This window comes from Nicotiana tabacum, chromosome 8 (assembly GCF_000715075.1).
Source record: "Nicotiana tabacum cultivar K326 chromosome 8, ASM71507v2, whole genome shotgun sequence".
Taxonomy (NCBI): Eukaryota; Viridiplantae; Streptophyta; class Magnoliopsida; order Solanales; family Solanaceae; genus Nicotiana; species Nicotiana tabacum.
Genome location: NC_134087.1, coordinates 184,378,114 through 184,450,202, shown reverse-complemented (window position 1 = coordinate 184,450,202; position 72,089 = coordinate 184,378,114).

The following is a 72,089-nucleotide window of genomic DNA, read 5'->3' as shown; positions in this document are numbered from 1 at the left end:
TTAACCCTGTGTGTTCACTAGCTACATGGCTAATTTATCAACTGGTATGAAATCAGTTTTCGTCCTACTTTTTGTCTTAATTTTTTGTCACTTCACTTTGGGAACTCGTGTTCTTCATGATTTCAAAGCCATCCCAAAGAAAATTGATAGCCACTTCGTTCTAAGTAAAATAGGATTCAGTCCGAAAGAGATTGAACGTTACAGAAAACGTTCACTTAAAGATGGTTCTGATAGAGCTGCACCTGATGGACCTGATCCGCAACATCACTTCTAGGGTACATTGTCAGTATATATAAGTTAAATTCACTGACGCTTATATATACATGATATTGTGCATCTAGCAAGTCCTCGTATTTTTATTTTCATTTGTTTGTTCTAAATTTTCTGTTACATTGTTTGTTTGCTTGCTTTTCTTCTTCTTCCTTTTTTCTTTATTGGATGTTGTGTGATCTCGTCCTTTTAATGTAATTGCATGAGATGAGAGTAATTGCGAATGTGAGAATTATTCTTAATTCTCAGAAATGAAACTTTATTTTAAAACATTGTATGTCTTAACTTCTGCCATTGTGATGTTTCAGATCCACACTTTCTATCTAATTAATCCAATTAATTTGCACTCAGAAGCTAGTAATCCTACATGCATGGATATATGGCTAAGGACATGTTAGTAAGAAAAACTATAACTTGTTCATAGAAGAAAGTTAGGCATCATTTGTTTTTTTAAAGATTAAGACGACTGAATGCACATCTGGATGTTAAGATGTATATTAAGATTAAAACGTCTGAATCTGAATACCCATCTAAATATTTAAGATGTGTATTAATATCTGGATACTAAATGATTAAGACTGTTTTGTTTTTTCAACATCTGAATGTATAGAATTTATTCTTATTTAAAAATTAATAAATAAAAAATTTAAACAAAATATTAATTAATTGAATATTCTATTATTATATATTTTTTTATAAAAATATGATAGTTCGTGGTGGTGATGGCTGGTGGTGGCGCTTATGGAGGCCGACTGGAGGTGGTGGTTGCTGGTGATTTTGATTAATGGTGGTGGTTATAGGTAGTAGCTAGTCATGATTGGTAGTGGTAGTTATGGTTGAGGAAGGTGGTGGTGGGTGGTGGTAGTCTATAATGGTGGCTATGGTTGATGATGGTAGTGGGGAGGTTGATGGTGGTAGTTGACGTGAGTGGGTGGTTGTGATTGAAGATGATGGTGGTGGCACTAGTTGATAATGATGGGGGTGGTGGGTGGTAGTAGTCGATAATGGTGGGGTTGGAGCTAATGGTATTCGATAATGCAATGGCAGCTATGATTGAGGATGATAGTGGTCAGTGGTGATGTTTGAGTTTGGTGGTAATCGGTAGTGGTGGTTGAGCATGGTGCATGGTGGTAGCTAATAATGGTGGGTGGTGGCGACGGTTAGTAGTGAATATAGATAATAGCATCGTAATGAAATTAAGTCTCTATTATAAATCTTAATCAATAAGACCTATTCAGAGTTTCAGACCCATTAAGTGGCTAGAAAATAAAAAACTTAATGATTAAGATCTGAATAAGTAAGATTCAGATTTAAAAAACAAACGCACTTAATATCTGAGATCTGAATGATTAAGATTCAGACCTCCATTAAGTGCAAGAATGAGGCCTTATTGTTCCCTCTGACCAAATTCGTATAAACACATTTCAAATTTTGAGAGTAAAATTTTTAATATTGATCGCAAAGAAATAAAATCTTTAAGTTATTTGAAATAAATTTTACGTATTTGGAAACTACATAAAAAGTACTACTATATGCCACAATAATTAACAATTCAAAATATTTAAAAACAATGAAATTTACGGTAAAAGAAAAACTTGTTTGACTCTCGAAAACTGAACTGCATCACATAATTTGGGACAGAGGGAGTATACGATTTTGAGTTGCAACAAGCTATTCAATTACATTTAACGAATTGTAAATTCCATTGTAACGTAAAATCAATATCTTTCAGTTTAGTTCATTCCCTTGTCTTCCAAATCTTAGTCCGTGAAGCACACTCCAGCACGCCCCAACTATATGGTTTTTCGCTATATACATTGAGTCAAAATAAAGATGTTTAATAAGGCTAGCTGTTGAATTGCTGTCAACCAAAATATTCCTTCAGTTTCATATATAGGGATCGTCTATGCAAAGGAAAAATTAAGGAGGAACGAGTTCTGTGGACAAAAACTCATGTTATGGTGATAATATGAAAATGGTAGAACATGACGTTTAATTAGATGCCCTTGTTATGGATAGATTATATCAAAGTATGTTTTCTAAATAAAATAGTGAGCCATAAAGTTAAACAAATTATAAGTAATCCTACATAAAAGCTAATGCTGAATGCATACCTTTTGAGCATATAGAAAGATTATCCATTTTAAAGAATTGCTATCCACTTTGACGTTTTGTCCGATGGTAACTGCCAAAAGAAAATGACAAACTCTGAATACGTGCGTACGTGTGTTACTATCGTGCTGAGAAATAAACTTTAGTCTGGTCTGTTGTCTATGTTGTCTGCTGCAGATCAGGAAAGCATACTGTTCAGCGAACTCAAAGTGAAGGACTAAATTTTGAAAAACAAACCGAATATGTTTGTTGAATATGGTGATTGAAGCTATCAGCTTTGTATCCTGATTTAAAAATCATATTGAGTTTTCTGTTCTTGGAAGGAACGACACAACATTGCCATAATTGTTTTTCTTTTCCTACTTGAAGTGAAAATGATGGAGTCCTATAGTTATATTAGAGGTCTTTTCTTCTCCTTAATTTGGCTTCATCCAGAAATTTAGAATTTTAGAACATCAGAGAATTCAGGAATAAAATATTTTGAGGAGAAAATAAAAAGATATAAAGTGACCGCTAGAGAACAGTAATTATGCAATTATGTGAACCTCTATATATAGGTATTACATATATTGTTTATGATTTACTGAATTTCTCCTCTTTTGTGATGACCCAAAGGGTTATCTTATGTTTTAGAACTCAAATTCGTATTCCGAGGCCTTAAAAACCTCATTTTATTTTTTCTCGATTTGTGTGCGCAGTCCGGGCGCGTTTCCGGAAAGCTTTTATGTGGAAATTTGAGAAAATAATAATTTTTGGCCTAAAAGTTAATTTTAGTTGACTTCGGCCGACGTTTTGGGTAAACGGATCCGGACATGTGTTTTGACGGTCCCGGTAGGTCCGTAGTAAAATATGGGACCTGGGCGTATGCCTGGAATAGGATTCCGAGGTCCCACGCCCGAGAAATGAATTTTTGATGAAAATTGTAAGACTGAAAAGTTAATAATTTAAAGAATTTGATCTTGTTGGTATCGGGCCCGTATTTTGGTTCGGAGTCCGGTACAGGTCCGTTATGATATTTATACCTTATCTGTGAAATTTTGTGAGAAATGAGATTGATTTGACGTGATTTGGACCTTTGGTTGAAAAGTTGAAGTTTTAAAACTTTCTTGAAAATTTCATGCAATTTGGTGTTAAATTTATAGTTCTAATAGTTATTTTGGCGATTTGATCGCACGAGCAAGTCTGCGTGATATTTTTAGACTTGTAGGCATGTTTGGTTTGGAGCCCCGAGGGCCCGGGTGAGTTCGGATAGGCTACGGGATGTTTTAGGTTACATGATGTTTTAACTTAGAAAAATCTAGTATTTTTGCTGCAGCAATTGTTCTGATATGCTCTTCTTCGCATTCGTGTAGGTAGTATCGCAAACGCGAAAGGTGAAAATGGGGCAGGGGGAAATTATTCTTCGCGAACACGAAGGACTAGTCGCTAATGCGGAGCAGCGGGAGCTTTACCCTTCGCGAACGCGGCCTGTCTATCGCGAATGCGAAGCATAGGACCTGGGGGAGGGGAAAGTTGCTCATCGCAAACGCGACACTAGACTCGCGAACGCGGAGGCTGGGGGAGTATGCCTTCGCGAACGCGATGGGTAAATCGCGAACGTGAAGGCCTTTGGCTGGTGCGTATCGCGACAGGCTTCTCGCGAAAGCGATGACCTGTCCAGTCTTTTTAAAAACAGAACAAGCACGGGATCTTTCAAAAATTTCACAACTCTTTCATAAAAACTCGACCTAGGAACGATTTTGAAGAGGAATTTCAATACCAAATCATAGGTTTGTGTTCTTAAACTCATTTCCTTCAATTTCCATCAATACACATTAGATTTCTAGCCCTATATCTTGTTCGTTCATGGTAGAATTAGGGATTTTGATAATTTTAAAATTTAGACCTCGATTTGGGGTCGGATTCCGGAACTAATTACATATTTCGGCTCGTGGGTGAATGGGTTTTGGTCCGAACCTCGAGTTTTGATCAAGCGGGCCCGAGGCCGATTTTTTACTTTTTGGGAAAAATATTGGAAAACTTATAATTATTCATTGGAATTGATTTCTTTAACGATAATTAATATTATTAAGTTAATCATGACTAGATACGAGTGGATTGGAGGTAGAATCTAGAGGAAAAGAGGTGTTTGAGCTTTGAGTTTGGCCACGGTAGTGAGGTAAATGTTGTGGCTAACCTTAGCTTGAGGGATTAGGTATTGTTGTCTATTTGTTATGTGTTTGGTTGTTGAGTACGACGTATAGGTGAGGTGACGAGTACCTATACGTTGTTGTTGGATCATAGCATGCGAGTGAGTCTTATTCATATGATTGTTTTATTCTTTATTCGTATTGTTCATGCTTAAACTGGTTATTCTTCATGTTGAACAATTCTTATCATGTTTTACTGGAATTGGATATTTGTTGAGTATTGACTTGAAGTTGATATTGATGTTGGGAAACTAAATATTGATATAGGGCTTGTTATTAATAATTCTATTGTTCGGTTGTTATTAATTTGTTGTTTGATGAGAAAGAGTGTAGAGCACGAAGGGTGATGTCGTGCCATTACATGTTTATTTTCATGTGAGGAAGAGTGTAAAGCACAATGGGTGATGCCGTGCCATTGCATATTTATTATCATGCGAGGAAGAGTATAAAGCACGAAGAGTGATGTCATGCCATTTTATATTCATTATCATTATTCATGTCATTTGCCATGGTGAGGACGAGAGTAAAAGCACGAAGGGTGATGCCGTGTACTTGTTTTGCTGTGTTTCTTTATTGTTCTATTCTCATGATCTCATACTCCCCTCAGCATGTTTTCCCCCTCCCGTTTATATGTGTTTAATTTCTATTATCTGTTATTATGCTCGTATATTACTTATCTGCATAGGTTTATATATGTGTCTTGTCCTAGCATCGTCAGTACTTCGCCGAAGTTAGGCTCTGCACTTACCAGTACATGGGTCGGTTGTACTGATACTACACTCTATACTTTCTATACAGATTTCGGTACTAGACCGTGTTGATCAGAGTTGGGTTGATGCCTTCAGTCCAACAAGAGACCCAAGGTAGATCTGCCGGCGTTCGCACACCTTAGAGTCCCCTTCCAGTTATCCTAGTTTTCATGTTTTCTTTTAATTCGAGAAAGTTGTATTTTCTTTCAGCCAGTATTTGTAGTGACTCTTAAACGTTCCTGGATTGTGACACCAAATTTTGGGTAGTCCTGTATTAGTTCTTGGGCTATTATGAATTTTCACACTTTTTTACTCTATTTTGGTTTAATTATTGTTATTTACTGATTTGGATAGTGGTTAGCGTATAAATTCTTTATCTGTTAGCATGCCTAACATTTTGAAAAGTTAGGCGCCATCACGATCCCGACGGTGGGCATCCGGGTCGTGACTAGTTGGTATCAGAGCACTAGGTTGCCTAGGTCTCACAATTCACGAACAAGCTAGGTAGAGTCTTAGGGATCGGTACGGAGACATCTGTACTTATCCCCCAGAGGCTACATAATTTATGAATAATTTCACTTCTATTCTTCTCCGTCGTACGATTTGATCTCTCAGTGCTAATTGAACTTTCTACTCTTGTCCTTTCACAGATGGCGAGAACATGTACCGCTTCATCAGCTGATCAGTAGCCCAAGTTGGCAGCTCCTACGAGGGGCAGAGAACAAGGCTGAGGCCATGCTAGAGGCCGAGGCAGGGGTAGGGCTCAGCCTAGATCTCAAGCAGCAGCACTAGTAGCAGAGCCTCAGGTGGAGTTTGATGATGAGGTCCCGGACCAGATCAGGTTCCAGAGGGGTTCATAGCCACCCTAGTGCTTTAAGGATGCTTTGGTTCATCTAGTGGGCCTTATGGAGAGTGTTACTTAGGCTGGCACATTCCCTGTAGTACTAACCGTCTCTCGGGCTGGGGGAGGAGCACTGACTCTCGCTACTTACACTCCAGAGCAGATGGCTCATCTGTTTCAGACTCCAGCTACTCAGCCAGTTGGGGTAGCTCCGCCGGGTGTTGCAGCATAGAACGGTGATGGATCAACTATGTCTTCTGATGCTTTATGGAGGTTGGAAAGGTTTACCAAGCTTTTCACCACTACCCGGGGGAGGGGAAAGTTGCTCATCGCGAACGCGACACTAGGCTCACGAACGCGGAGGCTAGGGGAAGTAAGCCTTCGTGAATGCAATGGGTAACTCACGAACGCGAAGGCCTTTGGCCGTTACATATTGCGATCGCGACAGGCTTCTTGAGAACGCGATGAAGACCTGTCCAGTCTTTTTAAAAATAGAAGCAGCACGGGATCTTTCAAAAATTTCACAACTATTTCATAAAAACTCGACCTAGGGGCAATTTTGAAGAGGGATTTCAATACCAAATCATAGGTTTGGGTTCTTAAACTCAGTTCCTTCAATTTCCATCAACACCCATTAGATTTCTAGCCTTAAATCTTGTTCATTCATGGTAGAATTAGGAATTTTTGGGAGAATTGGGGATTTTGCAAATTTGGAAATTTAGACCTCGATTTGGGGTCAGATTCCTGAACTAATTACATATTTGGGCTCGTGGGTGAATGGGTTTTTGTACAAACCTCGAGTTTTGACCAAGCGGGCTCGGGGTTGATTTTTGACTTTTTGGAAAAAATATTGCGAAACTTATAATTATGCATTAGAATTGATTTCTTTAGCGATAATTAATGGTATTAAGTTAATCATGACTAGATACGAGTGGATTGGAGGTGGTATCTAGAGGAAAAGCGGTGTTTGAGCTTTGAGTTTGACCGCGGTAGCGAGGTAAGTGTTGTGGCTAACATTAACTTGAGAGATTAGGTATTGTTTTCTATTTGTTATGTGCTTGGTTGTTGAGTACGACGTATAGGCGAGGTGACGAGTACCTATACGTTGTTGTCGCGTCATTGCATGCGAGTGAGTCTTATTCTTATTATTGTTGTATTCTTTATCCGTATTGTTCATGCTTAAACTGGTTATTCTTCATGTTGAACAATTTTTATCATGTTTTACTGGAATTGGATATATGTTGAGCATTGAGTCGAAGTTAAAGTTGATGTTGGGAAACTAAATATTGATATGGGGCTTGTTATTAATAATTCTATTGCTCGGTTGTTATTGTTTTGTTATTTGGTGAGGAAGAGTGTAAAGCACGAAGGGTGATATCGTGTCATTGCATGTTTATTTTCTTATGAGGAATAGTGTAAAGCACGAAGGGTGATGCCGTGCCATTGCATATTTATTATCATATGAGAAAGAGTGTAAAGCACGAAGGGTGAAGCCGTGCCATTTTATATTCATTATCATTATTAATATCATTTGTTATGGTGAGAAAGGGAGTAAAAACACGAAGGGTGATGTCGTGCACTTGTATTGATGCGTTTCTTTACTGTTCTATTCTCATGATCTCGTACTCCCCTCAGCATGTTTTACTCCTCCTGTTAATATGTGTTTAATTTCTATTATCTGTTATTATGCCCGTATATTACTTAACTGCACATGTTTATATATGTGTCTTGTCCTAGCCTTGTCACTACTCCACCGAGGTTAGGCTCGACACTTACCAATACATGGAGTTGGTTGTCTTGATACTGCACTCTGCAGTTTCTGTGCAGATTTCGGTACTGGACCACGTTGATCAAAGTTTGGTTGGTGCCTTCAGTCCAACAGGAGACCCAAGATCTGCCTCACGTTCGCAGACCCTGGAGTCCCCTTCCAGTTATCTTAGTTTGCCTATTTTCATTTAATTCGAGAAAGTTGTATTTTTTCAGCCAGTATTTGTAGTGACTCTTAAACGTTCGTGAATTATGACACTAGATTTTGGGTAGTCGTGTGTTAGTACTTGGGTTATTATGAATTTCCGCACTTCTTTACTCTATTTTGGTTTAATTATTGTCATTTACTGAGTTGGATAGTGGTTAGCGTATTAGTTCTTTATTTGTTGGCTTGCCTAGTATTCTCAAAGTTAGGCGTCATCACGATCCCGACGGTGGAGAATCCAGGTCGTGACTAGTTGGTATCAGAGCACTAGGTTGTCAAGGTCCCACAATTCACGAACAAGCTAGGTAGAGTTTGAGGGATCGGTACGGAGACGTATGTGCTTATCCCCAAAGGCTACAGAGTTTAAGAACAATTTCACTTCTATTCTTCTCCGTCGTGCGATTTGATCTCTCAATGCTTATTGAACTTTCTACTCTTGTCCTTTCGCAGATGGCGAGAATACACACCGCTTCATCAGTTGATCAACAACCCGAACCCCCAGTGGCAGCTCCTACAAAGGGCAGAGGACGAGGCCGAAACCGTGCTATTGGCCGAGTTAGGGGTAGGGCTCAGCCTAGAGCTCAAGCAACAACACCAGTAGCGGAGCCTCATGTGGAGTTTGATGATGAGGTCCCGGCCCAGACTATTCATGCTAGACTCGCTCAGGTTCCAGAGGGGTTCATAGGCATCCTAGTGCTTCAAGATGCTTTGGTCCGTCTAGTAGGCCTTATGGAGAGTGTTACTCAGGCTGGAACATTCCCTGTAGCACCAGCCATCTCTCGGGCTGGGGAAGCAGCACAGACTCCCGCTACTCACACTCCAGAGCAGATGGCTCCTCAGTTTCAGACTCCAGCAGCTCAGTCAGTTGGGGTAGCTCCGTCAAGTGTTGCAGCACAAACCGGTGATGGATCAACTATGTCTTCTGATGCTCTGTGGAGGTTTGATAGGTTTACCAAGCTTTTCACCACTACCCGGGGGAGGGGAAAGTTGCTCATCGCAAACGCGACACTAGGCTTGCGAACGCAGTGGCTGGGGGAAGTAAGCCTTCACGAACATGATGGGTAACTCGCGAACGCGAAGGCCTTTGGCCGCTGTGTATCATGACAGCGACAGGCTTCTTGCGAACGCGATGAAGACCTGTCCAATCTTTTTAAAAACAGAACCAGCACGGGATCTTTCAAAAATTTCACAACTATTTCATAAAAACTTGACTTAGGAGCGATTTTGAAGAGGGATTTTAATACCAAATCATAAGTTTGTGTTCTTAAACACATTTTCTTCAATTTCCATCAACGCCCATTAGATTTCTAGCCCTAAATCTTGTTCATTCATGGTAGAATTAGGAATTTTTGGGAGAATTAGGGATTTTGCAAATTTGGAAATTTAGACCTTGATTTGGGGTCGGATTCCAGAACTAATTACATATTTGGGCTCGTGGGTGAATGGGTTTTGGTACAAACCTCGCGTTTTGACCAAGCAGGTTCGGGGTTGGTTTTTGACTTTTTGGAAAGAATATTGGGAAACTTATAATTATGCATTAAAATTGATTTCTTTAGCGATAATTAATGGTATTAAGTTAGTCATAACTAGATAGAGTGGATTGTAGGTGGAATCTAGTGGAAAAGCGGTGTTTAACCTTTGAGTTTGGCCGCGGTAGCGAGGTAAGTGTTGTGGCTAACCTTAGCTTGATGGATTAGGTATTGTTGTCTATTTGTTATGTGTTTGCTTGTTGAGTACGACGTATAGGTGAGGTGACGAAAATCTATACGTTGTTGTCGAGTCATAGCATGCAAGTGAGTCTTATTCTTATGATTGTTGTATTTTTTATCCGTACTATTCATGCTTAAGGTTATTCTTCATGTTGAACAATTCTTATCATGTTTTACTGGAATTGAATATTTGTTGAGTATTGACTCGAAGTTGAGGTTGATGTTGGGAAACTAAATATTGATATGGGGCATGCTATTAATAATTCTATTGCTCGGTTGTTATTGTTTTGTTGTTTGGTGAGGAAGAGTGTAAAGCACGAAGGATGATATCGTGCCGTTGCATGTTTATTTTCATGTGAGGAAGAGTGTAAAGCACGAAGGGTGATGCCGTGCCATTGCATATTTGTTATCATGTGAGGAAGAGTGTAAAGCACGAAGGGTGAAGCCGTGCCATTTTATATTCATTATCATTATTAATATCATTTGTTATGGTAAGAAAGGGAGTAAAAACACGAAGGGTGATGTCGTGCACTTGTTTTGCTGAGTTTCAAAAGCACGAAGGGTGATTCCATGCACTTGTTTTGATGTGTTTCTTTATTGTTCTATTCTCATGATCTCGTAATCCCCTCAGCATGTTTTTCCCCCTCCCGTTAATATATGTTTAATTTCTATTATCTGCCATTATGCCCGTAGATTACTACTCTGCACTTTCTGTGCAAATTTCGGTACTGGACCGTGTTGATCAGAGTTGGGTTGCTGCCTTCAGTCCAACAGGAGACCCAAGGTTGATTTGTCGGCGCTCGCAGACCCTAGAGTCTCTCTCCAGTTATCCTAGTTTTCATGTTTTCTTTTAATTCGAGAACAATTGTATTTTCTTCGGCCAATATTTGTAGTGACTCTTAGACGTTTGTGGATTGTGACACTAGATTTTGGGTAGTCGTGTATTAGTACTTGGGTTATTATGAATTTTCGTACTTCTTTACTCTAATTGGTTTAATTATTGTTATTTAATGATTTGGATAGTGGTTTGCGTATTAATTCTTTATCTGTTGGCTTGCCTAGCATCCTGAAAAGTTAGGCACCATCACGATCCGACGGTGGGGAATCTGGATCGTGACATCTTTGTTTGTTGACATAGGTCAGACCTAAACATATAAAGGGGTCACATGTTTCTCCAATATAAATTTGATGTCAGGATTGAGGGTAGTCCTTAAAACACCTACTCAAATTTATGGAAATGTCTTTTGGGCTGACAATGCCCGCACATATTTTAGGACATGATGTATATATCCAAGTCATATCTTCATAGTTAATTTTGTGAATGTTTTTTAATGGTATTCTTATGTACTTTTACATGTGCAGGAATTATGGAGCCAGCTTAGAATATTATAGCCTTGCATTAATCATTGATGAGGAAAACTGAACTTTGTGCTAAGTTCTTTAAGAATGAGTTTTTGCTTGACTTGACATAGTGATTTTCTTAGGTCATGTGGTATCTAAGAACGAAATCATGGTTGATCCTAAGAAGGTCAACGCATTACAAAAATAACCTAGACTCGTATATGCATGATTGCTATCGATATATATATATATATATCGGTTCTGACAAATATTACTGATGGTTTTTAAGGATTCCTTGATGATAGCAGTACCCTTGACCAATGCAATTATTTAAGACTCAATTGTTCCATGAATGTGAAGAGAATTTCATGAGCTCAAGATTTGTTCAGTGAGAACTAACTTTTATACAGGTGCCGCTCGACGTGTTCTCTGGCCTAAAGCTAAAGTTTATAAGGGGCCTTAACTTTTTTTTTAAAATATTTATTTATTTATTTGAAGTCTATTTTTCTAGCGTTTTTTAGATACAAAGTTATTAATTATTTTTTATAATCGATAACTCCTAATAAATCTTTCTTAATTGACAATATGCCTAATCCATTTAGCCTTTCTTGAGACATTATTGATCTTACGTAAGATTTTATCAATTTAAATTTTGAATTTCTTTCGCTGAAGCGACGGTGACAAGAGTTATTAAAATTATTCCATAAATAATATAGCCATTGAAAAAAGAATTAAATCTTTTTATTTGACCGATTGTATCAATTAAACTATTACTCCCTTCGTTCCAATTTATGTGAACTTATTTGACTGGGCACAGAGTTTAATAAAAAAATGAAGACTTTTGGAATTTGTGGTCCTAAAAAAGTCAAAAAAGGGCCAGAGTATTTGTGTGGTTATAAAAGCTTCTCATTAAAGGTAGAATTATAAGTTTAAGCTAAATTGTTATCAGATTTAGAAGGGGTCATTCTTTTTGGAACGGACTAAAAAGGAAATAGATTCACATAAACTGGAACAGAGAGAGTATCTTCTAATTGTACTATTTTTCTTAATATTTTTAGTTCTGAAAATAAATCTAAACCATCAATATTGAATTGTTACTTCCTATATATCATACGTTTCTTACGAAATTAGGGTTCGATATTTATTTCAAGTGCAGTTTTAGTGGCAGAAATCATAGCAGTTGCAAATGCTTTTTCTTTATACTTGTTAAAGAAAGAAATCAAATTTTTTCACATCACAGTGTTAGATCTAATTTTAATGATGCAAATAATATATCTGGGAAAACAATTACAAAAGAACAAGGAATCAAGGAGCTACTAAAAGATTATTGAAGTCAATCTAGATACATAAGGAAAGAAAGCAATCAACAAAGATTAAAAATAAGTCAGCAAATCTGGATGTTTAAGGAAAGAAATCAATCAGCAAAGATTACGAATCAGTCAGCAAAGATTACGGGCAACTGCGATGGAAAGAATCAAGCAAGCCTAAACTTAAGGCATTAATCAAGGCCAGCACATTCAAATCCAGAAGATTGAAGAAGTCAAAAGCATCGAAGATTCGGTGAGAAGAGTAGCTGAGCAGCTAATTTCGGAAGGACCAACAATCAAGGGGTAAACCCTCATCATTAATAACTTTAGAAGGAAAGCTGTCAATTTACTCTCATCAAGGAAGAGAAACGGCAAGCAATCTTATTCTTGGAAAGAATCAGTCTCTTTCCAAGGATCAAATCTCTTGGGTTGTCAGGTATCATAAGCAAACAGTCTTCACCAAAGTATTTATACTAAGCATCAAGCCTTAGACAAATATACTTAAATCGAACCAAAAATCCTCTCTTTGTTCTACTGCAAACAAATATTGTAGTTCTCTAAGATCTGTTGTGTGACAAGTCAGAGAAAAAGGAGAGTACAACACTGGTAAGGCATGGTATCAAAAGAGACGAGTGTTATAGGAACTGGGCTATCACGTTATTTCCATTGTACTCTGTGACGACCCAGCCAGTCATCTCATGAGTTACTACTCTGTTTTCCTATTTTTGCTTCTTATTGCTTTGCTTATTGGTTCTATATGTGACCGGGTTGGTTGGCTCGGGATCAGAAAGGATTTGGTAAGGTATGAGACACTTAGTCTCTTTTGAGGAAGCTTAAGTTGGAAAAGTCAACTGGATGTTGAATTATGTGTTAGAGGGCTCGGATGTGAGTTTGGATTGTTCAGTTAGTTTCGGGAGGTGATTTGAACTTATGAGCATGATCATAATGAGATTTGGAGGTTCAGAGTAGATTTAGGCATGAATTGGCGAAATTGAATTTTTGGCGATTTCCGGTTTATAGGTGAGATTTTGTTATAGGGGTCAGAATGGAATTCCGAGAGTTGGAATAGTTTAGTGGTGTAATTTAGGATGTGGTTACAAAATTTCAGGTCATTCGGGCGTGGTTTGATAGACTTTTTGATCGAAAGCGGAATTTGGAAGTTTTTAGAGTTCTTACGCTTGAATCTGATGCAAATTTGGTGTTTTGATGTTGTTTTGAGCGTTCCGAAGACTGGAACAAGTTTGAATGAGGTTATGGGATATGTTGCATATTTGGTTGAGGTCCCGGGGGCCTCGGTTGAGTTTCGGGTGGTCAATCGGACCATTTCATAATGTTTTGGAATTGTAGAAATTGCTGATCAGTGTTGCAGAGAAAATGGTCTTCGCTTTCGCAAGTAGGCCCTCGCGTTCGCGAAGGGTTAGCTGGTGAAGGCTGAAATTTTGGCCTTCGCATTCGCGAGGAAGGCTCTTCCTTCGCGAAGGGCTAGGTGATTGGTCATCATGTTTGCGTGAAGGGGGCCGCATTTGCGTAGAGGAAATTGGTCAGTTGGGGTTTGAGTTGTTTTGTTCATCGCGTTCGCGAGTGAGGGAGCGTGTTCGCGAAGAGTTGTCTAAGGAACCATCGCATTCACGATGGGCAGGTCGTGATCGCGAAGAGGAATTTTTGGTCAATGTTATTTTGTGCTTCGCGAACTGGAAGCATTGACCACGTTCGCGAACAAGGATTTCAAACCTGGGCAGAATGTTAAATAGTCGTCTTGTCCGCAATTTTGGGGTTTATTTTCACCATTGCTGAGCATTTTTGGAGCTTTTTGAAGAGGATTGAAGAGGGATTCAAGGGAAATCACTTGGAGGTAAGGTACATGGACTTAATACTCGATTCTAATGTAAAATCTACCTAATTAATCATGGAAATTAAGCCTAAAATAGAAGAACTAGGGCTTGAAATTGGAGACCTAGAAATTGGAATTTGAGGGGTCATTTGTGGTTGGATTTTGATGCTTTTGGTATGAATGAACTTGGGGAGATAAGGAATCCATTGATATGAATTTTATTGGAATTCGAGATGTGGGTCCGGGGGGTCGGGTTTTGGTAATTTCGAGATTTATGTTGTAAATTGATTATTTTTGCTTGGGCTTTGTTCCCGTAGCATATTTTGACATCGTGATTCTGATTTTGGATAGATTCGATGTGAGTGGAGGCCGATTCGAGGGGTAAAGGCGTCGCAGGCTAGAGTTTGGACCGGATTGAGGTGAGTAATGATTGTAAATGATGCCATGAGGGTATGAAACCCCCGATTGCACATCATTGTGCTATATTGAGGTGACGCACATGCTTGATGACGAGCGTGGGTCGTGCACTTGATCGAGGCCAACCCTGCACTACTATTGAGTAGTGAGAGAGGTTGAAGCAGCTCTTACCCGATTAAGGTCGAGATCGATTTCCATAGGGAGCTAGAAGTTGGAGTCGGGTATTTATCTAAAGTGGAGATGTGTATTTGCTCTTAATTGCACTTCTAAACATTTTGGGTTTTGTTTTTACTTCTAATTGTATAGAACTACAATGATTAATTAAACTAAAATAAGCTAAGATTAAACTATTGCGAGTTGTTCAAATGATTAAAAGGCACTAGGGTAGTGACTTTCGCCTAGGTGGTCGACTGATGGATACTTGAGTCTAAGGCATGATTGTCACATTTAGGGAGTATAATATAAGCATTGCACGATTCTACTCACTCTACACCTCTCGGTAGTTCGAGTGATTTTGCCCGAATTGACTTTCTCAAGACCAATTGGGTATACAAATTTGCACAAGAAATCAAGGTTCAAGTCGGGCATTACTATCTCTGGGTTTAACCCTTTAATTGGAGCTATCAATCTCTTGAGTACGCCCCAATTCCTTGTTGGACTAATTTCAAAGACTTGGGCTCTCTTTCTCAAGAAGTGTCAAAGTCAACTAAACACAAACTAGTGTTTGCAACCACTAATTCAACAATTAAACATGAAATTAGTCCAAATATCAAACACCCATAATCAATTAAGCCCTAAAGCACAAGACCCATCAATTACCCACACTAGGGTTGAACCACAACCCTAGCTTATGGGTATAACTACTGATAATTGGAGAAGAAAACAAAGAAATAGATGAAGAAAAACTCATATTAATTAATTGCTAAATTAAACTTGAAGATTCAATGTTGAAATAAAGCTGAAATTACTCAAAACAGCTAAAAATATTGAAGTCACGAGCGCAGCCAGTGTACAAAACTATATGATAACCTAAAAATGGAAAAATAAGCTATTTATACTAAGCTGAAAAATCTTGACAAAAATACCCCTGCAGGGCTAATGAGGACCGCACAAAATCACGTGCGGCCGCACTAAGGCTCTTGACTTGAATATCCGGCTCTCTGAACTTGGGCAATGCGGATCACACAAAATCGAGTGCGGCCGTGGTGGCTTCTAGTGCAGTCCGCATAAAATGGAGCGTGGACCGCATTGGGCTTCAATCCTCAACTAGCAACTCTCTGAACTCTGGCCTCTGCGAACCGCACTAAATCGAGTGCGGCCGCAGTGACTCCAATGCGGACCACAGAAAATCAAGTGCGGCTGCATTGCCCCTTTTTGCGTAAGTTACATACTCTCTGAACTTCGTTTGGGCGGACCGCACAGAATTGTGTGCGGCCGCACTGGCCCTATTTGACTGAGCTTTGCCTTGTTTTGGTACTTGTGCAAGTTTCACTCCTTTTTGAGCTGGTTTTTGACATCTTGTCACTTTGTTGATCAAACCTGCAATTAAGCATAACTTGTGAGCTTTTTGGGACTATTTTGTACACATTTCTAATCAAAACTTAAGCATGAAGGAGTGTAGAATGCATCATAATTCCCAGTTATTAACTCCCCCAAACTTAAGCTTTTGCTTGTCTTCAAGCAAACAAAATAAGACCCCACCCCTTAAGAGAGAATCCAAGAAAATTAAGTTGTCCTAAAGTGACCTCATCTAGCCTCAATTGGGACCAAACATTGCCCCCAATACAAATGGATCATTAACAACATTTACCCTTTCAAACACCATGGATTAAGTGCGACACAAGAGCACTAAGAGTTGACTCATCACATCAAAGAACTCTTTCTATTACTTTGGTCATTGTGGAACCCAAACTCATGCATCCTCAGCTCTCCCTAAGAAAACCTCACCTTTACAATAGTGGCACTCAGAATGAGGTTAATGGAAATTCACTCATTTCTCTCAAGCAAAAGTCATAAGTCCGGCTCTAAGTACCATATGCTTGCCCCTTATGTGAGTCAACACTAATGTAAGTTTCATTCAACTCAAGATCATATAGGGCTTTTGTTGAGACATAGTGAAGGCTTTTGGTTTAGGGTAGGTAATGTTTGGCCTAAATAGGTTGCATCTTCCCTTAAGCAGTTCTTTTGTTTCATTTTGGCACAAATTCACTTGACTTTTTGAGTCATTTCACCTCTTTATAAGGGGTTAGAGAGATACACTGTCACTCTTTCTTACATGTTTCGAATCTTTTCTCCTTTCTCAATTTTCCACACCCTTCATTCTTTGCTTTTCTTGAATCCCTTTTATTCATTCTACATTGAACATTATTTTTGTCTTTTTGTTTTTTTTTCTTTTTCATTGCCTTTCCTTTCTTCATTTTGTACCTTTTTATCAATTTGTTTCCATCCTCGTCTCTCCCCCCAAACTTATATTTTTGCCATATGCTAAGAAAAGATCGGGTGCCAGGAGAGGATATCTTTTAGAACGGGTAAAGGCTTGTATCATGGTTCTCGAAGGAAATAGGTCTATGTCTCAAAAGGGTTGACTAGGGATTTTATCATTGTTAGGCTATGGAAGTGTTCAAGATATCATTTGGATCAAGGAGAGCCTATAATCATGTCTCAAGTCAAAATTCACTTAGGATTTCGCCTCAACAAATATTCAGGGCAAATTCTAGACTAATGGCTCGGGACTTGGACTTGAAATGCAATTTCTTGCCACACAAGCTGTGGGATCGTTAAAGATACAGAGTCGGAGGCCCACAATAACCTTAGATAAGATTTGAGCACACAATGGTCCCAGAAAAGCACTTGATGATTATCAGTCAACACATGAGTCTCAAGGTCACGACTTTCACCATCCTTAACACAACAATTTGTTTTTGACCATGAGATCAAAGGCAAATGTGCTAGGCCCAAGTGAAGCTTTGATTGAGGCACCCTTACCACTAACTACTAAAAGCAAAAAGAAAAACGACTCAAACCCTTAAGAAGGTTGTCACACCATCCATCATTGGGAAGAGACACCCGGTTCACGCAAACTCCACCTTTGGAAAGAACCGTGGCATTAAGAAAACCAAAGGCTTATTGCAAACATTCAAAACAAGAAGCTACACACATAAATAAGAAGCTACGGAAAAGAAAAATGCGTAAAGTAAAATGAATATTTACAAGAGGGGGTTTAATCGAATATACAATAGAGGGGATGGATATATACAATGTAACATAAGCTTTATATACATACCCAAAGTAAAAGTACGAAAAATGTAAATAAGTGCTAAAATTATATACATACCAAAGATGAAAAATAAAGAAAACATAAAATTTGCCAAATGTATACAATCATCCAAATCAATAAAAGTAGGGCCTATCCCCTCAAATGAAAGTTGACATTGTCCTCAATGCCAACTAAACAAAATAAGCACCAAAAACAAAAGGGAAAAGGATATAGAGACTCCCTATGGCCCGTCTGTCTGCATGGGATCTTGAGTGGTCCCTAGGTCCACAATATGCTCGGGAACCTCAGACTAGTTCCCTATGTCCTACTGCTGGGACCTGGGCCTGGACCTGGACATGCTCCTGGGATGTATCCTATGGCTGACTGGAGGAGGTCTCCGGTGGGCCTACCAACTGGATGACTGCATCATCTGCTCGGGGAATCATACTCTTCCTCTTGGGAGGCCTCTAGGACTGCTCTGGCTGGGGGTGAGCTACTGGCTCAGGGTCCTATAACAATAAATCCAAAGGCATATGATCTGCCTTCAACCTGTCAACCTCAACCCTTAAATCCTTTATGGACTCCTTGGAAGCCCGCATCTTTCTCATCTTCTTGGCCTCCCTAGCAAGCTCCTTGAGAGCTCTTCCATGAGACTCCTCAGCCAGCCACAGGATGCAGCCCAGGAGCCTATCCAGGTCCAGGCCCAAGTCCCAACAGCAGAGCAGCAGGCCATATGGAACTAGTCTGAGGTTCCCGAGCATATTGAGGACCCAGGGACCACTCAGGATTCCATGTAGATAGATGGACCATAGGGAGTCTCTATATCCTTTTCCCTTTTATTTTTGGTCCTTTTTTTATTTAGTTGACATTGAGGACAATGCCAGCTTTCATTTGAGGGGGTAGGCCCTACTTTTATTGATTTGGATAATTGTATATATTTGACAAATTTTATGTTTCTTTATTTTTCATCTTTGGTATGTATATAGTTTTAGCATTTCTTTACATTTTTCGTACCTTTTACTTTGGGTCTGTATATAAATCTTATGTTATATTGTATATATTCATCTCCTCTATTGTATATTTGATTAAATCCCCTCTTGTAAATATTCATTTTACTTTCTGCATTTTTCTTTTCTGTAGATTCTTATTTATGTTTGTAGCTTCTTGTTTTGAACGTTTGTAATAAGCCTTTGGTTTTCTTAATGCCCCTGTTCTTTCCAAAGGTGGAGTTTACGTGAACCAGGTGGCTCTTTCCAATGATGGATGGCGTGACAACCTTCTTAAGGGTTTGAGTCTGTTTTTCTTTTTTGCTTTTAGTAGTTAATGGTAAGGGTGCCTCAAGCAAAGCTTCACTTGGGCCTAGCACATTGGCCTTTGATCGCATAGTCAAAAACAAATTTTTGTGTTTAGGATGGTGAAAGTCATGACCTTGAGACTCTTGTATTGACCGACAATCATCAAGTTGTTTTTCGGGACCATTGTGTGCTCAAATCTTATCTAAGGTCGTTGTGGTCCCCCGACTCTGTGTCTTTAGTGATCCTATAGCTTGTGTGGTAAGAAATTGCATTGCAAGTCCAAGTCCCAAGCCATTGCTCTAGAACTTGCCCTGAATGTTTGTTGAGGTCAAATCCTAAGTAAATTTTGACTTGCGACATTATTATAGGCTCTCTTTGATCCAAATGATAGCTTGAACACTTCCATATCCTAACAATGATAAAATTCCTAGTCAACCCTTTTGAGCCTTAGACCTGTTTCCTTCAAGAACCATGATACAAGCCTTTACCCATTCTAAAAGATACCCTCTCTTGGCACCTGATCTTTCCTTAGCACATGGTAAAATATAAGTTTGGGGGAGAGACGAGGATGGCAACAAAGTGGTAAAAAGGTACGATATGAAGAAAAGGAAACGCAATGAAAAAGAAAAGAAAAGCAAAAAGCAAAAAGAATGTTCAATGTAGAAATGAATAAAACGGATTCAAGAAAAGCAAAGAATGAAGGGTGTGGAAAATTGAGAAAGGAGAAAAGATTTGAATTGTATAAGAAAGAGTGATAGTGTGTCTCTCTAACCCATTAGAAAGAGATGAAATGACTCAAAAAGTCAAGTGAATTTGTGCCAAAATGAAATAAAAGAAGTGCTTAAGGGAAGATGGAACCTATTTAGGCCAAACATTACCTACCCTAAACCAAAAACCTTCACTATGTCTCCACAAAAGCCCTATATGATCTTGAGTTGAATGAAGCTTACATTAGTGGTGACTCACATAAGGGGCAAGCATATGGTACTTAGAGCCGAACTTGTGACTTTTGCTTGAGAGAGATAAGTGAATTTCCATTAACCTCATTCTGAGTGCCACTATTCTAAAGATGAGGTTTGCTTAGGGAGAGCTGAGGATGCGTGAGTTTGGGTTCTACAATGACCAAAGTAATAGAAAGATTTCTTTGATGTGTTGAGTCAACTCTTGAATCTCTTGTGTTGCACTTAATCCATGGTGTTTAAAAGGGTAAATGTTGTTAATGATCCATTTGTATTGAGGGCAATTGTTAGTCCCAATTGAGGCTTGATGAGGTCACTTTAGGACAGCTTAATTTTCTTGGTTTCTCTCTTAAGGGTTGGGTCTTATTTTCTTTGCTTGAGGACATGCAAAAGCTTAAGTTTGGGGGAGTTGATAACTGGGAATTATGATGCATTCTACACTCCTTAATTCTTAAGTTTTGATTAGAAATGTGTACAAAATTATCCCAAAAGGCTCACAAGTTGTGCTTGATTGTAAGTTTGATCAACATGGTGACAAGATGTCAAAAACCAGCTCAAAAAGGAGTGAAACTTGCACAAGTACCAAAATAAGGCAAAGCTCAGTCAAACAGTGCTAGTGCAACCGCACACCATTCTGTGTGGTTCGCAAAAGCGAAGTTCAGAGAGTATGCAACTCAAGCAAAAAGAAGCAATGCGGCCGCACTTGATTTTCTGCGGTCCGCATTGGAGTTACTGCGGCCGCACTTGATTTAGTGCGGTCCGCAGAGGCCAGAGTTCAGAGAGTTGCTAGTTAAGGATTGAAGCCCAATGCGGTCCGCACTCCATTTCATGCGGACCGCACTAGAAGCCACCGCGGCCGCACTCGATTTTGTGCGGTCTGCATTGCCCAAGTTCATAGAGCTGGATATTCAAGTCAAGAGCCTTAGTGCGGCCACACGTGATTTTGTGTGGTCCGCACTAGCCCCGCAAGGGTATTTTTGTCCAGATATTCAGCTTAGTATAAATAGCTTCTTTTCCCATTTTTAGGTTATCAGATAGCTTTGTACACAGACTGCGCTCGTGACTTCGATATTTTTAGCTGTTTTGAGTAATTTCAGCTTTATTTCAACATTGAATCTTCAAGTTTAATTTAGCAATTAATTAATATGAGTTTTTCTTCATCTATTTCTTTGTTTTCTTCTCTAATTATGAGTAGCTAGACCCATAAGCTAAGGTTGTGGCTCAACCCTAGTGTGGTAATTGATGGGTCTTGTGCTTTAGGGCTTGATTGATTATGGGTGTTTGATATTTGTACTAATTTCATGTTTAATTGCTGAATTAGTGGTTGCAAACACTAGTTTGTGTATAGTTGACTTTGGCTCTTCTTGAGAAAGAGAGCCAACTCTCTGAAATTGGTCCAACAAGGAATTGGGGCATACTCAAGAGATTGATAGCCCCAATTAAAGGGTTAAACCCAAAGATAGTAATACCCGACTTGAACCTTGATTGCTTGTGCAAATTTGCATACCCAATTGGTCTTGAGAAAGTCAATTCAGGCAAAATCACTCGAACTACCGAGAGGTGTAGAGTGAGTAGAATCGTACAGTGGTTATATCATACTCCCCAAATGTGACAATCATGCCTTAGACTCAAGTATCCATCAATTGACCACCTAGGCGAAAGTCACTACCCTAGTGCCTTTTAATTATTTGAACAACTCGCAATAGTTTAATCTTAGATTATTTTAGTTTAATTGATCATTGTAGTTCTATACAATTAGAAGTAAAACAAAACCCAACACAACTCCACTTTAGATAGACACCCGACTCCAACTTCTAACTCCCTGTGTAAATCGATCCCGACCTTAATCGGGTAAAAGCTACTTCGACCTCTCTCCCTACTCAATAGTAGTGCATGGTTGTCCTCGATCACCTCTTTGGCACCGTTGCTGGGGAGCTGCTGGCTCAAGGTCCCTCAAAACCAGTCAGCCAATAAAATAAAGTTGATATTCTGTTCTCCAGAGTTGGTTCAAAGGCACCCTGTGATTGATTTAGTGTGACTAGTGAGTGTTTACAGTGTTCTGCGGCTCTGATACCAACTTGTCACCACCCCGGTTTGCCCTCCATGAACCATCGTGACGGCTCGTAGTATCTACGATTAGGTAAGCCTAAATTGTGGAAGAAAAACCAAAATTTGCGGAAGTAAAACAATTTAAAACAGAACTGAAGTAATAATAGTGTTTTAAATGTGTCGCTCGACATACACCATATTTAACTCTCAATACCAAGACCCGAAAACCCACGAATCACAAGCTAAGAGAAATATTACATAGCTCTAACTCCGGAATATCTAATAAGAATAGAAAAATACAGAAGGGCTAAATACTAAAAGCAGGAATAGAAAGGGACTTCTCCGTCTGTGGATGCGACAGATGTACCTCGAAGTCTTTAAAGCAGTCACCTCCCTCAAGGATGGTAGGACTAAGTAGCGGTACCTGGATCTTCACATGAAAAACATGCACAGAAGAGGCATGAGTACACCACATCGGTACTCAATAAGTGCCAAGCCTAACCTCGGTTGGGTAGTGACGAGGAAGGCTAGGGCCCTACTGAGATTAAATAAATATAAAGATGATAGGATAAGATAAGCAGTACAATTGAGAATCTACAGTAAGAATCTATATAGGATAATAAGAGTACAATAATGGAAATAGAGATGAAGGCAAACCACAAGGAAGTACCACTCATAACAAGGATGATAACCGGGGATCTCTTGGTATCCCGAGGATCTCTTGGTATCCTCAATATATACTAGGGATCTCTTGGTATCCCAAGGATCTCTTGGTATCCTCAATATATGTTAGGGATCTATTGGTATCCCGATGATCTCTTGGTATCCTCAACATATGCCAGGGATCTCTTGGTGTCCTGCACCTCAGTCAGATCATAAATACATACAGGGGATCTCCCGGGATGCCATCCCGTAGTCCCAAAGCAAAAACACATAGCAGCAACACAGGAATACCTAATTAAGCTAAATGTCGTACCAAGTAAACAGTTAATTCTAGCCTAATATACTTCACGTAATGCAATTAAGGCAGTTTAAACAAATAGGCAATTAAGTCAACTAAACATGCTTTTCCAAACTAGCAATAGGCTAAATTCGTAAGTAGAATAAAACAGTAAAAAAAGAACTCAATTGAAATACTTAAGGAAAAACAGGATTTTCAACAATTAGCTTAAGTACGCACTCGTAACCTCACGTATAAGGCATTTCAATTATCAAATATATCATATCCTAAAGGGAAGGTCCCCCACACAAGGTTAGACAAGCCACTTACCTTGAACCGGCTCAATAATCAATCCGAAACCATGCTCTTTCCATGAATACTCGACTCCAAATGGCCGAAATCTATTCAATTCAATTTCATGATGTAAATAACACTTCAAGTAATTGATTCTATAATTAAATTCTAAGCTAATACGCGAAATTAGGTAAAAAGACCAAAACGCCCCTCGAGCCCAGGTTTGATAATCGGGTAAAATTTATATTTCCAGAATCCTCACACTCTCACAAGTTCAATCATACCAAAAGCATCAAAATTGGACCTCAAATGGTCCCTCAAATCATCACTCAAAGGCCTCCAATTAGTCAAGCCCTAAACCCCCAATTACCACTGATTTTCCTTAATGTTTCATGCTTAAATTGATAAAAATCACTCCAATAACGAGTTTAGGGACCAAAGACCTTACCCCAATGAACTCCTCTGAGAATCCCTCTTGAAAAAGTGCTCCCCAAGTTTCTTCCCGTTTTGAAAAAGATGAAAAATAGATAAATTTCGCGAAGGCAAGAATTTATATGTTCTGTCCAGCGATTTCCGCATTTGCGGCCCTTGGACCGCATCTGCAGTCCCGCTTCTGCAGAACTAATGTCGCATCTGTGACTTTTTACTTAATGGCCAATTTTTGCATCTGCGACTCCCAATCCGCAGATGCGGTACCGCTTCTGCGGAATTACCACCGATTTTGCGGTTCCTGAAGGAGTTCCCAATTTCCGCTTCTGCGACCACTGAGCCACTTTTGTGGCGCTGCACCTACAGAACCAGTGCGGTCCCCTGTGACAGAACAGCCAATGGCTATGCTAAATATGGAGGGTGCCAATACTGCTAGTACTGGGTTGATGTGGCTGTATTGGGGCCTGTGGGTGCTCTTGGCACCGTTTCCAGGGAGCTAACGGTTTTGGCTATCTATCTAAATAGTTTTGTGTATTGTTCTTCTTTCCTTGTATGTTACTAATTTGTATGTGTCACAACTTCAGGTACCAAATGGCAGCAAACAATGCCAATGGCCCTCTTGGAAATGTGATTGTAGGGGAGGAAGTAGATGATGTTGGAGATGATGAGGTGTCTCTTGTACCTCAAGGACAACGTAGAGGCCGCTAGGACAATGCTAATGCAAATGACAATATTTCAGACCCTTCTCTGCCACCTCCAAGAGTGGCTCCTAGATTGCTTCCGAACCAAGGATGTGCAAGTGCTATTGTCCCACCCCGAATCCGGGCGGGCAATTTTCAAATAACCAATGTGATGCTGACATTGCTGGAGCAGTGTGGGTATTTCACGGGCGCTGCAAATCAAAATGCTTACAAACATCTCAAGGTGTTCGTGGATACCTGTTGGGGGAGCAAGCAAACAAATGTGTCTAAGGATGTACTTTGGTTGAGACTCTTCCCATTTTCACTTAGAGGGAAAGCACTTGATTGGCTTGAGAGACTTCCCAACCATTCCATCACTACTTGGAATGAGTTGGCGGATAAGTTCATTGCAAAAATTTTCTCACCAGGGCATATGGCTGCATTGAGAGATGAGATCTTGGCATTCAAGCAAGAGCCCACGAAACCTTTGCATGAGATTTGGGAGCGTTATAGAACAATGGTGAAGGAATGCCCCAACAATGATATGACAGAGGCGATGATCTAACAGACTTTCTACCGGGGTATTAACACCACAAACAAATTCATAGTGAACCAACTTGCTGGGAGTAACTTCATGAAGCTGTCTTATGATGAGGTTTGTGACATTCTTGACGAGATCGCTGACACTTCTTCCGCTTGGCAAAGTAGAGCCAATGTGGCCCAGGGTGACCCCACGGTTACTATTTTGCACAATGAGTTACATGATTAAGGGCAGACTATTGCTGAGTTGACAACTACAATGAACCAAATAGTGAAGGCACAGTTGCAACAAGTTCAAAATCCTCGCCAAGTGAATGCTATGGAGGGTGTCAACATGCTTGTCGACAAAAGAAGACAAAGAGGGCAAAAAAACCAAAGGAATTCGGAGCAATTTGACAATAATTGTGGTGGATTCCAAAATGATGGTTATGATGAACAAAATGAAGAGGTGCAATATGTGAATAATTATCAAGGCAAAAGGAGCAATTCTTCCAATCAACAACAATGGAGACCCCAAGGCAATTGGGGCAATCAACAACAACAAGGCAATGGTAATTGTGGGAACAACAACCAAAACTCCAACTGGGGAAATCAGAACAACAATCAAAACAATCAGGGAAATTGGAATGGTAACAACAATAATTGGGGTGGCAACAATAATCAAGGTGGATGAAATAATGACAACCAAGGAAACCGGAAGCAAGGCTTTCAAAGACCTCCAATGTACCAACAACCGAACAATCCGCCTCCATTTCCATCCCAAGGTCCTAGTTTTCTAGCAATGATATGGGGAGAATTGAAATGATGTTCGAACAAATGATGAAGAAGAATGCAGACTCTGATGCTTAGTTGGCTTCCCACAATACCTCTATCAGAAATTTGGAGGTGCAGTTAGGCCAAATCTCACAGTCTTTGAATACTCGTCCTAAGGGAGCTCTACCTAGTGATACGGTAGTAAACTCGAAGGGTGGGAACAATCATATTATGGTGGTAACAACAAGAAGTGGGAGAGGCGGTGATGTGAATGCCTCCAAACAAAAGCAAATTTTGAGTGTTGATGTTGAGTTGCAAGAAGATGTAGTTCCTTTGGTGGTTGAAAATGTGATTGATGAGAACGTAAATGAAGAAGTAAGGATTGATATTCAAGATGCCGAGATGGAAACTCAAAACGATGTGAACCCGTCTAGGGAACATATAATAGAAATGCCGGAGCCAGTTGTGACCAAAGTCAAGGCTCCTTTGCCAAGGCCACCTCCACATTATCCTCAAAGGCTCGCGAAGCAGAAAAATGAGAATCAGTTTAAAATGTTCATTGACATGATGAGGAGCTTATCCATTAATATGCCTTTAGTGGAGGCTCTTGAGCAAATGTCGGGCTATGATAAATTCATGAAGGACTTGGTGACAAAGAAGCATTCTATGGATTGTGAAACTATAAAAATGACTCACCAAGTTAGTGTAATAGTGCATTCAATGGCCCTGAAGCTTGAAGATCCTGGTGCTTTCACCATTCCTTGTACCATTGGGAGTGCGGATTTTGCCAAGGCTCTATGTGACTTGGGGGGTAGTATCAATTTGATGCCCTACTCGGTTTTTAAAACTTTGGGTATTAGGCAACCTATGCCGACTTCCATGAGATTACAAATGGCGGATAGAACGATGAAGAGACAATTGGGTATTATTGATGATGTGCTTGTCCGGGTGGACAAATTTATCTTGCCAGCTGACTTTGTGATCTTGGACAGTGAGGTGGATTATGAAGTTCCTATCATATTGAGAAGACCTTTCCTTGCTACGGGAAAGGCCTTAGTTGATGCGGAAGCAGGGGAACTCACCTTCCGAGTGGGTGATGAAAAGGTGGTCTTTCATGTGTGAAAATCAATGAAGCAGCCCAACAGTACCGAGGTGTGCTCTTTTGTAGACCTTGTCACAGCAGTGATAGTGGATGATACTAGTGCAATGATCAATGTGGGGGACCCATTGGAGGCCGTACTATTGAATCTCGATGTCAATGATGATGAGGGCCGAGTGGAGTGCGTGAATGTTTTGCATGGAATGGGCTCTTACTCTTATGAGCCTAGGAAATTATCTTTAGACCTTGAAAGTAGGAAGACTCCACCAACAAAACTTTCAATTGAGGAGCCTCCGGTGTTGGAGTTGAAACCACTGCCTCCATACCTCAGGTATGAGTTCTTAGGATCAAATTCTACTTTGCCAGTTATTGTTTCCTCTTGTCTTACTAACATGCAGGTTGATGCCATATTGGCGGTGCTTCAAAAGCGGAAAAAGACAATTGGATAGACTTTACCTGATATTTGGGGGATTAGCCCCGCATTCTCTATGCACAAGATTATTCTGAAAGATGATGCAAAGCCCTCCTTGGAGCATCAAAGGAGGTTGAACGAGGCAATGCAAGAAGTTGTGAAAAAGGAGGTGATCAAGTGGTTGGATGCCAGGGTTGTGTACCCCATCTCTAATAGATCTTGGACTTCAACGGTGCAATGTGTACCAAATAAGGGTGGTATGATTATGGTTGAAAATTCACAAAATGAGTTGATTCCTACCACAACCGTTACCGGTTGGAGGGTATGCATGGACTATCGCAAGTTGAATAAAGTGACCTGCAAGGATCACTTTCCTTTGCCTTTTCTTGACCAGATGTTAGACTGACTTGATGGGCGTGCCTTCTACTATTTCTTGGATGGGTATTCTGGGTACAACCAAATCTTGATTACTTCGGAAGACCAGGAGAAGACCACATTCACTTGTCCATATGGCACTTTTGCCTTTTCTAGGATGCCTTTTGGGTTGTGTAATGCACCGGCTACATTTCAATGGTGTATCATGTCCATTTTCACCGATATGGTGGAAGACATTTTGGAAGTGTTCATGGACGACTTTAGTGTTGTGGGTGATTCATTTGATGAATGCTTGAAGAATCTTGATAGAGTTTTGGCCCGTTGGGAAGAAACCAATCTTGTTCTCAATTGAGAGAAATGCCACTTTATGGTGGAATAGGGCATAGTTCATGGGCATAAAATTTCAAAGCATGGTACTGAGGTAGACAAAGCAAAAATTGATGTGATTTCAAGGCTCCCTCCCCCTACATCTGTCAAGGGAGTTCGAAGTTTTCTTGGGCATGCGTGGTTCTACCAGAGATTTATCAAAGACTTTTCGAAGGTAGTGAATCCTTTGTGCAAGCTATTGGAAAAAGATGCTAAGTTCGTGTTTGACGATAAATGCATGCAAGCCTTTGAACTTCTCAAGCATAAGTTGACCACCACTTCTATCATTACCGCACCTAATTGGAGCTTACCCTTTGAGCTCATGTGTGATGCGAACGATGTTGCGGTTGGGGTGGTTTTGGGTCAAAGAGTGAACAAAATATTTCATTTGGTGTACTATGCAAGCAAGACAATGAATGATGCTCAAGTGAATTACACGGTAACCGAGAAAGAACTTTTGGCTATTGTGTTCACAATGGAAAAATTTCGGCCATATCTCATGGGTGCGTTGATACCCAATTTTTCCCTGTATATTTTTATATGCAAAATAGTTTCAAAATAGCATGTATATGCATATGTAAGTATGTCCCAAGATTTTAGTATTTTTCTCTTAATTGTTAAGGATTTTTAAATCAATTTATTGCCATATTTTAGCAAGAAAACCCCAATAATTATTCCCAAAATTATCATATTGGTGATTCATTTATTGGATTCTTATATTTATACTAAAATATAGCTAACATAATTTTTTTTTGGAATATTTTTACAAATTTATTTGCCATTTTTAAATCTAATTTGCATATAATTGCAATATTGGCCTCTTTTAAGATTTAATTGTATTTATATTTGTAAAATTAACTTCAGTATTTTAATTTGATAATTATGTATTATTATTTTAGTGATTTCAATTTATTTTTGGAAACCATTTTACTATTTTTTATAAAATAAATGAGGGAAAATGGCTATTTAAATGATAGCCCATTTGTATTTCAATTTTGGCCGGATTTGAACCCCTAATTAAACCAGCCCAAAGACCCAAGCCCAATCCCTAAATCTATCCGACCCAAATTGGATTAAATCTTGGCCATTGATCAAAATTGATCAATGGCCCAGATTCACTCTTACCAAATTAAACCCAAACGACCTCCCCAAACCCCTCTCATTCCTCACTCAACTGATTCTCTTCTCTCTCTCTCTATCTCTAGTTCTCTCTAGAACCTTTCCCCTCCCCCTCCGCTCCAATAAGCTTCACTCACCTTTTCCGGCCACCTCCTGGACTGAATCCATGGTGGTTTCACCACCCACCAGCCTTATATGGCTCCTCCACGCTTGGTTACTGAAATCTCAAGACCTGGCCACGAAAGAACGGGGTCCAGATCTTTGTGGATTTCAAGTTCTAGGGCCATCACCGACAAGCCATGTCTGTTCAAGCCTGGACTCGACTCATATTGCTTAGATCAACGACGATCCAAGTCTTTCTCACCGTTTGGGTTCCTCTGAAACCCTAGCTTTTGAGTTTCTTCTGATTTCCTTAGATCTGTTCTAGATCCATGTTTTCCCTAAACTTTTAAAATGATTTCTTGACATTTCTTTTAAAACTATGCTTTTAAAAACCTTTATTTCTTCCGATCTAGGGTTTTTGAGTTATGTTTCTCTGATTTTCTTTTTTCTCTTGCATGTTTCTCTGATTTTGTTTTTCTTTGTGTGTTTCTTCCAATATAATGCTTCTATTGTGTTCTTCGTGTGTTTTGTCTACCTTGTTTTCTCCTACTGTGGTCTTGTTAAGTTTTTTTCTCTTTTTTTTCACCATGTTCTTATTTGTTTCTTCTACCAGTTCTTCTATTGGTTTCGCATGTTGTTCTTTTACTATGCCTATTATGAGTTCCTACTACTAAAAGAGCATGTTAAAGGTCTCAGTTCTTTTCTGAGACCTCTAAACCTGTTTCAATTAATATATTTTCCCTTAATCGCTTGCCCTTTCGTGTCTGCACTCGGTTAATGACAAGAACCCTAAATTCGGGGGTTCATCCGAGTTTTGAGACCCTTGGCTATGTGATTTGCTTGCTCTTCATCTTTGAACTTGTTTGATTTCAGAAAACCTAATTCTTTTGGACCTATTTCGAGTTTTCTGAATTTGTTAACCAAGTCTTGAGATCTCTATTTCTTTAAGCGATTCTGATTTTTCTAATAAAACTCTTCTAAGGTCCTTATACTGGACTTTTTGTATGCTATTTGATACTATCTCTTCTGACCTATGTGACTACCTACTGATTTTGCAATGTCATGACTTTTCTTTACTCTAAATTCAACCTAGCATATTTGTGTGCTCTTTATATGTGCTAAACTTCTCTCTAAAAAAGGCTTTCAATTTTGATTAATTTCAGACTTCCCTTGTATAAGTTTGATTGATTTCTTTCCTTGTTTGTTGATTTCCCTGTTACTTGATTTGAGTCGAAAACTTTCCTTAGCCCATTCATGAGCCAGTAATTTCAAACCTCTGACCCTTTGATTTACTGTATACTGATTGATCCTTACCTTATTTGTTTTAGCCGTGTATTTCAAAATTCTTCCCTTAATTAAAACTCCTATGTATTTACTTTGTACAAGATGTTTATTTAATTTCTTTCTTTAAATAGTTTTAATGTTTGAATCTGAATTCCTTTATTAAAGGAAGTCTTGTATTGATTGATTTTTAATTGATAACCAGTTCCTTAATTGTTTTCTTACCTTATTTCTGCATGTTTCTTCACACTATAGATTCTTTCATTGACACAGGGGGGTGAATCCATCACTCGTAGTCTTTCTGAACTTATACTTACACTCAAAGTATTCTCTCTTGTTGCTTGAATTGTGGTCTGTTTACAAGACCTACTGCCTTCTTTTCTCTATTTACTTCTTTGAAACTGGTATGTCCTAATTTAAGGCTTCTAGCACCACAACAATGTGTTTATTTAGTACTTTTTGTATCACTATCTACTTACTGCTTCTGTATAGTTCAACACTTGCTCTAGCATATTGATTTCTTTTTGCCTGCTCTATTATGAATCCCAAACCCCTGCCCCCTATGTGTTTAAGTTATGGTTTGAGGCATGGCAATACAGCATGTTATTGTCCATGAATCAAACTTGATCCCTTGGGATCCTAGCCTCTAAATAGTGTGTTCTGGCAGGTTTGAGAGTATGCTAGCATCCTCCATTGTTGAGCATGCTTGAAGCCTGCCCTTGCCTAAGAAATAGGCTCTTTACAATCTCCCCATTCCCTATTCCCCTATGTGTACGTATTTGTAGTTGTTTCCCTCTCCCTTTCCCCTTTCAGAATTATGTTTCTGCACTTGCACCCTCGCTTAGTCTTTAAGTTTTGGCCCCCTCTTGTGAGCCTTGCCTTGGGACCCTTTGAGCTCCCTCTGAACTTGGACACTTAAGGGTTGGCCCTTCCACACTGCACTTGTCCTAATCTGATAATACATTTGGGTTTGAGCATTGCCCGGATTCCCATTGAGGCTCTTAGGGAACTTTGACACATTCAAATGGGAGAAAGGCATTGGATCATGATCTCTTGGAGTTAGTTTACCTCATATTTCAGACATGAAGTATGAATCAGGCTCTCCTTTGGTTGTACTTTTATATTTTTCTGATGTATTTTTTACTTTATTCCGGACTGTAATAATTTGTAATAAACTCTTGGGAATGACTAGTGAAAAAGGCGGGTAACTATGTATGCAAATGGTAGATATCAGGCCTATAAGACATTCGGAATTCTTCATTCTCACATAGATACTATGCCTACAGGTCATCCTAAATTCTACATTCTCACATAGATACCATGTCTATAGGTGTTTTGAATTCTGCACATTCAAAAGCATGCCTATATGGGATTCCAAATGTCCATTTTCACATAGAAATCATGATCATAGGATTACTACATTCGTATAAATATTATGCTCGTAGATTTTAAACAAATGCTGCATCTAGATATCATGCTCATATGTTTTTCTGCCAGTTAGATACCATGTTTATAGGTTAAAACCAGTCTTAAGCATTTAAATATAATGTCTATAAGGATTCTACATTTTTTACCATGTCTACAAAAGGCTTAAAATCAACTACGCATAGAAAGCAAGTCTATAGGAATTCCTAATCGAATCTAAATCGCTTCATTCACGCATAGAGCTAAAACTAGTAATAACGAGTATCATCAGTGGCAGAACTTGTGACCTTCGTAAAAACTTGATCTCTTTAATAATCTGACAACTTTTTTAACTAGTACTTGTTCAGTTTATTATTGCTTTCTGAATTCAGTACATACCATGCCTATAGGATCCTTGTCCAACACTTAGGCAAGCCTTAGGGTAAAGTTATAAACTAAATATGTGCTATTAACTACAACCAGTATGCATGCCTGATTCGGGCTTCTTATCTGAATTATGTAATAAATTAGTCTGCCTCAACCTTTAAGTTCTTAATCAGACCATAAACAGTATGTGAAAGTCATGCTAATTATGTGCTTTCTTTGTTCAAGGAGGTATATCTGAGTCTTTTACTTGTTATGTGCTTTCCCCCAACTTGCTATACATGTTTTGTGTGTCGCCTTAGAATTTTGCCCTTTGAAACTACAAATAAACCTAATATCCCTCCTTTTTAGGATTAGTAGTCCTAAATGCCTCTGGGACTGATAGGATTGGGATGGGTAATAGCATGCAATAAGTAAACGAAACCGTGCTTTAATACCTTAACGGGGTGGGAAAGGGTATATATGGATATGATGACTACGCGATAATGTCACGTGTATCCCCTCATTGAGGAGTGATTACCAGACATTGGGTGGGGTGATCCATATTATTAATAACCTAAGACCCCCCCCTTTTCCCATTGTTTCTCTGTTTCTTCTAAAGATTTCAAACTATTTCTTTTAAGAAAATCAGCTTCCCTTTAGTTCTTTCCAATTTTGTTTGTAATCATTACATGAAAATCCCTTTTTAATTGAAGTTTTATTTACCTACATGTTATTTGCACCTAAATTCACAACAATAATCTAGCCGGGAACCACACTAGTGGATCCTGAGGGGTGCCTGACACCTTCCCAGTGGGATAATTTGAAGCCCTTAACCCAATCTCTGGTTACTCAAATCAAACATTCTTGGTGTCCTAATGTACCTTAATCATTAGGTGGCGACTCTTCGATTCAAACCCAAATTTCTAAAAAGGAATGAGTTGTCCTCCCGAATGTCATAAACCCGATTTCGTGAGAAAAAGGGGGCGCGACAGCATGACGACTCTACTGGGGATCTTTTAGGCTTTTACCATTTCAGACTATTACTGTGGCTTGACATTTTCATTATATGCCTTTATTTGTTTAATACCTTTAAGCATTCAATTCCCTTTTCAAAATCAGTCGATCAATGGTGTAGTTGACGGTTCCGCGCCTTTCCCTCTTGAGTTGTTCGCTCAAGGGTATCAGTCTAAAACCCTACAGAAACCTTACTCTGTTTAATTGTGCATACATCATGGTCAAACCTAGCCGAGTCAGTTATGTTGTCTGCATAATGATTCTTTAAGATAGCCTTGTCCAAAGTCCACTGGGTTTCCCTAAAACCCAAACGTGCACTACCACGTTTTGTGCATTTATTTGGAGAATTAAATGTTTTATGCCAATTATTGATGTCGAGTCTGGTTGGGTTAAGGGCCTAACCCTTTTGTCTTGCAGAAATATGAGGCACGAAGTCCCCAAATTCGGCATGGTCACCAACATCCACCCAAAATTGCTAAGCTGGTAGGAGGATCTTCATTCCAGTGATCAGACTCTTGTCCGGAAATACCTAGGAAATCTACCTTCTCTCCTGGAAATCCAACCTAACAACAAGATCATAGAAGCTGCTACTTTGTTCTGGGATTGTGATAGGTCTGTGTTCTACTTCAGAGACATTGAGATGACACCCCTACTAGAGGAAATAGGAGGATTAGATGGTATACCATGGGAAACTCTGGGTTTGTTAATGCCGAAAAACCGTAAGGGTAGAGGTTTTCTCAAAATGATGGGTCTGAAGAAGAATCCAGAACTGACATGTTTGAAGGAATCTTATGTCCCCTTCGACTACTTGTATGAGAGGTACGGTCACAGCAAGTCCTACCGTACCTATCCCGACAAATTTGCCATCACATCATTAGGGCATATTCACCGAAGGGTCTTTGTATTTATGTTTTGTTTCCTAGGGTTTATAGTGTTCCCAATGAAGAAAGCAAGGATCCATACCAGGCTGGCTATGGTAACTAAAACTCTGATGGAGGGAATTGGTGGGCAACCATTCGGCACAGTGCCCATGATCATTGCAGAGGTATACTAAGCCTTGGAGAAGTGTCAACAAGGAGCTGGACACTTCGAGGGCTGCAATTTGCTACTCCAGCTCTGGCTCATAGAACACCTCCAAAGGGGTGAATACCGGCAAGAGATTCAGCGAAGGGACTGTGATAATCATATAGATTTCCATAATCCAAGGAAGATGAACTACATGTCCAACATGTTCGCCCAGCCAGAAGACGCCAAGGGATGGTTAGAGCTATTTGAAAGCCTAACTGAGGATCAAATACAATGGATGTTCGAATGGTTCCCTACCGAGGTGTTTATCTCCCGATTTAGGGACGTGCCATTTCTGATATTAATCTGTCTGAGAGGAACCTACCCTTATGTCCCTCTTCGAGTTATGAGACAGGCTGGTAGGAATTAGGTTATACCAAGGGTCGACAAGATGAGTCACTTACGGGCTGACTTCCAAGCTGATGACAGTCCTTATAAGTGCCAAGCTCAGCATATGTGGCATTACAAGATCATCATGGGAAGAGATACTATTGAACCAGACAGATACCACGCTGGTTGCACTCCCTACTATTCAGGCTGGTTACAATCTAATAACGACGGTCTGGGTCAGCCAAGACTTGCTAGGGGCTACAGGATCATAGACGAGAAGGCCGAGGCACAGGTCAAATACAATCAACTGCGCAAGAGGATTCGGGAATGTGAAAGCGAGCACCGTGAGATACAAGAATCCCATCAAAGGCTGATTGAAGAGTGGAAAGACATGGCTGGCAGTGCCAACAAGCGATTGGGATACTTGGAGCAGAGTTTAGTAGAGCTGGAAAGGAAATTTCTCAAAAGAATCGAGGATTGCCAGAATGCTGAAGGAAACGAGGGCGGACACCTAGCCAGAACTTACCTGTTGTTGGGACTTCGCGAGTTGGTGAAGTTGTTCAATGGAGCCAAAGATGCCGAGTTTGGGGAAGGTCCTTCTGGGACCAAGTAGATTGGAGTTTTTCCTTTTTTGCTTTACAAGATGTAATAAGGCCAACGACCATTAGTGATTTTTCATTTCCTGTTTATTTAGTGTCAATTTGGGATTTGTCTACTTTTTATCAATAAAATAAGGCATTTAGCATCCTAAGTTCTCTAAATCAATTTGTCGCTAGGCCTACCTCGGGCACAAAGAGGTCCCCAAATTAGGACACGATTTAAATTCCCGCACTATGTGTTTAAATACTGCAATACTTTTTATGATACTCACTAACTTGGTTACCTTTTGTTTTATTCTTTGTTTTTGTTTTTATTATTCCCCTCCCCAAAGGTTATTTGTGCACTCTGGCATCAACATCCTTTTCAACGAGATCCAGGGGCCCTCCACCCACTCCTCCTCTTAGTCCTATCAGAAATAAGAACAAAGGGAAGATGGAAGATTCGAACAACACCAGAAAGGAAAACTCAACTGAACGGGTAAAGGTCACTCATGGTACTCAGGTTTCCAAAGAAAGCGCGTCCCAACACGAGCAGAAACTATTGAAGTTCCAGGAGGAACTTGATCAAGTTCGGAATCTGGCGAATTTGTCATTTTCCCTCACCACTCCAGATGTCAACTTCCCAAATGCTCAAGACCCCACACCTCCACAAAATATCTCAAATCCACTAAACCATCCCACTCCTCACCGCCACTGCAACACCTGCCATACTTTCAACAATACTCCACTGCCCATCCTGGAACCCCAAAACTCCACAAATGACCACTTTAACACCCATCATAATACCCCCATCTACGTGGAAACCATTCCACACTCCACCTAACCCATCTCAAGCGCACCCGAGTCTGATAATAAAGACTTGCTCATTAGGAATCTGGCTGAAGAACTCAAGAAATTGACTAGCCGAATTCAGGGCGTCAAAGGAAGTAAGGGGATTAAAGGGTTGAACTACGAAGATCTTTGCATACAACCCGATGTCGAACTGCCCGAGGGGTACAAACCTCCTAAGTTCGAAATGTTTGATGGTACAGGGGATCCAAGAGTTCATTTGAGAACATACTGCGACAAGCTGGTCGGGGTAGGAAAGGACGAGAGGATCCACATGAAACCTTTCATGAGGAGTCTGAAATGAGATGCTTTGTCTTGGTATATTAGCCAAGACCCTAAGAAATGGTCGAACTGGGTGAGTATGGCATCTGACTTTATGTACAGATTTAGGTTCAACACAGAAAATGCACCAGATGTGTTCTACATCCAGAACCTAAAGAAAAAGCCCACGGAAACATTCCGCGAGTATGCTACTCGCTGGAAATCAGAAGCTGCTAAGGTCAAGCCTGCTTTAGAGGAGGAACAAATGATCAAGTTTTTCATCCGGGCTCAGGACCCGCAGTAGTATGAAAGGCTAATGTTGATTGAGAACCATAAATTTTCTAACATCATCAAGCTGGGAGAAAGGATTGAAGAAGGCATCAAAAGTGGTATGGTTACAAACTTTGAAGCCTTACAAGCCACCAATAAGGCTTTATAGTCTGGTGGTACGTCCAAGAAAAGGGACGTAGGTGCCGTAATAGTGGCACAGAGAACCAAATCTCCTATTAAATACCAAACCTATCCAATGCCTCCACTCACATATCAGCCTACTCCGAACTACCAGGCACCCTTACCCTCTCACCAAACTCCACCACCCACTTATCAATCACCTCCATCTCCCACATATCAACCTACCTCACCAAGATATTCCAAACCTGCACATGTCTACCAAGACTATAATGCTCAACTATCCCACTATCAATCACCTCCCACACGTCAAAACGTTCTTAGACATCGACCAAATTTTGACCGAAGACCTCCCAAATAGTATACTGCCATTGCTGAACCCATTGACCAGCTGTATGAAAGGCTCAAAGCTGCTGGTTATGTCGCCCCTATCCCTGACATAACCCTTGAGAACCCTTCTCAATAGGTCAACCCAAACAAATCCTGTGCATACTATTCCGGCATGAAAGGACATACTATCGACGAATGTCGCTCCCTGAAAGACAAGATCTAGGCCCTAATTGATAACAAGATTATTGTGGCAAAGGAGCCTGCTCCGAATGTCCATAATAACCCTCTGCCAGACCACAAGGGTGGAGGTGTTCACATGATTGAAATAGAGGATGATTGTGACCCCAAGAGATCGATCGGTCTGATCACAGAAGGCGACAATCCAAAGAAGCCAACAATCACCCTTAATCTGATTATAGTCCAGATTCAGCCTTCTGGGGACGCCGAGATAAATATGTCCATGCCACTTGAGTTTGAAGCACCATCCTCTGCAAAGACGCCAACACCGATTAAGGTCAAATTTATGTCACCGGCAAATGTATCTACACCTTTCAAAATTGCAGTTTTACCGCCTATGGTACATGATCCATTCGGAATAAAGATAGCCACGCCAATTCCGGTGGCAATGTCTGCCATAACACCATTCCATACAAATGCCATACCTTGGGACTACACAGCCGAGGCAAGAAGAAAAGGGATGGTCAAGTTCGGGGAAGCCGTTGCGGCACAGGGTATGACGAGAACCGGTAGGGTTTATACCCCATAACATTTGGCTGAGTCAAGCAAGCAGGCCTATGGTTGGCCAACCATCACTGAAACCGGGCACGATGATCTCTGGATAAAGATACAAGCCAAGGAATACTCGGTCATTGATCAGCTGAACAAAACGCCGACATAAATTTCTATGCTAGCTTTGCTACAAAATTCCGATGCACACAAGAATGCCTTGTTAAGGGTGTTGAGCGAGGTATATGTACCAAGCAACATCACTGGAGGAGAGATGGAAAACATGGTAGGGCATGTATTGGAAAGTCACAAGATCACCTTTCATGAAGATGAGCTGTCACCCGAAGGGTTGAGTCACAACAAGGCGTTGCACATCACCGTGCAATGCGAAGATTATTTTATCACTAGAATCCTGATTGATGGAGGGTCCAGCCTCAACATTTGTCCATTAATAACACTCAGGAAATTGGGAAAGGGGATGCATGAGATCAAGGAAGGCGCTATCAACGTCAAAGCTTTTGACGGTTCCCAAAGGTCCACCATTGGTGAAATCAGCCTGTGTTTGCACATGGGGCCTACTTGGTTCGGTGTTGATTTTCAAGTGATAGACGTACCGGCATCTTACAATCTGCTGCTGGGACGACCATGGATTCATGCTGCTGGGGCTGTGGCATCGACACTGCATCAGGCAATGAAATTCGAATGGAACCATCAAGAGGTAATCATTCACGGTGACGGGAGCAATCCTATATACACTCGCCAGACCATTCCGTCAATCGAAGGAAGAAGAAAGCTAGGAGGGGAAACTTACCATCACATCGAAAGGGTGAACGTTGTTCACAAAGATAAATGGTGGGATGACAAGATCGAGAGTATATTGAACTGGAGCGGATACAAACCTGGCAAGGGACTTGGCAGGAACCTCTAAGGAATCACTAAGCCTATCAAACTAAAGAAACATGGCACCACCTTCGGTCTAGGATATGAGTACACTTGGGAGGAATTCACCAACTGCTCGCCTCCATGGCGCGGTCTTTTCTATCCGCTGGAGCACCCAGTACCACATTTGGAGCAGACTTTTTAGCCAGTCGATATTATTTATGGGTCAGAAGAAGAGGAAGCACTGGCAACAGTGGGGAATTTGTTCTTAGAAGATGATGATATGGATTGTTGTGTTACTTTCGAGGAGGAGGGGGAGGAATGACCTTCCATATAGGCAGTAAGCAAAGGAGCATGCCTCAATAACTGGACCATCAGAACCACCAGAGCCCAGAAAGCCTCGGGGTAGCAAGGCTAAACAAGCATCATGCACTATCTTTTATTTTTACTAGTTTACTTTCCTTCCGCATTTTAAAATTTTGCAATAAAATCTTCAATGTTCAAAACGGTTATGGAATTTATCAAAGCATTTCGACTTTCCCTATAAATCTTACTCTTATTATTTTCTCTCATTACTTTACTTATGCAACATTACTATTACTTATCTTGATGAACCAATGACTGTGACGTGCAACGAGACAATGCAACAAACGGATACAGACTCAGAGGAAGATGACATACCGGAAGAGATTGTTATAAAAGTCAAGAATTTTGAGAACAGACCTAAGTCCAACCTGGACGAGACTGAGATTGCTAACCTGGGAGATGCAAAGAACATCAAAGAAACACGAATCAGCATTCATTTGTCACCGTCAGAAAAGGAAGAGTACACAGAATTTCTAAGGGAATATAAGGACATATTCGCCTGGTCGTATGATGACATGACTAGTTTGAGTACATCCATTGTGGTTCACAAACTTCCAACTGATATAAATTAAAGGAAGTCTTGTATTGATTTATTTTAAATTGATAACTAGTTCCTTAATTGTTTTCTTACCTTATTTCTGCCTGTTTTTTCACACTATAAATATCGACTTTTTCATTGACACAAGGGGATGAATCCATCACTCGTAGTCTTTCTGAACTTATACTTACACTCAAAGTATTCTCTCTTGTTGCTTGAACTGTGACCTGTTTACAAGACCTACTGCCTGCTTTTCTCTATTTACTTCTTTGAAACTGGTATGTCCTGATTTAAGGCTTCTAGCACCACAACAATGTGTTTATTTAGTAATTTTTGTATCCCTGACTGTTTACTGCTTCTGTATAGTTAAACACTTGCTCTAGCATATTAATTTCTTTTTTTCTGCTCAATTATGAATCCCAAACCCCTGCCCCATATGTGTTTAAGCTATGGTTTGAGGCATGCAATACTGCAAGTCATTGTCCATGTATCAAACTCGATCCCTTGGGATCCTAGCCACTAAATAGTGTGTTATGGCAGGTTTGAGAGTATGCTAGCATCCTCCATTTCTAAGCATACTTGAAGCCTACCCTTGCCTAAGCAATAGGCTCTTTACAATCTCCTCATTCCCTATTCCCTTATGTGTACTTATTTGTAGTTGTTTCCCTCTCCCTTTCCCCTTTCAGAATTCTATTTCTGCACTTGCATCCTCTCTTAGTCTTTAAGTTCTGCCCCCTCTTGTGAGCCTTGCCTTGGGACCCTTTGAGCTCCCTCTGAACTTGGACACTTGAGGGATGGCCCTTCCACACTGCACTTGTCCTAATCTGATAATACATTTGGGTGTGAGCATTGCCCGGAGTCCTATTGAGGCTCTTAGGGAACTTTGACACATTCAAATGGGAGAAAGGCTTTGGATCATGATCTCTTAGAGTTGGTTTACCTCATATTTCAGACATGAAGTCTGAATCAAGCTCCCCTTTGGTTGTACTTTTATATTTTCTGATGTATTTTTTACTTTATTCCGGGTTGTAATAATTTGTAATAAACTCTTGGGGATGACTAGTGAAAAGGGCGGGTAACTATGTATGCAAAGGGTAGATACCATGCCTATAGGACATTCTGAATTTTGCATTCTCACGTAGATACTATGCCTACAAGTCATTCTAAATTCTACATTCTCAAATAGATACCATGTCTATAGGTGTTTTCAATTTTGCACATTCAAATGCATATAGAAAGCATGCCTATAGGGGATTCTGAATGTCCATTCTCACATAGAAATCATGATCATAGGATTACTACATTCGTATAGATATTATGCTCATAGGTTTTAAACAAATGTTGCATCTGGATATCATGCTCATAGGTTTTTCTGCCAGTTAGATACCATGTTTATAGGTTAAAACCAGTCTTATGCATTTAGATATCATGTCTATAAGGCTTCTACATTTTTTTACCATGTCTACAAAGGGCTTAAAATCAACTACACGTAGAAAGCATGTCTATAAGAATTCCTAATCGAATCTGAATCGCTTCATTCACGTATAGAGCTAAAACCAATAATAACGAATATCATCAGTGGCAGAACTTGTGACCTTCGTAAAAACTTGCGCTCTTTAATAATCTGACAACCTTTTTAACTAGTACTTGTTCAGTTTATTATTGCTTTCTGAATTCAGTAGATACCATGCCTATAGGATCCTTGTCCAACACTTAGGCAAGCCTTAGGGTGAAGTTATAAACTGAATCTACGTTATTAACTACAACCACCAGGCAGGCCTGATTTGGGCTTCTTATCTGAATTATGTAATAAATCAGTCTGCCTCAACCTTTAAGTTCTTAATCAGACCATAAACAGTATGTGAAAGTCATGCTAATTATGTTCTTTCTTTGTTCAAGGAGGTATATCTGAGTCTTTTACTTGTTATGTGCTTTCCCCCAACTTGCTATACATATTTTGTGTGTCGCCTTAGAATTTTGCCCTTTGAAACTATAAATAAGCCTAATATTACTCCCTTTTAGGATTAGTAGTCCTAAATGCCTCCGAGACTGATAGGATTGGGACGGGTAATAGCATGCAATAAGTAAATGAAACCATTCCGTGCTTTAATACCTTAACAGGGTGGGAAGGGTAGATATGGATATGATGACCACGCGATAATGTCACGTGTATCCCCTCATTGAGGAGTGATTACCGGACATTGTGTGGGGTGATCCATATTGTTAATAAACCTAGGACCCCCTTTCCTTTATTTCTTCATTTCTTTTATCATTTCAACTCCTTCTTTTAACAAATCAGCTTTCTTTTCTAATTGCTCTTTCGAACTTTGTCTATTTTTTTAGCCTTTATATGTGAAATCCCCTCTTATTTGAGCCTTATTTATCTACATGTTTATTGCACCAAATTCACAATAATTGTCTAGCCAGAAACCACACTAGTGGATCCTGAGGGGTGCCTAACACCTTCCCCTTGGGATAATTTCAAGCCCTTACCACAATCTCTAGTTACTCAAATCAAACCTTCTTGGTGTCCTAATGCACCTTAATCATTAAGTGGCGACTCTTCAATGAGTTATCCTCCCGAATGTCATAAACTCGATTTCTCGAGAAAAAGGGGCACGACAGGGTGCTAAGGTCATAATTCATACCGACCATGCTGCACTCTGGTACTTGATGACGAAGAAGTATTCCAAAGCTAGACTGATGCGATGGGTTTTGTTACTTAAAGAGTTTGATTTGAAGATTATGGACAGGAAGGGTAGTGAGAACCAAGTGGCGGACCACTTGTCCCACTTGGAGGAGGAGGGGAGGCCTCGTGATGGCCTAGAGATCAATGATTCATTTCCCGACAAACAACTCCTTTCGATGTCGATGAATGATATGCCATGGTTTGCTGATGTTGCTAATTTCCTTGTGACTGGTATAATCTCGTGTGAGCTCTCTTCTAACCAAAGGAAGAAGCTCAAACGGGATAGTTTGGATTTCTATTGGGATGAGACATACTTGTTCAAGATTTACACGGATGGTGTAATCCAAAGGTGTGTCTCGGAGGAAAAGCAATTGAGTATCTTAGAGGACTGTCATTCCTCTCCCTATGATGTCCATTATGGTGGGGTGAGGATGGCTTCCAAAGTTCTTAGTTGTGGGTTTTATTGGCCAACTTTTTACAAAGATGCAAGTGAACTAGTGAAGAGGTGTGACGAATGTCAAAGAGCGGGAGGAATTTCGAAGAAAGATGAGATGGCTCTCAATACCATCCTTGAAGTTGATATTTTTGATGTATGTGGCATTGATTTTATGGGCCCGTTTGTTAGCTCGTGTGGGAACACATACATTCTTATGGTGGTGGACTATGTTTCAAAGTGGGTTGAAGCCATGGCTTCGCCCAACAATGAGGCCCGGAGTGTTGTTGCATTTCTTAAGAAGAGCATTTTTACAAGGTTTGGTACCCCTCGTGCAATCATAAGTGATAGGGGGTCTCATTTTTGCAATAGAACTTTTGACACTTTGCTTGCAAAGTATGGTGTTAATCACAAAGTTTCTACTCCCTATCATCCTCAAGCAAGTGGTCAAGTTGAAGTCTCCAATAGGGAAATCAAAAGCATATCGTCAAAGACGGTCAATGCTAATAGGATTGATTGGTCAAAGAAGTTGGATGATGCTCTATGGGCTTATAGGACTGCTTACAAGACTAAGATTAGTATGTCTCTGTATCAGTTGGTGTTTGGGAAAGTTTTCCATCTACCGGTTGAGTTAGAGCACAAGGCCATGTGGGCCTTGAGGAAGCTAAATCTTGAATGGGATGTTGCAGCCAATCTCCGTGTGGAGCAGCTTAATGAACTTGATGAATTTCGATTAGATGCCTACTCCAGTTCATCCTTGTAAAAGGACAAGATGAAGTACCTTCATGATAAATATGATCATAGCAAGGAGTTCAAAGTGGGTGATTTGGTTCTCTTGTTCAACTCTCGGTTACGTCTGTTTCTGGGAAAGCTTAAGTCAAAATGGAGTGGACCTTTTGAAGTGGTGTATGTGACACCGTTTGGTGCACTTGATTTAAAGAACAAAAATGGGGAAGTTTTTAGAGTGAATGGGCATAGGGTCAAGCATTACTTGGGAAATATTGATGACAGCCACGTGGTGGCACTTCTTCAGCTCAAATGATTTGATGGTAACCTGCGCCGTGCCGCGAATTAGGCACTTCTTGGGAGGCAACCCATGTGTTTTGCTTCTCATTTTTATTTGATTTTCATTGTAGGATAGGATTTATTTTTGGACTGACTGGTTGTGAGATGTTACAAGTTTGTGTTGATGCAGTGCAGGACATGGTGGAAAATTGTTCAAGTCTCTGATATTTCTCAATGCGGACCGCACTACATTGTGTGCGGCTACAAAGAACTCAGTGTGGGGGGCACAAAATCAGTGCGGACCGCACTGATGAAGGATGAAAATACCAACTCTCTAAAGTTTGCCACCGGGGCCGCATAACATTTTGTGCGGTCCGCGGTGGACCACTGCGACTGCAAAGCATTTTGTGTGGACCGCAGTAGGTTGACTTCTCAAACTTTGTCTAAGGCTGTATGGTGCGGACCGAACTACATTTTGTGCGGTCCGCATTGGGTAGGTAAGCTGGGTCCCAGGACCTTTTCTATAAATAGTACCTGAGGCCCAACATTCGAACTTTTTAATCCTTTTGCTCCCAGAACTCATAAAATCATTGTTCATCGTCCCTACTGCTCGTAAATAACTGCTAGGAATCATTAATCTTCCATTCTTCTCACATCTGGTAACTTTTACTTCTTTTTAATTGTTTGATTTTGTTATTGTCTTTTAATTTTTGTTTCCTTAGCTTTTCTCATGTTCTTCCCGTATTTCTTTCAATTTGGTAGGATTAGGTTAGTTATTTTCTTGTCTAAAGTAGACTTAGGTAGTTAAATGATTAAGAAAACACTTAGGGACCATGTATTAGGTGTAAAATGATATTTAAAGTTAAATTATCTTGAACCCTAAGTTATTGCTGTGACTGGGCACTCAGTGCGAACCGTGGTGGAAATTGTGCGGTCTGTGGTGCTCTTGTGCGGTCCACAATAGAATTTTGTGCGGACCGCATTGCTAAAAGTTCTGAAGCCTGATCATTGAGGATCGCGGCCGCATTGCATTTTGTGCGGTCCGCGGTGCCTTAATGCGGACCGTATTGGCATTTTGTGCGGTTCGTAGAGCAATTAATCAGAGTGGGCAGTCTGAACCCCACCTTTGTGCAGACTGCATTGGCATTTTGTGCGGTCCGCATTGGCCTCAGTGTGGCCGCACTACTTTTTGTGCAGTTCGTACTCTGCAACAATTTGATACTGTCTGCAACATTTTATTTCCTACAACTGTGAACTTCAATGCCTTTCTACTTATACTAACAAAGCATAACTGACTGTTGTTTGCAGACAATGGTGAAACAAAGAGGCAAGGGTTTTAAACAAGCAGGTAGAGGATAATCCTCCTGGGGAGAGAAACAGACGATGCTAATATTGACTCCCCGAGCCCGACAAAACATTAAAAGCACAAGGAAGCTCATTAAAGCTACTGATAGGGCCATTGACCAGTCTGGGAGTGAATACGAGCCCTCCCGGGATATATCTTCAGACTTAATCCTAGAGTACATCCTTGACTGGTCGGAGAGAAACAGACTAAGAGATAGTCTTCCACCTTTCCCCACTATCCAAGCGTCAGTAAATGTATCTTCTGGGTCGTTTGAGGGCTCAGTTGAAGGCAGTTGGGATGAATACTCCACCTCTCCCACAGCTTCATTATCCGGAGAGGGAGTAGTAGGAGAAGAAGAGGTAGTAGGAGAAGGAGGTGAGCCCCAGTTTGGCGGGGTAGAACAAACTAGAAACTCAGATTTATGGCAAGACCGCTTTGTAAGTGAGGTGGACTATCATAAGTTCAGAGAATGGTGGCCTGTGAGGAAATTAATTCCGGAGAGAAGTTTTGTAGATAAAGACCTTTTACCTCACAGCCCTAATGTGAGAAGGCAGTTTAGAGAGAGAGTGGGCTGGGAGTATTTCTTAAACAACTGTGAGGATGCAAATGAGCACCTAGTCAAGAAATTCTACACCAATGCTACCCACATCAAGAAGGGTACTAAAGTGACCAAGGTGCGCAATTTGAAAGTGTTGTTTGATGGGAAAACAATAAATGATTACTTGGGCTTCGATGAGGAGGATGAGTCGCTGTATTTGGAAAAGATGGAATTAGGTGATGAGGTCCATCCTTGGTTGGCACAGTATCCGGCAATCCCAAGTACCACCCTTTATTGGTTGAATGTGGGAGTGAAAATTTCTAGGAGAAGTTTGAATTTCGAGGCCAAAGGGTGGGAAACATTCGTGTGCAGAAGATTGGACCCCACTACTCATGACAACTCACTTCCTCTTCACCAAGCAGTATTGGTAGCATCAATCATGGAAGGGTACCCGATTAATGTCGGGAAGGTGATGTCTTGGGTGATTACACAGGTAGTTAGTGAAGGTGACAGAAACTACCCCTTCCCTAGCTTTTTGACCATGTACTTTAGGGACCTCAAAGTTGAAAAGCAACCATTTGATATCAAAGTGAAAGCAAAGGCCCCGTTCTCATGGTACAGCATGCAGGGTGATGACAACCCAAAAGGCAAGAACTACAAGGGTACAACCACTACTCCAACTGGCCAGTCTGAAGAGCCAGTAGTGGTAGTGGCTCCTACTTGGCCTTCTTCCACCTCAGCAGACGTGCCCCCTGGTCCATCCACTTCAGCAGTTCCAGACATACCCTCCACCACGGCCCACCTAGTGACTGCACACCTTCTGAGCCAGGCTCTTCTTATCATCAACAACTAGACGCAGACAGCTTCCTCTAAGTTGTTTGTCCTCACTTCTACAGTAGCAGCTCAATCGACACCTACACCTCCACAAGTCCCACAGTCTATTGAGGATGCCCTCAAGGATATTCTAGACAACCAGAAGAAAATCCTTGACACTCACAAAGTTCTTACGGATGCTATGGAATCTCACGGAAAAGCTCTCAAGGAGCTTGCTAGGGAGGACAAGAAGATGAGAAAGACGCGGGCTTCCAAGGAGTCCGTGAAGGAGTTGAGGGTTGAGGATGACAGGATGAAGGCAGATCATCTGCCTTTGAATTTATTGCTATAGGACCCTGTGCCAGTAGCTCACCCCTATCCAGAGTAGTCCCAGAGACCTCCCAAGATGAAGAGGATGATTCCCCGAGTAGATGATGCAGTAATCCAGTTGGCAGACCCACCAGAGACCTCCTCCGGTCAGCCATAGGATGCAGCCCAAGAGCCTGTCTAGGTCCAGGCCCAGGTCCCAGCAGCAGAGCAGTAGGCCGTAGGGAACCAATCTGAGGTTCTTGAGCATATTGAGGACCCAGGGACCACTCAGGATCCCATGCAGACAGACAGGCCATAGGAAGTCTCTATATCCTTTTCCCTTTTATTTTTGGTGCTTATTTTGTTTAGTTGGCATTGAGAACAATGTCAACTTTCATTTGAGGGGGTAGTCCCTACTTTTATTGATTTGGATGATTGTATATATTTGATAAATTTTATGTTTTCTTTATTTTTTATCTTTGGTATGTATATAATTTTAGCACTTCTTTACATTTTTCGTACTTTTTACTTTGGGTCTCTATATAAAGCTTATGTTACATTGTATATATCCATCCCCTCTATTGTATATTCGATTAAATCCCCTCTTGTAAATATTCATTTTACTTTCCGCATTTTCTTTTCCGTAGCTTCTTATTAATATGTTCGTAGCTTCTTATTTTGAACGTTTGCAATAAGCCTTTGGTTTTCTTAATGCCACGATTCTTTCCAAAGTTAGAGTTTGTGTGAACCGGGTGGCTCTTCACAATGATGGATGGCGTGACAACCTTCTTAAGGGTTTGAGTCCATTTTTTTTTTGCTTTTATTAGTTTGTGGTAAGGGTGCCTCAAGCAAAGCTTCACTTGGGCCTAGCACATTTGCCTTTGATCTCACGGTCAAAAACAATTTGTTGTGTTTAGGATGGTGAAAGTCATGACCTTGAGACTCTTGTGTTGATCGATAATCATCAAGTGGTTTTTCAGGACTATTGTTTGCTCAAATCTTATCTAAGGTCGTTGTGGGCACCCGACTCTGTGTCTTTAGTGATCCTATAGCTTCTGTGGTGAGAAATTACATTGCAAGTCCATGTCCTGAGCCATTGGTCTAGAACATGCCCTGAATATTTGTTGAGGCGAAATCCTAAGTGAATATTGACTTGAGACATGATTATAGGCTCTCCTTGATCCAAATGATAGCTTGAACACTTCCATAGCCTAACAATAATAAAATCCCTAGTCAACCCTTTTGAGCCTTAGACATGTTTCCTTCAAGAACCATGATACAAGCCTTTACCCGTTCTAAAAGATACACTCTCTTGGCACCCGATCTTTACTTAGCACATGGAAAAAATATAATTTTGGGGGTAGAGATGGGGATGGCAACAAAGTGGTAAAAAGGTACAAAATGAAAAAAAGGAAAGGCAATGAAAAAGAAAAGAAAAGCAAAAAGACAAAAAGAATATTCAATATAGAAATGAATAAAAGGGATTCAAGAAAAGCAAAGAATGAAGGCTGTGGAAAATTGAGAAAGGAGATAAGATTTGAAATGTATAAGAAAGAGTGATAGTGTGTCTCTCTAACCCCTTAGAAAGAGGTGAAATGACTCAAAAAGTCAAGTGAATTTGTGCCAAAATGAAACAAAAGAAGTGCTTAAGGGAAGATGGAACCTATTCAGACCAAACATTACCTACCCTAAACCAAAAGCCTTCGCTATGTCTCTACAAAAATACCCTGGCGGGGCTAGTGCAGACCGCACAAAATAACGTACGGCCGCACTAAGGCTCTTGACTTGAATATCCAGCTCTCTGTACTTGGGCAATGCGGACCGCACAAAATCGAGTGCGGCTGTAGTGGATTATAGTGAGGTCCGCATGAAATGGAACGCGGACCGCATTGGGCTTCAATCCTCAACTGGCAACTCTCTAAAATCTGGCCTCTGCGGACCGCACTAAATCGAGTGTGGCTGCAGTGACTCTAATGTGGACCGCAAAAAATCAAGTGCGGTCACATTGCCCCTTTTTTCCTGAGTTGCATACTCTCTAAACTTCACTTGTGCGGACCGCACAGAATGGTGTGCGGCCGCATTGGCCCTGTTTGACTGAGCTTTGCCTTGTTTTGGTACTTGTGCAAGTTTCACTTCTTTTTGAGCTGGTTTTTGATATCTTGTCACCTTGTTGATCAAACCTGCAATCAAGCACAACTTGTGAGCCTTTTGGGACTATTTTGTACACATTTCTAATCAAAACTTAAAGGAGTGTAGAATGCATCATAATTCCCAGTTATCAGCACTATTGGGGATTGTGACCTAGTAGGTCCCGAATGCTTATTTTACCGTGTATTTGACTGAAACCTATTTGTGAACATCACGTTTTGGGATGAATGCCATATTTGGGCCTCGTGCCAACTATTTGAACCCTTATGGGATTTTTATTGATATTTCCTTACTATTTTGACTTTATACTTGAACTCAGTCATGCTATATTCTATTGTTTTCATAACTCAGCCATGTTTACTCTATTTTAACACTTAAATGATATTTTGGGATGAGAATCATGTTTTACTATTGCCCGAGTGGCTTGTGAGTATTTTGACTGAGTAAGGCCGAGGGCCTATGTTGTGAGGAAACACTGACTATGATTATGAGGCTGAGGGCCCGAGATATGTACGCCGCGAGGTAGCTTGTTGATACGAGGCCGAGAGCCTAGTGATGATGCCACGAGATGGCTTGATAGTGCATTTGGGCTGTAAGGGGCCCCTCCAGGAGTCTGCACACCCCCAGTGAGCGCGGGTACCCATTGTGATGTGAGATATAGTCTGAGGGGCTGGTATTGTTGACATTGTGCCTGAGGGGAAATCCTTTATGTGCTTATCTGTCTTATTTTTCTGTCATTTACCTGCTTAATTGTTAAAAAGATGTTTTATGAAGTTTGAACTGAATTGAAATGATGTTTCACATCTTTACTGCTTCACTGCTTTACTGGCTTTTACTGCTTCCTTATAGCCTATAACGTGCCTTACATAATTTCTTACCATTCAGACTTTAGTTATGATTATTACTCACTGACTTGGAGTACTCACTTTACTTCTTATACCTTGTGTGCAGATTCAGGCATTGCTGATCCCGCTAGCAAGTGTTGATCTTTCCAGCTCGGGCAGATTCAAAGATTCTCTAGGTAGCTTCCGGCGTTCGCATCCCAGAGCTTCTTCCCATATCTTATCTTTCTCTGTTTTAGACCTGTATTGGACTATGTAGACCCTTCTTGTATTTATCTGAATTTTTAGTTTCTCATGACTAGTGACACCCCGATATCGGGCTGTGTTGGTTTTGTATTCCACAAATTGAATTATTCACCGTATTTTTGGGGGTTTACTATGTTTAATGGCTAAATTCTTATTGTAATTGTTTAAAACTAAAATGGGAAAGAGTCGGATGGCCTTATCTTCATGAGAGGCGACATCACGACCGGGTCCGGGTTTAGGGTCGTGACAAGTTGGTATCAGATCCTAGGTTACATAGGTCTCATGAGTCATGATCAAGTTTAGTAAAGTCTCACGGATCGATTCAGAGACGTCTGTATTTATCCTCGAGAGGCTACAGAACCTTTAAGAAAAATTTCATATTCTTGTCGTGCGAATTTGTTGATCCAAGTACTAAACTTCTATTATTATATTCTCTCACAAATGGTGAGGACACGCGCTACCGGTCAGGATGAACGACCACCAGTACCACCAGTTGTGGCCACTAAAGGCCGAGGACGTGGTCGTGGTCATGGTAGGGGCAGAGGTGTGGCCCGCACAACAGCTATGGCAACACCTGTAGGTCCACCAGCCGCCCAAGTTCAGGATCAGGTCCTAGTTATGGATACACCAGCTCAGGCACCAGCTGTGCCCATTATGATTCCAGGTCTTCAAGAGGCCTTAGCTCAGATCTTATCAGTTTGCACAGGCCTAGCTTAGGCGGTTTCTACCACTACAGCCGCAGATACTTCTCAGGCCGGAGGAGGCAATCAGACTCCCACCGATAGCACGCCTGAGCAGGTCGTGCAGGGACTTCATACATCGGGGGCACATACAACCCAGCCGGTTGCAACTGCTCAGGACTATGTAGTTCCTGCCATGCGGGAAGACGAGCAGCGTAGGTTGGAGAGGTTTGGTAGACTTTAGCCTCCGACCTTCAGTGGTGCAGAAGGTGAGGATGCCCATGTTTTCTTGGATAAGTGTTAGAGGATGCTTCGTATAGCGGGTATTCTGGAGACCAATGGGGTCGCTTTCACTACTTATCAGTTTTTTGGAGCTGCCTTCACTTGGTGGGAGACTTTTGAGAGGCATAGGCCTATTGGTGAAGCACACCTCACCTGGCAGCAATTCTCCGTTCTCTTTCTGGAGAAGTATGTGTTGCAGCCTCGCATAGAGGAGCTGCGTAGGGAGTTTGAGTGGTTGCGTCAGGGAGAGATGACTGTGACACAGTAAGAGATGAGGTTCTCCGAGTTAGCTGGTCATGCTATTTGGTTGGTTCTGACAGATAGGGAGAGGATTAGGAGGTTTGTTGATGGCCTCACTTACCAACTTCATATTCTCATGACCAGGGAGAGGGTGACTGGTGCTACTTTCGAGGAGGTTATGGATATTGCCCGTGAGATTGAGTCTATTCGCCGCCACAAGCGAGAGGAGAGGAGGCCAAGAGGCCTCGAGGATCTGGTAGTTATAGTGGTGTTCCTTCGAGAGAAATGTTTCAGCACAACAGAGGTCGTCCATTCAGGCATGCTCAGCCAGCTCGCCCAGGTTATCGTGAGGCGTCATTGGGTCATGGTTCTCACAGTTCTCACCAGGGCCAGTCATCACTTAGTACCCTTCCAGCTTAGAGTTCATCCCATGCTCCATCAGTTCAAGGATCTTCTATGCGAGGTGCATCTGTTTGTCACTCCGGTTCTAGGGGTTCCCTTTAGTCCGCTTCTCCAGTACCTGGGAGTTGCTATGAGTGTTGAGAGATGGGTCATATGTGGAGGCAGTGTCCTCGTAGTCTTGCAGGTCCATCTCAGTAGAGGGGTCAATCATCGGCTTCAGCACCAGTTACTTCATCATCACCCACCTACCTAGCTAGGGGTGGAGGTCAGTCGGCTAGAAGCTGTCCTAGAGGGGGAGGTCGATCAGGTGGCGGTCAGGCCCATTTCTATGTACTTCCAGCTAGAATCGATGTTATTGCTTTCGATGCTATCATTACATATATTGTTTCAGTCTTCCACAGAGATGCCTCTGTATTATTTGATCCTAGTTCCACCTTTTCTTATGTGTCATCATACTTTGCTCGTTATTTGGGTACACCTCGTGAGTCTCTTTCTTCACCTGTTCATGTATCTATACCAGTAGGCGATACTGTTGTTATAGACCGTGTATAATGGTCGTGTGTGGTGATTATTGGGGGTCTTGAGACCCGAGTGGAACTTTTATTATTGTGTATGGTGGATTTTGATGTCATTTTGGGCATGTATTGGCTATCTCTGTGTCGTGCTATTCTGGACTGTCATGCCAAGATAGTCACATTGGCTATATCGGGTGTGCCACAAATTGAGTGGCAAGGTATGACTAATTATGTTCCCGGTAGAGTGATCTCATTCTTGAAAACCTAGTGTATGGTTGGGAAGGGTTGTCTTTCATATCTAGCCTTTGTGAGGAATATCAGTGTAGAGACTCCCAGTATTGATTCTGTTCCGGTTGTGAGGGATTTTCTTGATGTGTTTCCTGCAGACCTATCGGGCATGCCACCGGATAGGGATATTGATTTTGGTATAGACCTGGTGCTGAACACTCAGCCCATTTCTATTCCGCTATATCATATGGCACTAGTGGAGTTGAAGGAGTTAAAGGAGCAGCTTCAAGAACTTCTCGATAAGGGGTTCATTCGGCCTAGTGTGTCACCTTGGTGTGCGCTGGTTCTATTTATGAAGAAAAAGGATGGCACTATGAGGATGTGCATTGATTATAGACAATTGAACAAAGTAACAGTTAAAAACAAGTATCCTTTGCCTCGCATTGATGATTTATTCGACCAGCTTCAGGAAATGAGAGTGTTCTCCAAGATTGATCTCCGTTCAGGTTATCACCAATTGAAGATCAAGGACTCAAATATTCTTAAGACAGTTTTTAGGACCCGATATGGTCATTATGAGTTCTTGGTGATGTCTTTTGGGCTGACCAATGCCCCAGCAACATTCATGCATTTGATGAATAGCGTGTTTCGGCCTTATCTCGACTCATTTGTTATAGCCTTTATTGATGATATTCTAGTGTATTCACGTAGTCAGGAGGAGCATGCAGAGTATTTGAGAGTTGTGTTGCAAAGATTGAGGGAGGAGAAGCTTTATGCAAAGTTCTCCAAGTGTGAGTTTTGGCTCAGTTTAGTGGCTTTCTTGGGACACGTGGTGTCCAGCGAGGGAATTCACATTGATCCGAAGAAGATAGAGGTGGTTCATAGTTGTCCTAAACCGTCCTCAGCCACAGAGATTCGTAGCTTTCTTGGTTTGGCGGGCTATTATCACCGGTTTGTTCAGGGATTTTCATCTATCGCATCGCCCTTGACCAAGTTGACTCAGAAGGGTGCTTCATTTTTATGGTTGGATGAGTGTGAGAAGAGCTTTTAGAAGCTCAAGACAGTCTTGACCACAGCTCCAGTGTTAGTCTTTCCATCAACTTTAGGTTCATATATCATGTATTGTGATGCTTTGAGAGTTGGTATTGGGTGTGTATTCATGCAGGAGGGTAGAGTTATTGCTTATGATTCTCGTCAGTTGAGACCCCATGAGAAGAACTACCCCATTGATGATTTGGAGTTGGCTGTCATAGTTCACGTGTTGAAGATTTTGAGGCGTTACTTGTATGGTGTGTCTTGTGAGGTGTTTACAGATCATCGCAGCCTCCAGCACCTGTTCAAATAGAAGGATCTCAATTTGAGGCAGCGGAGGTGGTTGGAGTTGCTTAAGGACTATGATATCACTATATTGTACCATTCGGGAAAGGCCAATGTGGTGGCTGATGCTTTGAGCCGAAAGGCGGTGAGTATGGGGAGTTTGGCATATAATCCAGTTGGGGAGAGACCTCTTGTAGTTGATGTTCAGGCCTTGGCCAATTGGTTCATGAGGTTAGATATTCCGAAGCCCAGTCGGGTATTGACTTGTGTGGTTTCTCGGTCTTCCTTATATGATTGCATCAGAGAGTGCCAGTATGATGATCCGCATTTACTTGTCCTTAGGGACAGATTTCAGCATGATAATGCTAAAGATGTGACCATTGGTGATGATGGGGTGTTGAGGATGCAGGGTCGGATATGTGTTTCCAATGTGGATGGGCTTCAAGAGTTGATTCTGGAGGAGGCCCATAGCTCGCGGTATTCCATTCATCCAGGTGCCGCGAAGATGTACCAGGATTTGAGGTAGTATTATTGGTGGAGGAGAATGAAGAAAGACATTGTAGGATTTGTGGCTCGGTGTCTCAATTGTCAGCAGGTGAAATATGAGCTTCAGAGGCCGGGTGGCTTGCTTCAGCAGATAGATATTCTAGAGTGGAAGTGGGAGCGGATCACTATGGACTTTGTAGTTGGACTTCCATGAACTTTGAAGAAGTTCGATTCTATTTGGGTGATTGTGGATCGGCTGACCAAGTCCGCGCACTTCATTCCTATGTGTACTACCTATTCTTCATAGCGGTTGGCAGAGATCTATATCTGAGAGATTGTTCGTCTGCATGGTGTCCCAGTTTCCATCATTTCAGATAGGGGCACTCAGTTTACATCGCAGTTTTGGAGGTCTGTGCAGCGAGAATTGGGCACTCAGGTTGAGCTGAGCACAAATTTTCACCCTTAGACGGATGAGTAGTCCGATCACACTATTCAGATATTGGAGGACATGTTGCATGCTTGTGTCATTGATTTCGGAGAGTCATGGGATCAGTTTCTACCACTTGCAGAGTTTGCTTATAACAACTACAAGTTGAGTATTCAGATGGCTCCATATGAGGCTTTGTATGGGAGGTGGTATAGATCTCCAGTTAGTTGACTTGAGTCGGGTAAGGCTAGGCTATTGGGGACAGACATGGTGCAGGATGCTATAGAAAAGGTGAAGGCAATTTAGGAGAGGTTTCGTACAGCGCAGTCGAGGCAAAAGAGATGCTGACGAAAGGTTCGGGATATGTCCTACATGGTTGGCGAGAAGGTTCTGTTGAAGGTTTCACCCATGAATGGGGTCATGAGATTTGGAAAAAAGGGAAATTGAGTCTGTGGTTCATTGGGCCTTTTGAGGTACTTCGAAGGATTGGGGAGGTGGCTTATGAGCTTGCTTTGCCACCCAGCTTGTCGAGTGTGCATCAGGTATTTCATGTTTCTATGCTCTGGAAGTATATTCGGGATCCGTCTCATGTTCTGGATTTTAGCACAGTTCAGTTGGATGATGATTTGACCTATGATCTGGAGCCAGTAGCTATTTTGGGTCGTCAGGTTCGAAAGTTGAGGTCAAAGGATATAGCTTCAGTGAAAGTGCAGTGGAGAGGTCGGCCCGTGGAGGAGGCTACCTGGGAGATCGAGCGGGAGATGCAGAGCAGATATCCTCACCTGTTTGAGGCTTTAGGTATGTTTATTGACTCGTTCGAGGATGAACATTTGTTTAAGTTGGGGAGGATGTGATGACCTGGCCAATCGTCTCATGAGTTACCGCTCTATTTCCCCTATTTCTGCTTCTTATTGCTTTGTTTATCAGTTCTAAATGTGAACGGGTTGGTTGGCTCTGGATCGGAAAGGATTTGGGAAGGTATGAGACACTTAGTCTCTTTTGAGGAAGCTTAAGTTGGAAAAGTCAACTGGATGTTGACTTATGTGTTAGAGGGCTCGGATGTGAGTTCTGGTGGTTCAATTAGCTTTGGTAGGTGATTTGGGACTTAGGAGCGTGATCGGAATGAGTTTTGGAGGTTCGGAGTAGATTTAGGCTTGAATTGGCGAAATTGGATTTTTGGCGATTTTCGGTTGATAGGTGAGATTTTGATATAGGGGTCGGAATGAAATTTTGAGAGCTGCAGTAGTTCCATGGTGTCATTTGAGATGTGTGTGCAAAATTTCAGGTCATTCAGGCGTGGTTTGGTTGGGTTTTTTTATCAAAAGCGTGATTTAGAAGATGTTGGAATTCTTAGGCTTGAATCGATGCAAATTTGGTGTTTTGATGTTGTTTTGAGCGTTCTGAATGTTGGAACAAGTTTGAATTAGGTTATGGGATATGTTGGCATGTTTGGTTGAGGTCCCGATGGCCTCAAGTGAGCTTCGGGTAGTCAATCGGACCATTTCATGATGTTTGGAATTGCAGAAATTGTTGATCAGTGTTGCAGAGAAAATGGCCGTCGCATTCACGAGTAGGCCCTCGCATTCGCGAAGGGTTAGCTGGTGAAGGGTGGAATTTTGGCCTTAGCGTTCGCGAGGAAGGCCCCGTGTTCGCGAAGGGCTGGGTGATTGGTCATCGCGTTCGCGTGAAGGGGGTCGCGTTCGCATAGAGGAAATTGGTTAGCTGGGGTTTGAGGTGCTTTGTTCATCGCGTTCGCGAGTGAGGGAGCACATTCGCGAAGAGTTTTCTAAGGAATCATCACGTTCGCAATGGGAAGGTCGCGATCACGAAGAGGAAGTTTTGGTCAAAGTTATTTTGTGTTTTGCGAACGAGAGGCATTGACCGCGTTCACGAAGAAGGATTTCAGACCTGGGCAGAATGTTTAAATAGTTGTCTTGTCCGCGATTTTAGGGTTTATTTTCACCATTGTTGAGCGTTTTTGGAGCTTTTTGAAGAGGATTCAAGGGGATTCACTTGGAGGTAAGGTTCATGGACTTAAAACTCGATTCTAATGTGAAATCTACCTAATTAATCATGGAAATTAAACCTAAAATGGAAGAACTAGGGCTTGAAATTGGAGACCTAAAAATTGGGATTTGAGGGGTCATTTGTGGTTGGATTTTGATGCTTTTGGTATGAATGAACTTGGAGAGTGATAAGGAATCCATTAATGTGAATTTTATTGGAATCCGAGATGTGGGCCCAGGGGGTCGGGTTTTTGTAATTTCGGGATTTATGCTGTAAATTGATTATTTTTGCTTGGGCTTCATTTCCTTAGCATATTTTGACGTCGTGATTCTGATTTTGGATAGATTTGACGCAAGTGGAGGTCGATTTGAGGGGAAAAGGCATCGCGGGCTAGAGTTTGGACCGAATTGAGGTGAGTAATGATTGTAAATAATGCCATGAGGGTATGAAACCCCGGATGCACATCGTTGTGCTATATTGAGGTGACGCACATGCTTGATGATGAGCGTGGGTCGTGCACTTGATCGAGGCCAACCCTGCACTACTATTGAGTAGTGATAGAGGTCGAAGCAGCTTTTACCCGATCAACTAATAGAGATTAAGTTTAAAAATATATAATCCCCCCCCCTTGTACTTTCAATTGGTATCAGAGCAAGGCTCACATTCTACTCTTTGCTTAATAGCTTGTGAGAAAAGATCATGGAAAATCAAGTTATCATAGGAACTCTCTTTCAGGAAGGGACTTCACTACTTAGACCACCATACTTCAATGGACAACATTTTTCTCATTGGAAAGTGTGTATGGAGATCTTTGCCAAGGCTTATGACGTTAAAGTTTGGAGAGTCATAAAAAAGGGTAACTATCCCTTACCAGTTGCTACTCCACCACTTGATGATCCTGAAGATATAGATTCATATACAAAAGAGAAAATGGAAGTGGTACAAGTTAACAATAAAGCGAGAAATCTGCTTCACAATGCTATAAGTGGTGAAGAATATGAGAAAATCTCTAGCTATGACACAACCAAAGAAATGTGGGACAAGCTTCACGTTACATATGTAGGAACCAGCAAAGGAAAGGAAACACATATTAACATGCTGGTTCATGATTACGAACTCTTCTCAATGAAAGAAGGAGAATCTATTGAAGAGATGTTTGTCAGGTTCAGCAAAATAATTAGCGATCTAAAGGCATTTGGCAAGCCATATACTAGTGGTGATCAAGTTAGAAAAATTCTCAGAAGCCTGCCAACCACTTGGCAGACCAAAGTAGTCACACTGGAATCTCAGGATCTAAACAAATTATCATATGATGAACTACGAGGAGAACTCATAGCCTTTGAAAAGACGCATCTCAAGAAGACTAGTCAAGAAGAAAAAAAGAAAAAAGTTGCATTCAAGGCTTCAACTGAAAAAGCTGAAAACAAAATTGATGATGATCCTGATGCTCTATAAGAAGAGATTGGAATGCTATCGAGAAACATGGATGGCTTAATGATAAGATTTAGAAATACAAAGAAAGGAAGAATTCCACCAAGGAGATCCAGGCAATACAACGAACAAGACAAGAATGGAAAATACTATGAGTGTGAAAGATTTGGACACATTCAAGCTAAATGCCCAAAATTAAAAAGAAAAATTTCTAGAGGCTTTAACAAGAACAAATCTTTTGAAAGTTGGAGTGATGAGGACAGTTCACACCACGAAGAGATATCAAATCTTTGCTTCATGACAATTCTGAAAAATGAAATGAACAAATCCTCAGGATACTGGACAAATGAGGACACTTCAGATAACGAAAATGAAAACTGTTTCATGACACGAGGTAAAACAAGTGAGGTAAGATCTTATAACTGTGAAAGATGCAATGAATTGTAGGATATTCTCGATTTAACTTTGAAAGAATCTCAAAAAATAATGAATGATCTTAAGAGACTAAATAAAGAGGTTAAAGACTAGAAACCCAAACATAAAGTATGTAAAATTGAAAAAGAAGTACTTCAAGAAGAGTTTGAGGAATTGCAAATGCAACTTAATGGCATGCACAAATCCACCAGTCACAGTTCTGTCATGTCAAACCAGATGACTTACAAGTCAACTGGAAAAGGACCAGCCAGAATAAAGTCCACTAGTACTAACACTAATGAAAGACCTAAAGGTGGGTCAGAAGTTACATGTAACTACTGTAACAAAAGTCGGCACAATTATTCTTTTTGTCGCTTTTGTAAAGCAAACATTTCAGGATGGGTTTGGAAACCAAAAAACAATTCTGAATCTAGCAATACTAACCCTCCAAGATCCAAGCAAGCTTGGGTGCCTAAAAGAAAGTAATCACTTTGTTTTACAAGAACACCACAAAATAAGCTGCAAAGGAAAATGGTATCTAGACAGTGCGTGTTCCAGTCATATGACAGGCGATAAAAACCTATTCAAAGAAGTTACAAAAATTGATGGAGGAAGCGTTAAGTTTGGGGATGACTCAAAAGGTAAAATAATTGATACTGGAACAATTCCCTTCAATAACAAATGTGACATCACTGAAGTTTATCTCGTCGATGGACTCAACTACAACCTCCTGAGCATAAGTTAACTATGCGACTCAGGATATGAGGTAAATTTTAAGAAAACGGGCTATGCTATTGAAGATGAATCAGGTAAAACTGTCCTTCCAGGAAAAAGATATGGAAATGTTTATATCCTTGATGGTTTTGAAAAGATAGATGGTCATATTTGCTTAACGTCTATGTCTGATGATCCATGGTTATGGCATATGAAACTTGGTCATGCTAGAATGCATTTGATAGAAAAATTGTCCAAACATGAGTTAGTTGTTGGCCTACCCAAACTGAATTTTTCTAGAACTCATATATGTGATGCATGTCAAATTGGTTAGCAGATCAGAAACTCTTTCAAAAATAAAGATATTGTATCTACTTCTAAACCTTTGCAATTACTTCGTATGGATTTATTTGGGCATACTAGAACTGCTAGTATAGGAGGAAAGAGGTATGCTTTTGTTATTGTTGATGATTATTCACGTTTCACTTGGGTAATTTTCTTATCTCATAAGGATGAAGCATTAAGAAATTTTGAAGTTTTCTGCAAAAAGGTTGAAAGAGAAAAGGGATATCTGATCTCAACAATTTAGAGTGATCATGGAGGGGAATTTGAAAGTAGAGCATTTGAAGATTTCTGTAATGATCAGGGATACACTCATAATTTCTCTGCACCACGATCACCACAACAGAATGGGGTTGTAGAAAGAAAGAACAGAACCCTCCAAGATATGGCAAGAACCATGTTACTAGATCATTCACTGCCAAATCATTTTAGGGCAGAAGGTGTAAGTACAGCATGTCACATTCTCAACCGATATCTTATAAGGCCCATTCTGAAGAAGACTCCCTATGAATTATGGAAAGGTAAACGTCCCAATATCAGTTACTTTCATCTCTTCGGGAGTAAGTGTTTTATTCACAATAACGGTAAGGACAACCTTGGAAAATTCAATCCAAGAAGTGATAAAGGTATTTTTCTGGGCTACTCATTAAATAGTAGATATTTTAGAGTCTATAATAAACGCACATTATGTGTGGAAGAATCCGTACAAGTTATATTCGATGAAAATAATCCCTTGGTCGAGAAAGGAATTACTGCAGGTGATGAAGATCAAGCTCAAAAAATTCAGGAGACAAGCAAATCTCAAGAGTCGACTGATATATCTGCTACGATAGAGTCAACTAATGAAATCAGCAGCAGTGTACCAGATCATCCAATTGATTCGACTACTAATGTAGTGTGTCCAAATGAATGGAGAAGCAAGCCTGAATATCCTCAAAAATTCATCATAGGGGATCCAAATGAAGGAATGAAAACCAGAGGAGCTTTCAAAAGAAAGCAAATGTTGTATTAATCTCTTAGGTTGAACCAAAGAAGATAGAGGAAGATCTAAAATATTCAAGTTGGGTTCGAGCAATGCAGGAAGGGTTAGATCAGTTCCGTAAAAATTAGGTGTGGAATCTAATACCCAAACCTGAAAATGTTTCTATAATCGGAACAAAGTGGGTCTTTAGAAACAAATTGAATGAGGATGGAAAGGTCATAAGGAATAAATCCAGACTAGTTGCTCAGGGATACTCACAATAGGAAGGAGTCGACTATGATGAAACCTTCGCTCCAAATAGCTCGCTTGGAATATATACGAATTCTTCTGGCATACGCATCATTTAAAAGATTTATGTTGGTTCAGATGGATGTCAAAAGTGCCTTTTTGAACAGATTTATTGAGGAAGAAGTATATACGTGAAACAACCGCCTGGGTTTGTAGATTTAAAGTTTCCCTACCATGTATACAAGCTCACTAAGGCACTATATGGACTAAAGCAAGCTCCACGTGCTTTGGTATGATAGACTTAGTTCTTTTCTTGTTGATCATGTTTTAACAAGAGGTAAAGTAGACACTAACTTATTTATTAAACGATCATTAGAAGGTAATCTCATTATACAGATTTATGTTGATGATATTATATTTGCTAGTGCTAACCCTCTTATGTGCAAGGAATTTTCAAATCTTATGCAAAGCGAATTCGAAATGAGCATGATGGGAGAGCTAATATTCTTCGTTGGACTCCAAATTCAACAATCTGAAGAAGGAACATTTATATGTTAGACCAAATACACAAAGGAACTGATTCAAAAATTTGGCATGAGCAATGCAAAATCCATTGGCACACCAATGAGTCCTTCAACAAATCTAGACAAAGATGAACAGGGAATCCCTGTTGATGAAATTAAATATCATGGAATGATTGGATTGTTACAGTATTTGATGACAAGTCGACCGGATATCATGTTTAGTGTGTGTAAATGTGCCAGGTTTCAATCAGCTCCTAAGGAATATCATTTGACTGCAGTGAAGAGAATCATTCGATATCTCATTGGGACTATATCTCATGGACTATGGTATCCTCGCTCTAACTCTTTTAAATTAGAAGGTTTTTCAGATGTTGACCTTGCAGGTGATAAGGAAGATAGATAAAGCACAAGTGGTACATGTCAATTACTTGGAAAGGCATTGATATCCTGAAATAGTAAAAAAAAGCATCAGTTACATTATCTACTACTAAAGCTGAATGCATTGCCATTGGACAATGCTGCCCACAACTACTGTGGATGTCCCATCAACTTGGTGACTATGAACTTTCTTTTAAACCTATACAAATTTTTTGTGATAATTCCAAGCGCTATTTGTCTTTAAAAAAAATCCTGTGCATCATTGTCACGACCCTAGTTCGCCCTCCGTGAAAGATCGTGATGGCACCTAGTCTCTATGACTAGGTAAGCCTAAATTGCGGAAGATAAACCAAATTTGTGGAAGAAAACAATTTAAAATAGAAATAGAGTAATGAAACAATGATTAAAAGTGTCGCTCGCCATACAAAATATTAACTCTTAAAACCACTACATTTTCCCAAACCCAGAACTCCATGAATCACAAGCTACGACTATAATAAAATGTCGTAACTCCGGAATGCCTACATCAACAAAAAAGATAGAAGGATTGTAACTACAAGATAGAATGGAAAGGGACTCCTCGGTCTGCAGACGCAGTAAATATACCTTGAAGTCTCTGGAGCAGTCGCCTCGCCTTAAGGGTGATAGGACTAAGTCGCAGTATCTAGATCTACACATGAAAAGGGAATGAGTACACCACAGCGGTACTCAGTATGTGCCAAGCCTAACCTCGGTCGGGTAGTGACGAGGAAGGTCAGGGCCCTACTGAGATAAATAAAAATACAAGTTATGACAGAATAAAGTAAGCAGTACAGCTGAAAGCGAACAATAATAATTAAATACACGAATATAAGGAACTCAATAACTGAAATAGAGGCAAAAACAATCACACAGATAACAACTGGGAATCTCTCAGTATCCTGAGGATCTCTTAGTACCCTCACTATATGCCAGGGATCTCTTAGTATCCAGAGGATCTCTTGTTATCCTCATTATATGCTAGGTATCTCTTGGTATCCCGAGGATCTCTCGGTATCCTCAATATATGCTAGGGATCGGTTGGTATCCCGAGAATCTCTTGGTATCCCCAATATATGTGCTAGGGATCTCTCGGTATCCCGTACCTCAGCTCAAATCATAAATACGTGCAGGGGATCTCCCGGGATGTCGTCCCGTAGTCCCAAAGTAAAACACGCAGCAACAACACAAGGAATACTCAATTAAGCTCAATTTTGTACCAAGTAAAACGGGTAATTCTAATCTAACATGCTTCACATAACGCAATTAAGGCAGTTTAACCAAATAAGCAATTTAGTCAATTAAACATGTTTTTCCTAAGCTAACAACAGGCTTAAATTGCAAGTAGTATAAAACAGGAAAAAGGAATACAATTGAAATTACTTAAAGAAAACTGGATTTTCAACAATTAGCTCAAGTACGCACTTGTCTCCTCACGTACAAGTCATTTCAATTATCAATTATACCAAATCCAAAGGTGAAGGTCCCCCACACAAGGTTAGGCAAACCACTTACCTCGAACCAGCTCAAATCAATCCGAAACCACGCTCTTGCCATGAGTACTCGACTCCAAATCGCCCAAATCTATTCAATTCAATTGCATAATGTAAATAACACTTCAAGTAACAGATTCTACAAAGAAATTCTAAGCTAATACGCAAAATTAGGAAAATGGCCAAAATGCCCCTCGGGCCCACATCTCAGAATCAGGTAAAATTTACATTTCCAAAATCCTTACACTCTCACGAGTTCAGTCATACCAAAAGTACCAAAATCGGACCTCAATTAGTCCCTCAAATCTTCACTCAAAGGCCTTTAATTAGTCAAGCCCTAACTCCCAAATTACCACTAATTTTCCTTAATTTTCCATGCTTATAATGATAAAAGTCACTTCAATAACGAGTTTAGGGTCCAAAGACCTTACCCCAATGAACTCCTCTGAAAATCCCCCTTGAAAAATGCTCCCCAAGCTCCTTCCCGTTTGAAAAGAGGTAAAAAAAATAGCTAAATTTCGCGAAGGCAAGCATTTATATGTTTCTGCCTAGCAATTAACACATCTGCAGTCAAGGGAGTGCACTTATGGTCCCGAACCTGTGGAAGAATGCATCGCAGGTGCAAAAAGTCACTTAATGGGCTCGGTTCGCATCTGCTGTCGCTTGGCCGCATATGCGGCACCGTATTTGCGAAAACCCTGCCGTAACAGCGGATCCTGGAGCCCTGGGCCAATCTTGCTTCTGCGGCCTCATAGTTACTTCTGCGGCGCCGCACCTGTGTCCAACACTCGCAGGTGCAGTTATGACAGAAAACCAACAGCTGAAGCTGCAACTCCAAACTCCAAAATCCTTCCGTCAACCATCCGAAATCATCTCGAGACCCCTGGGACCTCAACCAAAGGCACCAACAAGTCTAATACCACTGTCCAAACTTATACCAATCCTTAAACACCTAAAACAACAACGAAATGATGAATCAACCATGGATTCAAGCCTAAAAATTCCAAAACCCTAAAAATACGCTTTCGATCAAAAATTTTATCAAACCTTGTCCGAACGACCTGAAATTTTGCACACACGTTACATTCAACACTACAGAGCTACTCCAACTTTCGAAATTCCATTTCTGACCCTCATATCAAAATCTCACTATCGAACCGGAAACTTCAAAATTCGACCTTTCGGCATTTCAAGCCTAAATTAGCTATGGACCTCCAAAACACCATCTAATCATGCCCCTAAGCTTGAAATTACCCAACGGAGCTAACGCGACCATCGGAATTCCATTCCGAGGTTGTCTTCATACTATTCCGACTACGGTCAACTTTCCAACACTTAAGCTCTCATTTAGGGACCGATTGTCCCAAAACTCTCTAAAACTCAAACCGAACATCTCGGCAAGTCAAAATAGCAGAAATAAACAAGGGGAAAGCAGTTGATAGGGGATCGGAGTATTAATTCTTAAGATGACCGGTCGGGTCGTCACATCCTCGAACGAGCATAGAGACATACCTGAAGTAGTGAAAAGATGAAGGTAATGGATGTGCATATCCTGATCGGTCTCCCAGGTCGCCTCCTCGACCGGCTGACCCCGCCACTGAACCTTCACGGATGCAATGTTCTTTGACCTCAGCTTTCTAACCTGCCTGTCCAATATTGCCACTGGCTCCTCAACATAGGATAGATCCTTGTCCAACTAGACTAAACTGAAATCCAACACGTGCAACGGATCACCGTGGTACCTCCGGAGCATCAAAACATGAAATACCGGATGAACTCTTGCCAAGTTGGGAGGTAAGGCAAGCTCATAAGCAACCTCCCCAACACGCCTCAATATCTCAAAAGGGCCAATAACCTCGGAATCAACTTCCCCTTCTTCCAAAATCTCATGAGCCTTTCATAGGCGAAACTTGAAGCAAAACCCGCCCTCCAACCATATAGGAAACATCACAAAACTTCTGGTCTGCGTAGCTCTTTTGTCTGGACTGGGCTGTACGGATTCTATCCTGAATCACCTTAACCTTCTCCGAAGCATCCTATACCAAGTCTGTGCCCAATAATTTGGCCTTACTCGGCTCAAACCAACCCACTGGGGATCTACACCACCTACCATATAAAGCCTCATACGGTTACATCTGAATGTTGGACTAATAGCTATTGTTGTAGACAAAATCCGCCAATGGCAAGAAGTGATCCCAGGACCCTCCAAACTCAATCACACACGCACAGAGCATATCCTCAAGAATCTGAATAGTGCGCTCGGACTGTCTGTCTTTCTGAGGGTGAAATGTTGTACTCAACTCCACTCGAGTACCCAACTCATGCTGAATGGCCCTCCAGAACCATGATGTGAATTGAGTACCTCTATCTAAAATGATGAAAACTGGAATACCATGCAGACGAACAACCTCCCATATATAAATCTCTGCCAACCACTCCGAAGAATAAGTAGTACACATAGGAGTGAAGTGAGCGGACTTGGTCAGCCGATCCACAATCACCCAAATAGCATCGAACTTTCTCAAACTCTATGGGAGCCCAACTACAAAGTCCTTGGTGATCCGCTCCCACTTCCACTCCGGAATCTCTATCTGCCGAAGCAACCCACCCGATCTCTAGTGCTCATACTTCACCTGCTGATAGTTGAGGCACCAAGCTACAAATCCAAGTATATCTTTCTTCATCCACTTCCACAGTAGTGTTGCCTCAAATCCTGATACATCTTCACTGCACCCGAATGAATGGAGTACCGCAAACTATGGGCCTCCTCTAGAATCATCTCCCGAAGCCCATCAACATTGGGTATACAAATCTGACCCTCCATCCTCAATACTCCGTCATCACCAATAGTCACATCTCTGGCATCACCATGCTGAACCTTGTCCTTGAGGACAAGCAAATGAGGGTCATCATACTGACACTCCCTGATACGATCAAATAAGGAAGACCGAGAAACCACGCAAGCTAGAACCCGATTGGGCTCCAAAAGATCCAATCTCACAAACTGGTTGTCTAAGTCCTGAACATCCATCGCCATAGGTATCTCCGATGCTGGTAAATAAGCTAAACTCCCCAAACTCTCTGCCTGGCGACTCAAGGCATCGGCCACCACATTGGCCTTGCTTGGGTGATACAAAATAGTGATATCATAATCCTTCAACAACTCTAACCATCTCCTCTGGCGCAAATTTAGATCCTTTTGCTTGAGCCGGTGCTGCAAGCTCTGATGATCAGTATAAATCTCACAAGGAACCCCGTACAAATAATGGCGCTAGATCTTCAGGTCATGAACAATGGTAGCTACCTCAAGGTCGTGGGCAGGGTAATTCTTCTCATGTACCTTCAATTGTCTGGATGCATAGGCAATCACCCTACCATCTTGCATCAACACCGCTCCGAGGCCAATCCTCGAGGCATTACAATAGACCATATAAGACCCCGAACCTGTAGGCAGTATCAAAATTGGGGCTATAGTCAAAGCTGTCTTGAGCTTCTGAAAGTTCGCCTCACACTCTTCCGTCCACTGGAACGGAGCACCCTTCTAGGTCAGTCTAGTCATAGGGGATACAATCGATGAAAACCCCTCAACAAAATGACGGTAGTAACCCACCAAGCTAAAGAAACTGTGGATGTCTGTAGTTGAGGATGGTCTGGGTCAACTTTGCACGGCCTCCACTTTCTTCGGATCCACCTGAATACCCTCAATCGATACCACATGGCCTAAGAATGCCACAGAATCCAGCCAAAACTCACATTTCGAGAACTTAGCATATAACTTCTTCTCTCTCAGAGTCTGAAGCACGGTCCTCGGGTGCTGCTCATGATCTTCCCGACTCTGGGAATACACCAGAATATCATCAATAAAGACAATGACGAACGAGTTAAGATACGAATGGAACACACTGTGCATCAAATGCATAAAGGTTGTTGGGGCATTGTTCAGCCCAAATGACATAAAAAGGAACTCGTAATGACCATACCAAGTCCTGAAAGCAGTCTTCGGAATATCTGGCTCCCAAATCATCAACTGATAATAACCTGAGTGCAAGTTAATCTTAGAAAACACCTGTGCGCCCTGAAGTTGGTCAAACAGATCATTAATACGAGGCAAAGGATAACGGCTCTTCACTGTAACCTTGTTCAATTGGCGATAATAAATATACATATGCATAGAACCATCCTTTTTATTCACAAACAAGACAGGAGCACCCCAAGGTGATACACTGGGCCGAATAAAACCCTTATCAAGTAATTCTTGTAGTTAATTCTTCAACTCCTTCAACTCAGGAGGATCCATATGGTAAAAAGGAATGGAAATGGGCTGAGTGCCAGGCAACAGATTAATGCCAAAATCAATATCTCTATCAGGCGGCATGCCTGGAAGATCAGCTGGAAACACATTGGGAAAATCCCGTACTACTGGGACAGAATCAACTAAAGGGGTATCAATACTGACATCTCTCACATAAGCTAAATATGTGTCACACCCCTTCTCAACCATACGTTGAGCTTTAAGGAAAGAAATAACTCTACTGGGAGTGCGATCTAAAGTACCCCTCCACTTAATACGCGGTACACCTGGCATAACCAGCATCACAGTTTTGGCATGACAATCAAGAATAGAAAAATGGGGCGACAACCAGTCCATGCCCAAGATAATATCAAAATCTACCATCCTGAGCAACAATAAATTGGCTCTGGTCTCAAAACCACTAAGAGCAACCAAACACGATCGATAAATATGGTCCACAACAAGAGAATCTCCCACAGGAGTAGAAACATAAACAGGGGAACTCAAAGAATCCTGAGGTACACCCAAATGCGGAGCAAAATAAAAAGACACATAAGAGTAAGTGGAGCCTGGATCGAATAGAACCGATGCATCTCTGTGACAAACTAGTATAATACTCGTGATGATAGAATCGGAGGCAACAACCTCGGTACAGGTGGAAGGGCATAGTATCGGGCCTGGCCTCCCCCTCTAGGGCAACCTCTACCTCCCCGGCCTCCACCTCTGGCTGGCTGAGCAGGTGGGGTAGCAACTGGAGCTATAACCATAGCCTGAGCACTCTGCGAGGCATATTGTGGCTGAGAAATCTGTGGAGGCGCTTTCCTCCCAAGTCTAGGGCAATCCCTCACCACACTCAAAACAAGCTCTGGGAGGACGTGGCAGTTGTGGCTGGCTTGGGCCAAGTGTGTTGGACTGACCTCCAAAAAGCACCTCACGCAGGAGGTGCACTAGATACTGGAGGTGCATAATAAGGCTCTGGAGGCCTAGGAGAAGCTGGAATACCACTGGCTGCTGGAAGAGCTGAATGAATAGGGCGACTCATCTAGCCCCTACCATGACGACCTACAACTGGGGCACGGGCACCAGAATAATGGCCCGACTCTCGAGACCTCTTGGCCTCCCTCTCCTCTCTCTCCCTAGCATGCATACCCTCAATCCTCCTAGCAATGCTTACCACCTGCTGATAAGAAATATCCATCTCCAACTCACGAGCCATGCTAGACCTGATGCTGGGAATAAGGCCCTCAATAAACCGGCAAACCCTCTCGCAAATAGTAGAAACCAAAGCTGGGGCATGTCTAGCCAAACTAGTGTAACAGACAGCATACTCTGAGACAATCATAGAACCTTGGCGCAAGTGCTCAAACTTTGCACGCCATGCGTCCCTGAGGATCTGAGGAACATACTCTCTCAGGAACAAATCTGAAAACTGAGTCCAAGTCAGTGAAGCAGCCTTATCCGGGTTGTCTAACTCATATATGCGCCACCACTCATAGGCGGCTCCTCGAAGCTGGAAAGTAGTGAAGGAAACCCCGCTCGATCCTGATATACCCATGGCACGAAGAATACGGTAACACTCATCTAGAAATCCCAGAGCATCATCCGATGCTAGACCACTAAATACAGGAGGCTTGTACTTCTTGAACCTCTCAATCCTCAACTGCTCATCTTTGGAAACCTTTTCCCTATCCTCAGGCTGATCTCGGACTGTAGGCTGTACAGGAATAATCTCAAGGACATTCTCAACATGCACTCACTGCTCAGGAGTGCGGGCGGCAGGAGTCTGTGCTCCTCCCCCGTCCTGAGATGTAGCTGCAGCAAGGGGAAGCAACCCTGCCTGAGCCAAAGTGGTGTACATGCTCATGAACTGTGCCAGAGTCTCCTGAAGTGCTGGAGTAGTAGTATCAGTAGGCGTATCAGGCGCCTGAACTCCTGTTGGAACTGCTGGTGGTATCCGGTGGCAGCTCGCACAGGTGCTCTGGCTGCACCACGTGCACGTCCTCGGCCTCTACCTCGGCCCCGGCCTCTGATAGCTGCAGTAGGGGGCGCGAGTGCCTGATCATCTCGGGTAGCGTATGTCCTCACTATCTGTGAGAAAATAGAATACAGAAGTTTAGAATTGTGATATCAAAATCTCGCACGATAAGGAAATCAAATGAAGTGGAATTTTCCTAACAGTTACATAGTCTCTCATAGATAAGTACAGACGTCTCCATACCGATCAACGAGACTCTAATAAACCGGTTTGTGATTCGTTACTCCTATGAACATAGAGCTCTAATACCAACTTGTCACGATCCCGGTTCGCCCTCCGTGAGCCATCGTGATGGTACCTAGTCTTTACGACTAGATAAGCGTAAATTGTGGAAGATAAACCAAATTTGCGGAAGAAAACAATTTAAAACATAGATAGAGTAATGAAACAGCGATTAAAAGTACCGCTCGACATACACAATATTAACTCTTAAAACCAATACATTTTTTCAAAACCCGGAAACCCATGAATCACAAGCTACGAATATAATAAAATGCTCTAACTCCGGAATGTCTACATTAACAGAAAGATAGAAGGGTTGTCACTACAAGATAGAATGGAAAGGGAATCCTCAGTCTACGGATGCAACAGATATACCTCGAAGTCTCTAGAGCAGTCTCCTCGCCTCAAGGGTGATACGACTGAGTTGCGGTACCTGGATTCGCACATGAAAAACATGCGCAGAAAGGGCATGAGTACACCATAGCGGTACTTAGTAAGAGCCAAGCCTAACCTCGATCGGGTAGTGACGAGGAAGGTCAGACCCTATTGAGATAAATAAAAATACAAGGTATGACAGAATAAGGCAAGTAGTATAGCGGAAAGCGAACAATAAGAATTAAATACAGGAACACGAGGAACTCAATAACTAAAATAGAGGCAAAACAATCATAAGGATAACAACCGGGGATCTCTCGGTATCCCGAGGATCTCTTAATACCCTCACTATATGCCAGGGATCTCTTGGTATCCCGAAGATCTCGCAGTATCCTCATTATATGCTAGGGATCTCTTGGTATCCCGAGGATCTCTCGATATCCTCAATATATGTTAGGGATCTCTTGGTATCCCGAGGATCTCTTGGTATCCCCAATATACATGCTAGAGATCTCTCGGTATCCCGCTTCTTAGCTCAAATCATAAATATGTGCAGGGGATCTCCCGAGATGCTGTCTCGTAGTCCCAAAGTAAAACACGCAGCACCAACACAAGGAATAGTCAATTAAACTCAATTTCGTACCAAGTAAAACGGGTAATTCTAACCTAACATGCTTCATATAATGCAATTAAAGTATTTTAAGCAAATAAGCAATTTAGTCAATTAAACATGCTTTTCCTAAGCCAACAACAGGCTTAAATTGCAAGTAGTATAAAACAGGAAAAAGGAACACAATTGAAATTACTTAAAGAAAACCGGATTTTCAACAATTAGCTAAAGTACGCACTCGTGTCCTCACATACAAGGCATTTCAATTATCAATTATACCAAATCCTACGGTGAAGGTCCCCTACACAAGGTTAGGCAAACCACTTACCTCGAACCGGCTTAAATCTATCTGAAACCATGCTCTTTCTACAAGTACTCGACTCTAAATCACCCAAATCTATTCAATTCAATTGCATTATGTAAATAACACTTCAAGTAACTGATGCTACAAAGAAATTCTAAACTAATACGCAAAATTAGGAAAAATAACCAAAATGCCCCTCAGGCCCACATCTCGGAATCATGTAAAATTTACATTTCCGGAATCCTTACACTCTCACGAGTTCAGTCATACCAAAATTACCAAAATCGGACCTCAATTGGTCCCTCAAATCTTCACTCAAATGCCTCTAATTAGTCAAGCCCTAATCCCCAATTTACCACTGATTTTCCTTAACCTTTTATGCTTATAATGATAAAAATCACTCCAATAACGCGTTTAGGGACCAAAGACCTTACCCCAGTGAACTCCTCTGAAAATCCCTCTTGAAAAATGCTCCCCAAGCTCCTTCCTATTTGAAAAGAGGTGAAAAATAGCTAAATTTCGTGAAGGCAAGCATTTATATGTTTCTGCCCAGCGATTACCGCATCTGCGGTCAAGGGAGCGCACCTGTGGTCCTGCACCTACGGAAGAATGCATCGCAGGTGCGAAAAGTCACTTAACGGGCTGGGTCCGCATATGCGGTTGTTTGGCCGCATCTGCGGCACCGCATTTGCGAAAACCCAACCGCACATGCAGATCCTGGAGCCCTGGGCCAATCTTGCTTCTGTGGCCTCATAGCCGCTTCTGTGGCGCCGCACTTGCGGTCCCACACTCGCATGCGTGGTTATGACAGAAAACCAGCAGCTGAAGCTGCAACTCCAAACTCCAAAATCCTTCCGTCAACCATCTGAAATCTTCCCGAGGCCCCCGGGACCTCAACCAAAGGTACCAACAAGTCTAATACTACTGTCCAAACTTATAACAATCTTTAAAACACCTAAAACAACATCGAAATGA